At 36.2% G+C, this 72,089-nt stretch overlaps 1 protein-coding gene and 2 pseudogenes across 1 annotated transcript; all 3 read right to left on the bottom strand.

Moving 5' to 3' along the window:
* Positions 1 to 9,227: 9,227 nt before the first annotated feature.
* Positions 9,228 to 9,759, bottom strand: LOC149211696 (putative protein phosphatase 2C 2 pseudogene; annotated as a pseudogene).
* Positions 9,760 to 32,340: 22,581 nt separating this feature from the next.
* On the bottom strand, positions 32,341 to 36,543 carry LOC149211695 (uncharacterized). The gene is made up of 2 exons (XM_089388462.1): positions 35,000 to 36,543; positions 32,341 to 34,813 (listed from the first exon to the last, which is right to left on the bottom strand). Exons 1-2 carry the CDS (start codon positions 36,541 to 36,543, stop codon positions 32,341 to 32,343), a joined length of 4,017 nt encoding a protein of 1,338 aa, XP_089244588.1.
* Positions 36,544 to 51,802: 15,259 nt separating this feature from the next.
* Positions 51,803 to 52,309, bottom strand: LOC149211694 (putative protein phosphatase 2C 2 pseudogene; annotated as a pseudogene).
* Between the last annotated feature and the right edge of the window lie 19,780 nt (positions 52,310 to 72,089).

Genomic DNA, 72,089 nt, shown 5'->3' with positions numbered 1-72,089 from the left:
ATTCAGTACATCTACAGCAGAGCCTTAGGGAAGGAACCAACAATGAGATGGATTTCGCAGCAATGGAACAGGGACTGAGAATTCTTAGGAAATTACAGGCGGGCGCAGTGGTGGTAGAAGGGGACTCCCAGCTCGCAATCACAGCAATGAGAAGGATGTTTGCGGGAGCTAAAGCAAACAAAGTTGCACAGCATTGGTGACTAGACAAAGTAACAGATAGTATTGCCAATCATCTTGGGCATTTCAAAGGGTTAATCTTTCAAGTTGTTCGCCACAAAGCCAATACAGTTGCAGAGCATCTAGTAAATTATGGTATAGAGAACCCAAACGACATCATGGATAGCTGTTGGCAGGACGTCACCTGCCCGGAAGTTAGAAACAAATGTACCCTAATCTCGAGGCAGGATATGGTAAATGAAAGTTAAGGACAATGGGATAGCGCTCTTACAAGCATTGGGATATGGTTAAGATCAATTATACTACGGGGAGAATTAAAGGTCGGCAGAGGAATGAAGGATAGGCAGGAAATGGGCATTCAATTCACAAGCAGGTGAGAGTCACGCCCATCAACTCCATAAGCGGAAAGTATGAGCGACGTCGGCGCCCATATAGAAATAAGGACACTTGGCACGCTTTGGAGAAGCCCAAGAGAGGCAAACTTAAGAGTAAAAATCCAAGACATCATCGAAAGGATATACCACGATATAGAGATAATCATGAAGGAATTTGCGGCCAGCAGGTGAAAAGATGGAAAGCTGCAAGTGGCTCACCCGATCTCTCCTATATAACTTCAATACCCAGTATCGGCAGCGCCACTGTGCACTCAGTTAGTCTGCAGAAATTCTTTTCCTCGGTCCTCAGAATACAGGGTAGTCGGGTGCTTGAGTTCAAGATAATGGCGGGTGAAAGTAGTAGAAATGCATCTGCAAACCGGGATCTCAGGCACGCCCGGGAGGCCTATGAAACAAGGACATCGCAGAGGGAGAAACGCAAGATCGAGGAGCTGGAGGCCATTGTTACTGAGGAAGAGGAAATTTTGGAGGAGCAGGATCTGGAAAAGGACATGGAATGGGTCCACGACCCTGGAACGTCTACAACCCGAGCCACCCAATATGTCCGCACACAAGCGGAAATGTGGAGAATGAAAATGCTACTGGCAAAGGCCATAAGTATGCAGGGTGACTACATCAGCCAAGCTCGACAGGCTCAACATGCTATTGTTGTTACTTCTGCTGAGCATGCGGCGATCTTGGAAGGCTTGGATTTCAAAATTAGCTGTCTGGAGCAACAATTCGACAGCATCTCTAAAAAACTGAATGTCCTGATTAGTCTTCTACGACACTCCATATGTCAAGAAGCTGCCAATGCTGGGGAAAGGGTAGAGGGGATCACGAGCAACAGTAAGAGTACACTTTCAGCACCTCCTCAGGTGGGTAGAGCCAAAGCTCCAACTAGGCAGGATTCCCCCAAGAATTATGTGGTTCTCGAGATGTAACTGGTCTCTGTTGCAAGCTTTTGATGAGTTCTTGGGACATGGATCTGCATATGCGATCGTTGGCCTGGGAATTTATCCGTCTTATACACTTTTTTTGTTTTCTGCTTTTAATGTCCGTGGCTCCATGTGGGTCTCTGTTTGCTCACTGTCTGTTTTTTGGTCAATGCCTGACTGTCTATGCTGCCCTGCGTGGTGTGCCCTAGGGTTCTGCAGGAGGGTTTTTTGGTCAAGATGATATGTATGCATATCAGGAAAGCCGTCTTATGTTTGCACGAGCAGATCTTTTGTAAATATGTATTTCTATCTTAATATAAAATGTTGATTTACACAAAAAATAATAATAATAAATTATTATTATTATTATTATTATGGTACATTGTCATCATGCTTTTGAAAGAATGTTTCTCCATTTCCTTAAAGACATATTGCACCATATAAATTAAATAAAAAATGAAATAATAATAATAATAATAATAATAATAAATTATTATAATACATTGTCATCATGCTTTTGAAAGAATGTTTCTCCATTTCTTTAGAGACATCTTGCATCATATATTTAACTCGAGTAACATAGGGATATAATTATATGGATGATGTAGGAAAAAATAAGAAAAGGAGATAGGTTATTACTTTAACTTTGCAAAATGTTAATCTCAAATGAAGTCCTTTGGAATGAAATTTCAACAATGTTGTGATAAACAAATAAATAACAAGTTGATTTTAAAATTATTATTTTTAATTCAAATTACCTTAATTACTTTATCAAGTCACTCTATAGCTTTGATTTATAATGAAATGTGATTAATTAATAAGCATGTTGAACTTATGACATGATTAATTTATAATCATGTTGAACTTATAAGCCATTATAATATATCTTATTAATAAAAGAGAACTTATAAGTTATTCATAGGCGATGAGAATTTAAAATTTAATGTAAAAAGATAGATGATGAGTGTTGAAAACCATACTTTCTAATCCTAACCTTGATAATTATATACAAATTATATTTTCCTTTTTGAATTGTGTAGTTTAGAAGCTTCTCAAAATCATTGCATGGATTGATCATAAATTAGACAGTGAATGGAATTTAATGTAATGCTAAGAACACAAATCATATATTTTTTCATTATTTCTATGTCACCCTAGCTCAATTTGTTATCATAATATGCTTATAAAACATCATTTTTATTATTTTATCTTTTACTCTAAATATTAATTACTCTTACCAATTTGTAAGTAAGAGTTACCAATAGCATAAGCTATAATTGTGACAAGAGCTTTGAACTAATTATAAATAAAAAATATTTTTATATCAATGTAAAAGTGAAAGAAAAGACAGCAATAAAGTGATAATTGAAATAAAAATTTAAATAAATAGATAGTTAAACTCTTTTCTATATATATATATATATATATATATATATTTGATTTTTTCATATATCAATATATATTTTTATTTGAACCGAAGAAAACTTCCTAAGTTACACATTTTGAAATTTAAAAAAACAACTAATCCCTCTCACTTTTGCAATTTTCAATAATTGTGTATTTAGAGAAGAGAAAATAATAACAATAATATTTTAGATTTCTCATTCTTTCAAAATAATTCATGGTTTTGATCTCTTGGATTAGAATTATTTGTCTAAGCCTAAAAGTTCATGGAGTCGATCAAATTAAACTTAACTATAATTAATATACATTAACCAGGTCATTCTCCACTTTTTTTTAAATTAATGATATTCATGCATGTTTATCAACAACTTTTTAATTTAATAATCATACTCATATAAAATAATATACCATAAAATATACTTTGAACACTATTCGACAACTTTTAATTTAATAATCATACTTATATAAAATAATATACCATAAAATATACTCTAAACACTACTGGACGAGAATATTATTACACTAAATATATTGTTTAAAAGTCCAAAAGAATTTTATTAATTTATATTTTATATTTTATATTTATTATAAGAGCAATTTGTAGTTTTCCAAAATGACATTGCGCACATATTTTAACGAATGGTAAAGAGTGGAATTTATCTAAATCGTATTAAAAAAAATCTTCTAAAACATATAGGGCAGTAGTCAAGTGAATAGTTAATACTTAATTTTAAGTGTATATATACATGATAGGTATAAGAGTATTCATAGAGTGTATGCAGTGTATGCTACGTCTTTATTATTTGATTATAAAGACGAACAAATGATTATTAGAATAGTCATGGTTCGAAACACGTCGACAAATGATTTTCCATGTGATTTTCGCCGAAAAATATTTCTCTAAAGAGAGAAACATCTTTCAAGACAAGCAGGGGAAAGCCCTGCCCAACAAAAAAAGAGTGAACTCGACAACCCCTCAAGCATCAACAGTTATGAGGACTCAAATACCGCAAAAAATAAATCTTCATTTAACAGCGATGCAGATCTCCTAGACCAAACTTCTTCTTCGACTATCTTCAAAAGACGAACACAGTGGATCACGAAGCTAAGACACCAATGTCCCAAGAATCAGAAGAGATGAAAGAAATGCAAGATAAAGAAAGTTGGAAGACCGTAGAGAAAAAAAAGAAAGCTACAGCACTAATCTCGCCAAGAAAGACGAGCCAGAGAATTAGAAACTAAGAAAATTATAGGTCCGATAGACCAATTTGGTCTCAGTGGACGTTAACCATCATCATCATCATCATCATCAGTATTAGGCCCTTTGGTTTAATATTATTCCATTGGGTTCATAATCCCTTGGGATTTTAGTATTAATCCCTTGGGTTTATTATTCATTGGGGTTTTAGTCTTAATCCCTTGGGTTTATTGTTCATTTGGGTTTATAATATCAATCCCTTGGGACTGGGTTCATTATTCCCTTTGGTTTATAATATCAATCATTGTAAACCATTGTCAATCATAGCGAAACATGGTCAATCATGGTTGAATGTCGCATTATGACAAGAATTGTCTCACCATCAAAATAAACCATGTTAACTTTAGTGTTTGTAGTATTTATATTTGGGTTTACCAATGTTGGGTTTATAATATTAGTCCCATGCTTGAATGTCACATTTTGATAAAGATTGTATCACCATGAAAATAAAACATGTTTAATTTAGTGTTTGTAATATTTATATTTGGGTTTAAGAATATTGAGTTTATAATATTAGTCCCTTGGTCTTAATATTGTTCCCTTGGGGTTTTAGTATTACTCCCTTTTGTTTATTATTCATTTGGGTTTATAATTAGTGTTTGTAGTATTGATATTTGCCTTTACTCGATGTGAAGTTTATAATATTAGTCCCATGGGTTTAATATTATTCCCTTGGGTTCATAACCCCTTGGGGTTTTAGTACTAATCCTTTTGTTTTATTATTCCTTTCGGTTTCTCATATTAATCCCTTGGGTTTATTATTCCCTTAGGTTTATAATATCGATCATGGTAAACCATTGTAAATCATAGCCAACCATGGTCAACCATGCTTGAATGTCACATTGTCACAAGGAGTTTCTAACCATGAAAATAAATGATGTTTATTTTGATGTTTGTAGTATTTACATTTGGGTTTACGATTGTTGGGTCTATAGTATTAGGCCCTCTGGTTTTATATTATTCCATTCGGTTCATAATCCCTTGGGCTTTTAGTATTAAACCCTTGGGTTTATTGTCCATTGGGGTTTTAGTATTAATCCATTTGGTTTATTGTTCATTTGGGTTTATAATATGAATCCCTTGGGTTCATTATTGCCTTTGGTTTATAATATCAATCGTTGTAAACCATTTTTAATCATAGCCAAACATGGTCAATCATGGTTGAATGTCGCATTGTGACAAGAATTGTCTCACCATCAAAATAAGCCATGTTAATTTTAGTGTTTGTAGTATTTATATTTGGGTTTACCAATGTTGGGTTTATAATATTAGTCCCATGCTTGAATGTCACATTTCTACAAAGATTGTCTCACCATGGAAATAAAACATGTTAATTTAGTGTTTGTAATATTTATATTTGATATAAGAAAAGCTTCGGTGTAAATCACATATAGAAAGACCTTTGTCTTTCAACTTTTCCTGACGATGAACCACACTAGTTGGTTCGAAATGCGTTGACAAAGGTCTTTCTATGTGTGATTTATGTTGAAGCTCTTCTTATAATTGTTATGGATCACAGAAGTCTCAATTCAAAAATTTATATTTGATTTTATGAATATTGAGTTTATAATATTAGTCCCTTGGGCTTAATATTGTTCCCTTGCGTTCATATTCCCTTGGGGTTTTAGTATTACTCCCTTCGGTTTATTATTCATTTGGGTTTATAATTAGTGTTTGTAGTATTGATATTTGCCTTTACTCGATATGAAGTTTATAATATTAGTTCCATGGGTTTAATATTATTCCCTTGGCTTCATAATCCCTTGGGTTTTAGTAATTATCCTTTGGGTTCATTATTCATTTGGGTTTAAATATCAATCCCTTGGGTTTATTATTCCCTTTGGTTGGTAATATAAATCATGGTAAACCATTGTCAATCATAGCCAAACATCGTCAACTATGGTTGAATGTCACATTGTGACAAGAATTTTCTCACCATCAAAATAAACCATGTTTATTTTAGTATTCGTAGTATTTATTTTTGGGTTTACCAATGTTGGCTTTATAATATTAGTACCTTGGTTGAATGTTGCATTTTGACAAAGATTGACTCACCATGAAAATAAACCATGTTTATTTTAATGTTTGTAGTGTTTATATTTGGGTTTAACAATGTTGGGTTTATAATATTAGTCCCATGGGTTTAATATTATTTCCTTGGGTTCATAAACCCTTGGGGTTTTAGTATTGATCCCTTAGTTTTATTATTCCTTTAGGTTTATAATATCAATCCCTTGGGTTTATTATTCCCTTAGGTTTATAATATTGATCATGGTCAACCATTGTCAATCATAGACAACCATGGTCAACCATGGTTGAATGTCACATCGTGACAAGGATTGTCTCACCATGAAAATAAACCATGTTTATTTTAGTCTTTCTAATATTTATATTAGGGTTTACCAATGTTGGGTTTAATATTATTTCCTTAGGTTCATAATCCCTTGGGGTTTTAGTATTAATCCTTTGGGTTTATTATTAACTTGGGTTTATAATATCAATCATGGTCATCTTTATTAATCTCTTGTATTTGTAATATCAATCCCTTGCACTTCTTGATCCCTTAGGTTTTTAATATTTATCCATTGGGTTCAATAATTCCTTGGGTTTATAATATTAAACCATAGGGTTTATTAGTTCTTCGAGTTTATAATATTAGTCCCTTTTGTTTATCTTAGGTTTTTGATGAAAAGAGATCTTGGGGGTTAACCAAAATCCATTTCCTTAAAAAAATATCGATCTTGAGGCCTGTGGTTATGCCCCTCTAATCCTATCGGAAGCATTTCTTTAGGCCTTGAGCCTTTCAACCGGGGACTTACATTAAATCAGAGCCATATAACTTTATTAGTTATTAATAATCCTAAATTTGTTTGATAATATTTATATAGCTATTAATAATCCTATATACTAATAATAATTAAACCTATTTATACAAACCCTAAGATAAATATTAAAATTAATGAAGCCTAATAATAATAATAATAATAATAATATGAGTTTAGGTTTATAATAATATTAATATAATAATTATATAAGAATATAGTTGCTATTATTTGTACAATTATTAATTATCATAAATAATAAATAATTGGTCTTTATTGTTCTTATATATATATATATATTTTAGTCCGTGTGGTTCGCGGACACCCGTGGTCAGTGGATGTCGGCTACGTCCATGTAAAGACTAGAGCTGATCTTTAGGATCCTGCCCCTCGGTCATCATAAACCTGACCCCAAGGTTTTTCGGGGAGAATTGACCTTGTGACCTCTCGAACGGCGAGGCACTAACTTGACCAGTTGGGCTAACCCTTGGGGCTATATTATAATAATATTGATTATATTATTATTATAATAATAATTATATTTGTATATTATAATAATAATATAACATTATAATTGAATATTATTAATAACTATATAAATATTAAGAACCAAATTATTTCTATATATTATTATATAAATATTATAATAATAATATAAACTCCTAATAATATTATAATAACTCCTAATAATATTATAATAATAGTGATTATATTATTGTGATAATAACATCTGCTGAGACCAAACATTGGTCTAACGGACCTAAAGAAACAAATTATTTATTTTGATTTAAGATTTTATTCCTATGCTCAAAAAGCTTGGAGAGAAGCCTCCCGAGCTCACTATAATTTTGACATTGTAAAATGCTAGGAAGGTTAGTATTGTAACAAAGATTGTGAAACTGAGATCTAATGTGGATATACACGAGGCACTCTAAGAGGAAGGGGTTTTCATCCTCGATGTTCCTATTCTCACATATATGGCAGATCCTTTCCATCTATGACATTTTAGGAACTGCCCAACGACCTATTTCACTATGGAGCTCATGAGAATTCGTTCTAATCTTTACTATATTATTTTTTTTTTTTCTGTGAGCTAGTTAAAATAGAGAGATACTTTTGATCTTCTAGGGTGGGGTTGATGACCTTCTTATAATAACTTAATTTTCTTTTAGCTGCTAAATCTTTTTCACACCACATTTTTTCTTTGAACTTAGAAGTAACAATATCTTTAATGTTATTTATGTTTTGCAATGCATCATTCTCGTTGATCTCCCAATAGTTTAACCAGGCCCTTGTGTCTTTATGCCACCCCTGATTGAGCCTTAGGTGGTTTTGGATGGAATTTAAAGCTAGACTTCTCTATGATCGTTTATGTTATTGAGTTTGTGCTTGTATAACAGAAACCTAATCATAGCTAGGCCTTCAATAGGGGAAAGACCTACTTCTATAAGGAGAATAGGGTAGAGTGTATTACTTTCAATTTTCAGGTTATAAGTTATAAAACGCTTCTGGATTTGCTCAATCTTTCTCCATGATTCTCTGGAGAAAGATTGAGCAAACAATATAATTATACAATATAATTGTTATTACTTTTTTTATAGTTTTATATTATTAGATTATTTAAATAACATAAGGATAATATAATATTAATATGAGATATTCTTATTATTAATTAATATATATTAGGAATTTATATAATTATTATAATATTTATACAGTAATATATATAAATAATCTGGTTGTTAATATTTATATAGCTATTAATAATCCTATATAGTTATTTATATAATTATTAATAATCTTAAATATCCATAATAACTATTAATGTGGTTGATATAAGTCTATTTTAGTATATCACTTACATTGAAATATGCGATTATATATATGCTTTATATACCCCTATCGGTGTATATCAACCATATTGGTAGATATGATTGTGCTAGTTTAAAAATTAAAATGGAATGATTTGCAGTGTTGTACTGAAGCGTGAATGTCGGTGTATCATTTTTTACAGAAAAAGACGAAAGACTCAAGGCCCCGTTCCCACTGCTTGATAATCAACAATATAATGTGTGGTCCTTTTAAAGGGAAACAACCAGGTTGGGTTAAATGGTTGTTACTCAAGAATCCTTTGACAATACTGCCACTTCACTTCACTATGGAATTCCTTTTTATGCAAAAATGCGGGAGTTGTACTATCATCACACTCACAACATCCCTAGATTTTCTGGTTATCGCTAAGTCTACAAGCTTTTTACAGGTAGCGATGGGAATGCCTCCTAATGGTTGTCAAATTAAGTTGCTTCTGAACACAGAAAGGCCTGACGATATCCACTGCTTCTTGATTACTAACTTTATCCCACAACCCATCTGATGCCAAAATTAAAAACTCGCAATCAGATGTTATTTGAATCTTTCTGGTGTCTGGTTCAGCTGTTATCCATTCTTTCATGTGTGAATCGCCTATTGCCCTAGATACTGCCAGGGATCCCTGAAACTCGCCAAACTCCGTGGCGGAGGTCCACAATTCCATTCAAATTCTCTATCCGTTGTCGCTCGTCCTCCCTTCCAGCTCGATGATCACATGTAAGGGCTTCTGAAGCACCATCTCTGCTAATAGCTGCTTGGCAATCCCAAACATTGGAAACCACTGAGTTACCATTTATAATTAGAGCAGTTACACAAGTTGTACTGCTACCAACCTCTTGCTTCAAAAATTCTCCATCTGTTGTTAAGTACCCATCTCTAACAACCTGTTCAATAATGTCGTCTGTTTTGTTTTTCATTCTGAGCATTTCTTTCAGAATTCTACCCGATATTTTCGGTAGCGAAAGCTGCAACTTTCCGACCGCTATGACCATCAAAGACACCAAAGAAGGCCTGTTTGGAATCACCAAGAACACTGACAATGGCCTTGTGGGTATCTTCCATGAATTCTCGCTTACCCTTTTTGCACAAAACCACATAATGAAAACCCTCCATATTAACCTCCATCGGCTGCTCCATGGCCATGCTCGGCGCGTTGAGGGCCGGCAAATGGAGTGGAACATCTAGCATCAATGAGCGTTGCCTCTTGTGCAGAGGCTTGTGGAGGTTTGTCATTACACCAAAACCCACAGGTATTGATAAACATAACAAATAGTAACTAGGATCCCCAGGGTGGAAATTATGGATTCTATAGAGGTGCGGTGATTCTTCCAACACCCCCCCCCCCCTCAAATGCAACTCGGGGGAATCGAACCTGGGTCCAAGCTCTGATACCATGTGGAGGTTTGCCATTACACCAAAACCCACAGGTGTTGGTAAATGCTACAACCCAGTAACTAAGATCCCTAGAGTGGAAATTACGGATTCTATAGAGGTGCGGTGATTCTTCCAACACCCCCCCCTCAAATGCAACTCGGGGGAATCGAACCTGGGTCCAAGCTCTAATACCATGTGGAGGTTTGTCGTTACACCAAAACCCGCAGGTATTGGTAAATGTAACAAACAGTAACTAAGATCCCTAGGGTGGAAATTATGGATTCTATAGAGGTGCGATCTGCAGCAGCCGAAGACCGAGGGAGAATTCCCTGCTACAATGCAAGCCATTTTTACAATCTGCAGAGGGTGCTATATAAATTCGATGGAGTGTCGTTCGGAGCCTGTTAGTGCTTGTGGTTCCAATTACAGTGTCTGCTAAGCATTTATATGGCGTTCAATGCTTCAACTCAAATCAGATATAGGAAACGTGCACCGTCAAACTCGTGTGTACGTGATCACAACCTTGCATTATTATATATGTAATACAACCGACTATGGGCTGCAAGACGGTGAAACGGTCTAAAATTATAGAGGAAATTTTTATTAGTTATCATGTTTCTCTGGTCAAAGTCCCCGCTCGTCATGAAGGAAACTCCCCGAAGGTTAAATTTTTATAACGAAAATTGATTAAATCAGTATTGTTTGTATGTGGTCGCGCATGGCTGCCCTGATGGCGAGAAATAACCACCGGCACTAAAGTATGAAGGGTGACGTTAAGTTGTTTGCGTTTTGGAGTGAATAAATAGATTTAGTGTTTTTAATTTTAAAAAAATGGCATTTAGATTTTACAGAATTTAGATTTATCATTAAAAAAAATTATAGAATTTTAAACCAAATTGATAAAAAAAATATTATTTAAAAAAATAAAATAAAAATATTATTAAAAAAAAGGCTTTAAACCTATAATTATTAATAACTTTATATTTGTTTATTCAAAATACATTTTTTTTTAATTCTCTTTTTATTGAAAGATAATTTTTTTTTATTCAAAATACATTTTGGAAGCTTATTTTATTTCATCAAGTACATTCAAAATATGTTTTTCTTTTAAAATCTTTAATGGTTTAATGAAGATTTTCAAAATATTCTCTTTCCAAAATCTCAATAATTTACCAAATGTTTTAAACATTCACTTACAACTATTTTTTGCTTTCAAAAGCTCCGGCTAGGTTGTTGAAGAATGTTAAAGCATTCAAAAGAAAGCTTCTATTAAAAAATCCTAATGGTGAGAGGAAAAGCAACCAAAATTTCAATTGAGGGCAGAGTTGGATGATGAGATTAATAGGATGTGCATGCCGACAAGAAAGATGTTAAAGAGAAGGACAACCAATAGAAAAATACAACTATCTGTGTATGTTTACCGCAACAAGTCATATGGGGTAAAGCATAATCAAGTTTGGGATCCGGGAAGATTGAGATCAATAATGAAACAACAATACAACTATATATGCGGATAACAACATCATTATATATGGGATCGAGGACGATTGAACGAACTGAAAACACATGACGAAGAGGTCATGAAAATTTTCAGCTTGGGGAGTGTGATGTAGAAGCATCAACACTAGCCAATCCATTTTTGTCTAGAACCAAGAGGGTCATGAAGCCCTTCAAAGGGGAAGGAATTCCATTAATTGTAAATTACACAAAATAAAATTAGGAAATTTTATGTAAATACAAGTGTCCGGGTTCTAGAAAAATTTGGGTGGTTAGATTTTTTTGGTGAGCTAGTATTTTTGCCAAATAAGACTTTAACAAAGTAACAAGTGTAGAGTTATGTGTCTATACATTTTGGATATATGTCTAAAAAATGTCGAGTTTGTTAAGATATTTCCTAGATATAGGAACTATGTTTTTATGTACAATTAGAAGTTGGGGTTCAATGTCTCAAAAGTAGAGCGAGACAAAGCTTGAGAGAGGAAGCATGAGTAAATTTTGTGTAATTTATTTGTAAATATATATTATTAAAGAATATAACATGTTTTATGTTTGTACATGTCATATGCGTATTCTGATTCCGATGAAGAAGGGTATAAATGGTGGTGTAGAGTGAGACATTACGACAGAAGCACTCATAAGAGCTCAACTGAAAGTCCATCCCCTTATTAAATAAAGCATTGATGAAAATAAGATTGTTTCATTCACAAGAGTACTATCATTGACTTAGTTTTGTTATAAAAATATGTGTTGTCTGTGTGGTCATATAGTGAGAGAGATTATGTCACCAAATTAATCCCATCCATCTCTTGATATTTCATGAATACATATTATGTAGATACCTATGTGATACCTATTAGTTTGATTTTTTAAGCGTATGAGTAGATCTTCGATGAATGCTTGACTTTCTTGATTTCATTCTTAGTGGGAAGTTATAGGTCAGACTTATATTTTGCAAGATGAAGATCTTCTACAAGAACTCTATTGAATCTAGTTGTGGCCATTTCTTTTATCTTTAAACCATAGATACTCTTGCATAGATGAGTTTTTACCATTTACTACAAAATCTGAGATAATTCTTATCATCAAATTAGTGTAAGTATGTTGAATGTACATAATTCATAATGTGGCAAAATATAGAGGCCTTAACATTTTGAAACTTGCTGTGAGTGAGCCTGACCCCTTATCCTATATTATTAGCTATCCACATTTGGACCACATCTCTATCCAGCTATATCCTTAGGCTAAAAGAAATATATCTAGATGTGATCTTAAATATCGGCATGTGTCTCATTAAATAAAATATATTCGTAAAGTCACTGAGACTACTGGATTAAGCTAGCTATTTGGGCTGGTTTGACTTCTCATTGGATTCCCAGACTGTCAAACCAACTTGGACTCAAATATCTTATGGAGCTTGCAACTATCCTGCATTGTATATTTAAAATCAGTAGCACCTGACTTAGGGCTACCTAACTAATGAATTCTTAAATGCCAGAAGAAACAAGAAAACAAAGAGTACCTTGAGTGGGCTTATGGTTGATATATTCATAAATCAGGGATGGTAATTTAGAAGACCACAAAGGGGAAGAGAGTGCTTAGTAACTTGCAAGACCAAGGCATTAAGGTGAACACACCATTAGGGATCTTTCTTTCGGGGCACAATCATGAATATGAGCATTGATCCTGGAGATTGAAATCAAATATCAAATAAAAGTAGGGACCAATGATTTAGAGAAGCTAGAACAACTATGTCACAATATAAAAAATATTATCGAGCATCAAAATGTCACATAACCATTAATAAATGATATAATGTGACATAATAGTTGACGATTCTCACATTGCAAAATAACCATTGAGGATGTCATGGTGCACCATAATCAATGAAGAATGTTGTAGTACAACATAACCATTGATAAATGTTACAATGCAACATAACCATTAGGAATATCTGAAATAGACATAGTCCATCTAAGTTTAATGTCTCAACATGATATAAGTATTAAGGAATGATAAAATCTAACATAACCCTTTAAGCATGTAAGAACACAACGTAACCCTTGATGAAGTCATGATGCAATAGAACCATATTATCCACCTCTCAGTATCACAATATGACATAATTATATTATCAACCATGGTCAATAAAATTCAATAATAAGAAATCATGGTCAACAATAATCAAACATGGTTAAACAAATCAACCATATTCAACCTTGATTAGCCATAATCAAATATGTTCAACTATTTCTAGCCATAGTAAGCCATGGTCACTAAAATCCAACTTTGGTCAAACATGAGAAACCTTAGTGAAACAGTCTTAATAATAGTCAAACATGACAAAATTTGGCTAAACATAGTGAACCATAATCAACCATGTCCAAGCATACTATACCTTGGTCACCCATGGTCAAACTATACTCAATTATAGTTAATCGTGGTCCAAGATCGTTAAAAATAGTGAGAAATGGTTACACACATTTAAACATGAAAAATAATTGTTAACTAGAGGCATCCATGGTCACCAAAGTCAACCATAGTCAAACATGGTCAACTATAACCAATCATATTTTTCTATAGTTAAACATGGTAAACTATAATCAACCATATTTTTCTATAGTCCAACATGTTCATGTTTAGTAAAACATAGTAAACTATAGTCAAGCATGGTCAATCATGGTAAAAATACTCAACTATGATCAAACAATAAACAATGATCAACCATGGTAAATTATAATCAAACATTGTAAAACATAATCAACAATGAGTAATCATTGTAAACAATAATCATAGTCAAATATCATAGATATTTTAATATTATTAGCATTGATACTTTAATTTGGAAATCTTCTAGCCTTACCCACAAATGTCACAAATGTCAATGGTCAAGTAGCACAACCAAGGTGGTTGATATCCCTTAGATGCCATTTTCCACCTTTTTAACTTATTCATGAACACAATTTGTCTTACTAACGAAACCCTTTCTCCAAGGATTATGCTACTGGAACAACATATTGTGCTACTAACATCCCACCAACTTAATTTAAAAAAAAAAAAGAATTAAAAAGGAAAAGATTGGAATGTACAATTATTATTATCTTAAAAATATAGATTATCCTTGATTTCTAGACTTTAGCAATAATTTTATTTCTCATAATAAAGGGACTTGCACATTTTGGATGCTTATTATTAGTTCAAAATCAATCAAATTTGTCATATCCTGTTAACATGGTTGGGTTTAAAGGGTGTCATTTTGTATGACAATTTAGATTCAAAACTCAAAAGTAAATGAGAGAAAACTAAATTCCAAACATATTGAAAGTTGATGTGCCCTAGACCAAATGTCTTGCCCAGTAATATTGAGAATTATAATACTTTTAAATCACATTTTTTTCAACCTAAAAATAATTCGCTAAATCATAAATATATTAACGAAAAGACTAAAAAAATATCATTATTTTAAGAATAATATAAAATAACAAAAAAACAAAAACAAACAAAAAAAACTACTTTAATTTATGATGTTTAAGCCCTCCTTACTATGTCATCAAAGCCATAACACATATCTGGATCCAAATATCACCCTCTTTATTTAGTTCTTAATTTAAATAAATCATTTTGTTATAAATTAGTTCTTCAGTTGAATAAATAATTTTGTTATAAATTCAACATAGCATCAAAGCTTCCCATGATTAAACATCATCTTTTCTTTCTACAACGAAGCATAAATTATATTCCTAGGGTAAACTATAAGCCTATGCTTTGAAAAAACTTTCTCACTTCTACCATGGAAACCTTGTCATGATTGTTGTAATTAGTTTTAAGCGGATGAATGTATGTTCTCATTAAATCTATATATTTTGAGTGGGCCTAATGGTTAAGAGCATGTGTTTCCTCCTAAGAAATCACAAGTTTAAAACCAGAAAGGGTAGAATGTATGCCTTCCTAAAACTTAGCAGTGAAATTGATACCTTAAAATTAAATAATAATAATAATAATATATTCCTTACATATATGCATTTTTTTAGTAAAATTTTCTAATTTCAATATCACTTTTTATGTAAAAAAATAAATATAATAAATGAAATTTAATTTAATAAATAAAAAATAGAATAATAATAATAATAATAAATTATTAATATTTTAAAATGGGAGGAGCGCGAGCTAGTGAAAACGGGGGTTTACAGCTTACGAATTCTTTAGATCTAGGGTTCGAAACTGGAAAAGAACAGGGTTAGAGTGGCAGAGCTATTCAGAAGAGGACAGATCCTCACCTGATAGATGGAAAATGAGGGGTCCATAGGGACCCCATCGTATAAGCATGTAATGATGCACAGACAGATAGCACAGGAAGGTGTGCAAATAGCTGGATATGAAAGCTCACAGAAAGAGGACAGAATCAACAAGGGAAGGAAGAGATATGAGGGTAAGGAGGAAGATCATAATCAAAAGCTAAAAGGAAAGGAGGACGGTGGCCAAACAGAAACAGAGGCAGGGTGAAGGCCACGCAAGCTCATCCCGACCAGGAAAACAACCAAACAAAGAAGCAAACAGAAGAAGAAGAAGGGGTCCTAAATAAAGAGAACAAGGAACAAGAAGACAAAGTGGAAGCATGCAATGGTAAAAAGACTCAAGGCCCATGCAAACCTAAGGCGGTAGAAACCCTAAGAGTGGTAATAACAGATCCAGAGATTCAAGCCTACCAGGATCACATGACCGAACATGCAATAATCTGCAAGTTCATGGGACTCTGGCCAACGAAAAGAGCATTGTGCCAATGGATAAACTAGCAATGGAAACCCAAAGGTGATGTAAGACTGCACTTAGAAGCCAAAGGTTTTTTCACTATTGTTTTTTCAAATCTAGAGGATAAGGATAGAATATTTGATGGCGGACCTTACTTCTTCGCTTCTGCGGGCCTATATATTCGGCCGTGGAAGCCCAATTTTATGCCAGAAAAAGAGACCTTCAAGCAAGTGCCAGTCCGGATATGCCTTTTCTCCCTACCAATAGACTATTGGGGATATGCTGCTCTAAAACAGATAGGTGACAAATTAGGAACCTTCGTCAAAGCTTCAGAAGATACTCTGCAGAGAATATACACCTCATGTGCCTGAATCTGTGTGGAAATGGATGTGTCAGGAGCATTGCATGAGGGATTATGGCTGGAATATAGGGATGAGGACTATTTCCAAGCCATAGATTATGAGAAAATCCCATTCCGCTATAGAAAATGTCATGAGCATGGACATTTAATCAGAGAGTGTCCATTAAATAAAGTAGCAGAAAACCTTAACGTAGATAGAGCAGAAAAGAATAGGGAGATCTTTACTTGACCAAGAGCGAGACAAAGAGCAAATAGGAAACGTCAAACCAAAGCAGGAATCACAAGGTAATACTAGTAATGCTTTCGAAGTATTGGAAACTGAGACAGAATCAGAGGACAATAACAAGGAACAAAATACCGCTGAAGCAAACAAAACTACAACAGAGATTGAAACCAAAACAATGGAGGAAAATCCTCTAAATATCACACTACAGAATCAAGAGACTACAGAAGGGGTAGATGAAGACTCAGAAATTCTCATAAGTGACATCGGAAGTGATGAGATGGAGCTTAATGACATACTAGAGCAAGAAGGAGTTAATTTACCAGACATGGTGGAACACTGGAAAAAGAAGGGGATGGAGCACATACCAGAAGAGGAAGTGAGGAGAATCAATGAGATACTAATAGCAAGACAGAGAGCAGAAATCGAGAGGCAAAGCAAGAACTTGGGCGTAGCAAAAGGAATGGGACACCGAACAAGAGGTCTACTTCAAACCTCCACAAGCTCCAAACAAAGGAAAAAGAGAGGGCGCAGAACAAATAATGAGGCACTACAGGAATTGGGACAAATGCTCTTAAACTCTCGTAAGATGAAAGCTCTAGAAGCTTTTTCTCTTAACTTCTAAATATTGTTTTGAAATGAAAGTTATCTCTTGGAATGCTAGAGGGCTTAATAGCCAATTAAAACAATGAATTTTAAAGAAGAAGGTCCAAAAGGAAAATCCAGACATTATATTTGTGCAAGAAATGAAATGTACAGGTAGCACTATTCAGAATGTAAGCAAAAAATTAGGTAAACATATGGAATACATGGAAATCGCCAGCCATGGATGGGATGGAGGTTTAATTACCCTGTGGGATCTGCGAGTTATCAAAATCCTCTCCTCTAAAGCTACCAGATCCTTCATAGCCATAGAAGCTCATATGATAGGAAATTCGGAAACCTATCTATGTACTAATGTCTACGGGCCTCAGAAGCTAGAAGAGAATTTTCTCTTTCTGAGAACTTTACTAAATCTGAAGCTAAGGTATCCCAGAGCGAAGGTAGTCATAGGAGGAGATTTCAATATGATAACTACATTAATGGAAAAAAAAGGAGGGATAAGGAAACTCAACAAATATTCTGAAGCCTTCTCAGAGTTCATCAATTCTGCTAAACTTGTGGATGTTCACCCCAAGAGTGGAACTTACACTTGGAATAACAGAAGGGGAGGGGAAAGACAAATTTCTTCTCGACTAGACAGATTTCTAATATCCGAAAGCATTCTGATGGAGGGAGTTATAGTAGAATCAGAAATACTCCCAAGTGGAGGATTAAACCATTGGCCCATTTCTCTGAATGCGGCTATCCAGGGAACTCCAAGAAACAAGTCATTTAGATTTGAGAAATTCTGGCTCACTCATCCGGATTTCATTCAACTTATTGAAACGTTGTGGCATGAACCAGTGGACATCAGAGGCACCAAAATGTACAGATTACAAGGCAAAATGAGATATATCAAGAACAAAATCAAAATATGGAATGAAACAGTTTTTGGGAACATATTCAAAGAAAAAGCCAAATTAGAGGAGCAATTGGAGCAGATACACAAAGGTTGGATCACTGGAGACATTAACCCAAAAACATCAAACAAAGAAAAAATGCTAATGCAACAATGTCAGCTTCGTTTCCAACAAGAAGAGACCCTTTGGAAACAAAATACTTGGATTCAGTGGCTCAAGGAAGGGGAACAGAATACAAAATTCTTCCATAGATCAGCAATGGACCATAGGGAGCGGACAAAAACCTCAATCTCAAAAATGAACAGGGAGCCATTCTTCAGACACATAAAGAAGTTTCAACCCTGCTAACTTCACATTTCAGCAGCATAGCTAAAGAGCCAGAGGTGGAAAGGACAGAAGAAATTGAGGAACTTATCAAATCCATTCCCAAGACAATCACCAATGAGCAAAACCTAGCACTAACTCGAGAAATTTCTTTGGAAGAGGTGGAAGAAGTGGTGAAGGGCATGCCAAATGATAAAGCTCCTGGGCCTGATGGGTTTACCATCAACTTCTACAAGGCTTGCTGGGACATTGTTAAAACAGAGGTCTGGGAAGTGGTGGAAGACTCTCGGCGTTCTGCCTCAATCCTCAAGTCCCTAAATTCTACTTTCCTCACCCTGATACCAAAAGAAGAGGAGGCCAATACCCCGGAAAAATTTCGGCCTATTGCTTTGTGCAATGTTATATATAAAATTATCTCTAAAGTCATAGCTAATAGGATGAAACCTATTCTTCTGGGCCTCATCTCTGAAGAGCAATCGAGATATGTTGAGGGGAGACAAATTTTGGACAACATTTTACTAGCTCAAGAAATGATTCATACACTTCACTCCAGGAAAATTGTAGGTATGATGATGCAACTTGACTTATCAAAGGCTTATGATAAAGTCAACTGGAATTACCTTGAAGCAATTTTAAAGGCTTTCGGTTTTGCCAGTCAATGGATAATGTGGATTCTAGCCCTGATCAAATCTACTAAATTTTCCATTATGGTAAATGGTGCCCCTGCCGATCAATTTTCTCCCTCACGAGGACTCAGGAAAGGTGACCCATTATCACCCTTCCTTTTTGTCATCCTGATTGAAGGATTAAGTAGACTCATTCGCAACGCCAAAGAGAAAGGAAGTATCAAAGGATTGCAGCCCCTGCCTTCCATCCCAGCGACCACTCAACGACAATTTGTTGATGACACAATGTTACATGGCACCCCAACAGTCAAAGAAGCCTTGGGCTATAAAAGGATCCTCAATCTTTTCAGCAAAGCTTCAGGTATGGAAGTTAACCTATCTAAATCCACCATCTTTTTTTTCAATACTCATTTAGCAGTGAAAAAAAATCTCTCTACCATTCTGGGCTTCCGGAGAAGCAACCCGCCCTCTAGGTACTTAGGAGCTCCTCTATCGGATAAACCGTGGCAAAAAATTCATTGGGAGAAGATCTTAGCTAGCATGGAGAAAAGATGCCAACATTGGACCCACAGGGCACTCAATTTTGCTGGTAGACTAGTATTAACCAAAGTAGTCTTGCAAGCTATTCCGCAATACTTTCTCTCTATAATTCTTGCTCCCAAAGGAGTCCTACAGCAAATGAGGGTAATTCAGAGAACTTTCTTATGGTCGGGAAACGCAGAGAAGAAAAATGGGCACTAGTGGCATGGAATAAATTATGTAAACCCAAACAACTAGGAGGGTTAAATCTGCTAGACCCCTCTACCATCAATGGGGCCTGCGGTGCCAAGATGTGGTGGAAATGGCTGAAGGAAATCAATCTTCCGTGGGTTAGACATTGGAAGGAAAAATATGCTCCAATGCATAGTATTCAGCACCTGATCAGAATGCAAGAGAATCCAGAAGGCTCTCCGATCTGGAACCATGCAAGGAATAATTGACACATTATAAAGGAGAATAACTTCTGGGAAAGTCGTAATGGATAAATGACCCTTTTCTGGGAGGATGCTTGGCAACAACTCCCCAAGCTAGAAAGCCCTGAATTTGCAAGGTTGCAACGAAATTACGAGGAGCTTGGGAAAATAACGGTGATTCACTATTGGACTCCTAACAATAGGGACCTGGAATGGAGATATTGGGCATTCAATGAAATAGAGAACTTGGCCGAAGCAAACAATGACATCAGAGATCTACAAACACTGCTAAAAAAAAATAAGAATTAGAATGGCAGAAGACAACGACCAACTAAGATGGGGTAAGCGAGGAGGGGGCAATTTCACGCTCAAAGAATCCAGAAACTGTATCGAAGATTCAGAGCAAGAAGAAAAGGTTAATGAAGCAATAAGGTTTGGGATTCTCAATTCTGACTGAAAATTAAAACATTCCTCTAGTTCCTAATGCACAGGAAAACTCTCACTTGAGAGAATCTCCGAAAGAAAGGGTTCTGTGATCCTTCTAGATGCCCAATGTGCGAAAAGGAAGAAGAAACAATGAATCATCTCTTCAACACTTGTGAGGTTGCAAACCGCCTGTGGAATTGGGCGGAAACCATTTTGCAGCAAACAGACAGAATAAGAGAGTCCATTTAAGCAACTATCGAAAATTGGCGAGGCAATTTCTCCAGCAATCAATTGGTCAACCTCATTTGGAAAACTATGCCAGGGTTTATCACATGGACAATCTGGAAGGAAAGGAATAGGAGAGTATTTTTAAACAAAACCAGAAACATAAATCACTCTATAGAAATAATCATTCAAAATACCAGGCAATTGATTCTTGTCAAAGGCAAACCTGACAAAGATACTAAAACATCAACTGGGGACTTACAAATATTGAAAGACTTTAACCTGGATAAAGGAACCTTTGCAGCTACCGTATATTGCCAAAAGAATATAAGTTGCACTTTAAGCATCTGGAAATGACCACCTTCAGGCTTCCTCAAGCTAAATTTCGATGGTGCCTCTCGGGGAAATCCGGGTCTGGCCGGCATTGGAGGCATTATTAGGAATAGCGAAGGAGAAATTCAGTACATCTACAGTAGAGCATTAGGGGAAGGAACCAACAATGAGATGGAGTTCGCAGCAATGGAAAAGGGACTGAGAATTCTCGGGAAATTATAGGCGGGCGCAGCGGTGGTAGAAGGAGACTCCCAGCTCGCAATCACAGCAACGAGAAGGATGTTTGCGGGAGCTAAAGCAAACAAAGTTGCACAGCATTGGCGACTAGCCAAAGTAACAGAGAGTATTGCCGATCATCTTGGGCATTTGAAAGGGTTATTCTTTCAACCTGTTCGCTGCAAAGCCAATACAGTTGCAGAGCGTCTGGCAAATTATGGTATAGAGAACCCAAACAACATCATGGATAGCTGTTGGCAGGACGTCACCTGCTCGGAAGTTAGAAACAAATGTACCCTGCTCTCGAGGTAGGATATGGTAAATGAAAGAAAAGGACAATGGGATAGCGCTCTTACAATCATTGGGATATGATTAAGATCAATTATACTGCGGGGAGAATTAAAGGTCGGCAGAGGAATGAAGGACAGGCAGGAAATGGGCATTCAATGCACAGGCAGGTGAGAGTCACGCCCATCAACTCCATAAGCAGAAAGTATGAGCGACGCCGGTGCCCATATAGAAATAAGGACACTTGGCACGCTTTGGGGAAGCCCAAGAGAGGCAAACTTAAGAGTAAAAATCCGAGACATCATCGAAAGGATATACCATGATATAGAAATAATCATGAAGGAATTTGCAGCCAGCAAGTGAAAATATGGAAAGCTGCAAGTGGCTCACCCGATCTCTCCTATATAACTTCAACACTCAGTGTCGGCAGCGCCACTGTGCACTCAGTTAGTCTGCAGAAATTCTTTTCCTCGGTCCTTAGAATACAGGGTAGTCGGGTGCGTGAGTTCAAGATAATGGCGGGTGAAAGTAGTAGAAATGCATCTACAAATCGGGATCTTAGGCACGCCCGGGAAGCCTTTGAAACAAGGACATCACAGAGGGAGAAATGTAAGATCGAGGAGCTGGAGGCCATTGTTACTGAGGAAGAGGAAAATTTGGAGGAGCAGGATCTGGAAAAAGACATGGAATGGGTCCACGACCCTGGAACGTCTACAACCCGAGCCACCCAATATGTCTGCACACAAGCGGAAATGTGGAGAATTAAAACGCTACTGGCAAAGGCCATAAGTATGTAGGATGACTACATCAGCCAAGCTCGACAGGCTCAACATGCTATTGCTGTTACTTCTGCTGAGCATGCGGCGATCTTGGAAGGCTTGGATTTCAAAATTAGCGGCCTGGAGTAGCAATTCGACAGCATCTCTAAAAAACTGAATGTCAGGAAGCTTCCAATGCTGGGGAAAGGGTAGAGGGGATCACGAGCAACAGTAAGAGTACACTTTCAGCACCTCCTCAGGCGGGTAGAGCCAAAGCTCCGATTGGGTAGGATTCCCCCAAGAATTATGTGGTTCTCGAGATGTAACTGGTCTCTGCTGCAAGCTTTGGATGAGTTCTTGGGACATGGATCTGCATATGCGATCGTTGGCCTGGGAATTTATCTGTCTTATAAGCTTTTTTTGTTTTCTGCTTTTACTGTCCATGGCTCCATGTGGGTCTCTGTTTGCTCACTGTCTGTTTTTTGGTCAACCCCTGACTGTCTATGCCGCCCTGCGTGGTGTGCCCTGGGGTTCTGCAGGAGGTCTTTTTGGTCAAGATGATGTGTATGCGAATCAGGAAAGCAGTCTTCTGTCTGCACGAGCAGACCTTTTGTAAATATGTATTACTATCTTAATATAAAATGTTGATTTACACAAAAATAATAATAATAATAATTATTATTATTATTATTATGGTACATTGTCATCATGCTTTTGAAAGAATGTTTCTCCATTTCCTTAAAGACATATTGCACCATATAAATTAAATAAAAAATGAAATAATAATAATAATAATAAATTATTATTATTATAATACATTGTCATCATGCTTTTGAAAGAATGTTTCTCCATTTCTTTAAAGACATCTTGCATCATATATTTAACTCCAGTAACATAGGGATATAATTATATGGATGACGTAGAAAAAAATAACAAAAAGAGGTAGCTTGTTACTTTAACTTTGCAAAATGTTAATGTCAAATGAAGTGCTTTGGAATGAAATTGCAACAATGTTGTGATAAACAAATAAATAACAAGTTGATTTTAAAATTATTATTTTTAATTAAAATTACCTTAATTACTTTATCAAGTCACTCTATAGCTTTGATTTATAATGAAATGTGATTAATTAATATGCATGTTGAACTTATGACATGATTAATTAATAATCATGTTGAACTTATAAGCCATTATAATATATCTTATTAATAAAAAAGAACTTATAAGTTATTCATAGGCGATGAGAATTTAAAATTTAATGTAAAAAGAGAGATGATGAGTGTTGAAAACCATAGTTTCTAAACCTAACCTTGATAATTATATACAAATTATATTTTCCTTTTTGAATTGTGTAGTTTAGAAGCTTCTCAAAATCATTGCATGGATTGATCATAAATTAGACCGTGAATGGAATTTAATGTAATGCTAAGAACACAAATCATATATTTTTTCATTATTTCTATGTCACCCTAGCTCATTTTGTTACCATAATATGCTTATAGAACATATTTTTATTGTTTTATCTTTTACTCTAAATATTAATTACTCTTACCAATTTGTAAGTAAGAGTTACCAATAGCATAAGCTATAATTATGACAAGAGCTTTGAACTAATTATAAATAAAAAATATTTTTATATCAATGTAAAAGTGAAAGAAAAGGCAACAATAAAGTGATAATTGAAATAAAAATTTAAATAAATAGATAGTTAAACTCTTTTCTATATATATATATATATATATTTGATTTTTTCACTTATCAATATATATTTTTATTTGAACCTAAAAAAACTTCCTAAATTACACATTTTGAAATTTAAAAAAACAACTAATCACTCTCACTTATGCAATTTTCAATAATTGTGTATTTAGAGAAGAGAAAATAATAACAATAATATTTTAGATTTCTCATTCTTTCAAAATAATTCATGATTTTAATCTCTTGAATTAGAATTATTTGTCTAAGCCTAAAAGTTCATGGAGTCGATCAAATTAAACTTAACTATACTTAATATACATTAATCAGATCATTCTCCACTTCTTTTAAATTAATGATATTCATACATGTTTATTAACCACTTTTTAATTTAATAATCATACTCATATAAAATAATATACCATACTCATATAAAATAATATACCATAAAATATACTTTGAACACTATTCGACAACTTTTAATTTTTTAATCATACTAATATAAAATAATATACCATAAAATATACTCTAAACACTACTGGACGAGACTATTATTACACTAAATATATTGTTTAAAAGTCCAAAGGAATTTTATTAATTTATATTTTATATTTATTGTAACAGCAATTTGTAGTTTTCCAAAAGGACATTGCGCACATATTTTAACGAATGGTGAAGAGTAGAATTTATCTAAAATATATAGGGCAGTAGTCAAGTAAATAGTTAATTTTAAGTGTATGCTACGTCTTTATTAGTTGATTATAATTAACATAAAGAAAATATTATCTTCATATGATATTATGAGACATCGCGGTTATGATGAGCTCCGTTGACCTCATCCCCTAAGTGGCTATTAATATAAGTAATTTCGCTTTTCATTGACTTATAATATCAATTTTTTTTTTTTATACATGAAATTTCTTTCCTAAATGACGGTCATTTTGATGATGTTATTATTACAAAAGTTTTTATAATTTATAATTTTTTATTTTTATTTAATCAAATAATAAATTAATTTTAAAAATCACCTTCATTAAAAAGGAATATATAATTTTAAAAATATTAAATTAATAAAAATATTAAAAATATATAGTAAATTCCAACATATCAATAAAATGTTAGCTCATCAATTTCATTTCTTTCATTATATCAATAAAAAGTAATAACATATTATACCATCAATTTCATTATATCAATTAACTTTATGTAATCAATTCAATTCATCAATTGACTTTGTTCATCAAACTTCTTTTTCCCATTATAACAATCAACTTATTATATAATTATGGGATTACGCAAAAGATATTTAAAAAAATAAAATTGGATGATCTGCAGTCCTGTACGGAAGCGAATGTCGGTGTATGATTTTTTACAGAAAAGGACGAAAAGACCCCGTTCCCACTGCTTCATCATCAACAATATAATGTGGTCCTTAGGGTAACAACCAGGTTGGGTTAAATGGTTGTTAGTCAAGAATCCTTTGATAATACTCCCACCTCACCTCACTTCACTCTGGAATTCTTTTTTATGCAAAAATGTGGGAGTTGTACTATCATCACACTCACATCATCCCTGGATTTTCTGGTTACTGCTAACTCTACAAGCTTTTTACAGGCAGCGATGGGGCCGCCCCCTAATGGTGTCAAATTCGGTTGCTTCTGAACACAGAAAGGCCTGGCGATATCCACTGCTTCTTGATTACTAACTTTATCCCACAACCCATCTGATGCCAAAATTAAAAACTCGCAATCAGATGTTATTTCAGTCTTTCTGGTGTCTGGTTCGGCGGTTATCCACTCTTTCATGTGTGAATCGCCTATTGCCCTAGATACTGCCAGGGATCCCTGAACTCGCCAAACTCCGTGGCGGAGGTCAACGATTCCACCCAAATTCTCTATCCGTTGCCGCTCGTCCTTCCTTCCAGCTCGATGATCGCATGTAAGGGCTTCTGAAGCACCGTCTCTGCTAATAACTGCTCGGCAATCCCCAGCATTGTAAACCACTAAGTTACCATTTATAATGAGAGCAGTGACACAAGCTGTACCGCTACCAACCTCCTGCTTCAAAAATTCTGCATCTGTTGTTAAGTACCCATCTCTAACGGCCTGTTCAAGAATGTCCTCTGTTTCGTTTTCCATTCTGAGCACTGCGTCCAGAATATTCTGCCCAATATTTTCGGCAGCGAAAGCTGCAGCGTTCCGACCGCTATGACCATCAAAGACGCCAAAGAAGGCCTGCTTGGAATCGCCAAGCACATTGACAATGGCTCAGCGAGAGTGTTAGTTGTTTAAACACCCTCATCTAGGGTAAATGACACATGTTATTATTATAAAAGTTTTTATAATTTTTATTTTTATTTAATTAAATAATAAATTAATTTAAAAAATCACCTTCATTAAAATAAATATATAATTTCAAAAATATTAAATTAATAAAAATATTAAAAATATATAGCCAATTCCAACATATCAATAATATCACTAAAATGTTAGGTCATCAATTTCAATTATTTCATTATATCAATAAAAAGTAATAACATATTATACCATCAATTTCATTATATCAATTAACTTTATATAATCAATTGAATTCATCAATTGACTTTGTTTATCAATTTTTTTATCCCATTATAACAATGAATTTATTTTATAATTATTGGATTACGCAAAAGATATTTACACCGATAGGTGTCCCCCCTATCGGAATCGGCAACTTAATCATTTTCATAATTAATATTTTTGATCGAATGGCCTGAATTGAAAGATGCCAGTATATTCTCGTAGTCGTCACTAAATCAATGAACGAAATTCGCAACAGTGACTTTCTTGCATGTCTACATTACATGTTTAAACCATACTTAAATTAATTTTTTACAAAGCATGATTAAAAATTTACCGTGCCTCTTGTTGATAACCACATATGTTGATTAGTGAGAAATGTATTTAAAAAATTATAAAATATTAACCTAAGAGACATGGATCAAAGAGGAACAACCCACTGACAGTTTTCCTCAAGCTTGTGAAACGATTAAAAGTTGAGACGTGCACCTTATACCTCTTTATATTCTGAAACATATGTCTATTCAACTGTTTCCCAAGTGTTTTGTCCATTAATTTAATGATTACCTTACGTAGGTGGGTGGTTTAAATGTATCTGTGTTCAACCATACCTTTTCACATTCTGGTTTCAAACGTGCGCATGCTCAACGATACCTCTTCACATTCTCAAATGTACCCGTGTTCAACCATTTTCCAAGTGTTTTCCGACACCTATAACGATTACTAGAGTGACTTCCTATGCGTTACTAATTCTCAAGCGATTTGAAGGTGGTTGCATTACTAATTCAACAATGCAGTTTTTACTATTGATAGTCCTGATGATGTAGGCCTCTGTGGGCACTGCAAACTATGATTTTTTGATGTAGCTTGTATTTATGTTTGTACAAAGAATTGATTTGAGTGTGGAACGGTGTAATCGATGCATCCCTTTATACAGAGGGTTTTTCTATGTGATCACGCCTAAGGCTGGGACTCTGTGATGTGTTTATGGTGAATAAATCAATGGTGTGTGTATTATTATATAAAAGGCCTATGGGGGCCTCAAATGCTTGTTTTCTCTTTGTATTCGGATGAATTTGGTGTTGGCCGTGTATTTTCATATTTTACAGTGGAAATCCCTGTGGGTAAGGCAAATTTGGTGTAATCTAGGTTCACATTTAGAAAACCAAAAATATACTAAGTATCAGCTCAAACTGCGTTTAAACTGAGAATCCTGACCTCAAAGCTTTTAAATGGGGTTTTTGAATGATATCATATCCATAGAACCCCAAACCGCATCAATCCTGTGTATTTCCTTGTCGCATCGTTGAAAGCCATTTAAAAAGGAAAATCACGCTAACACTTAGCGGATTCAAGAAAGCGGACGTGAAAATATATGCACAGAAGTTTTGGACCTTATCGGGTCCGACACTTATGTCGCATCGCGCAGTTGGATCGGTGATATATGATTGCCGACTCGTCGCATCGGCATATTGGAGCGGAGGTGGTGAATTGATAGTCGGTGGGATTGCCGATAGCGATTAGCAATAATCGCATTGGACCCCGCCAAAGGATAGCGCCGATATTATAGACCATTGAGATTTTGGATCGTCGATATAGCGATTGAATCTGAGCCATTCGATCAGTCAGATCTCGATTCGCGTCAATAACACATATGACTGTGTAAAAAGGCGGAAAAGCATTGTTTTGGCATTTTGGAGAGTATTTGGTCCTGAGAGGGGAAAACGTATTTTTTAAACGTTTTCAAAGGCTTTTCACTCTTGATAGGACAAGACATGGTTTTTAAAGGAAAAGGGGTGTTTGGCGGGTTGACTGCTTGGGTCATTTTTGATCCATTTGGGGCTTTTAAGGCCGAATGCGTATAAAACGCTTCTGATACATATATATGTGGGCATGGGGGTATAAAGTTTAATAAGTGCCATTAAGAGGAAATTAAGCCCCGATAAGGTGTTTAGCATGTGGCATCCTTAGGGTTGCACCATTTATGATGAATTGACTGTAATTTCTGTCTAACTATACATTTAACTGTCCTTTAATTTAAGGTTCTCTGCCACAATTCGTAGTTCCTTTGATGAGATTTGAAAATAGTTTTACAAAATTTTCACTTTAAATGCAAGTACCTCCAAAAATACATTGTGACATTGCTTTCAAAATGAACAGTTCAATTCTGCCTATTTAATAAATCTATTCATGGTTTGAAGTGATATTGAAGGGTCTTTTCCACGATCTTTACCTCAAATTTGAATCTTTGGTCACGGACAAAGGCTTCTTTCTTGTTCTCGAATTACTTTTACCTCAAATTAACCACTATGGCTCAATTTTGCCTATTTTACAAAGCTTTCGTGGTTTTAAGTGATATCGAAGTGTTTTCTAAAATCCATATATGCTAATTGACAGGAATGCTCAGCTCAGAAGAAATATGAGGTATTGAGTCTATTTGTTATTAGGGTCGTTGATAATTTACTCTATTAACGATATTTTCGTGCGTTTACTCCGTTAACGATTTAAGGGTGCAACTGTTTTTTAGTTGATGGGGTCAAGAGTTATGAGGAAGCAAGCATGGAGCCAGGGGATCAGATCCTTGAGTGGTGGAACACCGAGCAAGTGGAGTATTAAACTGGCGGAACCTGTAGGTGGTTTTCAAAATCTGGAAAAGTCCTTTTCGCACCGCTTCCACGGCCTGGGTGATAATTTATTTTTTGACCCGATAAAACGTGGAGATGCCACATTGATATTAAAAATACTATTAATATTGTTTAATTTTCAATATTCTTCATTATTATTATTTTTTTTTCTCGGTAAAAGCTAAATCTATTAAGAAAGTAAAAATATGTACAGAGAGGTTACATTTCGGGAGGAGGCCTCAGCCAGTCCTCAGCTAGAAAATCATGGATTTTACCATATAGCACTTCAGTCACGATTACATTGAGGTCCTGCATACTAGATGTAGCATACCTGTGGAATTCTGGACCTATATTGACAACTAGTACCAAAAAGTCTCTGAAATGGACAAAAACAGATGACAGGGTATGCCAGTATTTAACATTTAACTTCCTACCCCAGACCTTGAAAGCAAAAATACAAAACATGAGAGCAGGATGGCCACCCGGCCAGAGATTACTGTTCTGAACCAGCATGATTCGGGGATGTTGGCGCTTCCTCCCTTTCCGGACTGGGCGATGCTAACCAGGTTACACCACCTTCTTCATCTAGCACTGGCTCGCCGTTGGGATGAGTAACCAGGTGCAGGATTCGAGAGTATCCATGAGAAGGACCACCAGAAGGCTCATCTATCTGAGCTGGAGTTGAATTCGGACTCTGATCCTGAACCAAGGCGTTCTCCTTAGCTAAATTCGGAGGCTGAATTTGTTCAGGAGCCGGAGGGTCTTCTTGCTGACGGCCCGCACGATACACATGCCCTGACAGATCCCCAAGCAGGATACTGTCATCTTGAGAGGGGTCGTTATCAGAGGGAGCCGAACTGGAGGAATTCCCTTCCTCTTCTACCACCGAAACAGTGAAATTGATAGTAATAATAGGCCTATTGACCTCACTCTGGAAAGAAAAACTGGAAGTCTGAAACGAGCTGTTCGGACGAGCCCCCTCAGGTTCCAGCGACAGAGGAGATGGCGGAATTGCAGAAATAGGATTAACAGTCGAGGGAGCCGGATATGCTCGACCTCCCCTATTGCCATAGTTGCTGCCTCGCCGAGGAATGCCACGCCTGCGCATTATGATTGCGGGCACAGAGAACTTATGCAGGCAGATAGAACTCCAATGACGCAGAGGGGAGGGAGCTATGTAAACCTCCTGGAGTCTTCCTCGCCAAACACACAACGTAATGCTGCAAGACGGGAGCGGCTTGGTATTAAAGAACAAAGAGACATTAATGCCATGACCTGGTAGCAGTACCCAGAACCCATGCGTCTTCATAGTTGCCATGCGCGAGGTGAAATCAAACCAGTTTCGAGACAGCTCCATAGTTAATGTAAACACCTTGAGCTTATAAATTCTATCTACCCCCTGTACCGTGCAGTACGCCCTGCTGCCAGCAATGAAGCCAGCTGTCGGATCGGTGAGGCTTGGCATGGTTACCTGGAGGGAGCACCCGCATCCGGGTAATATTCTTCATTATTATTATTATTATTTTTTTCTCGTTAAAACTGAGCTACTTATATTACAAAAATGCCAAAATTACAGCGAAAATTACATCTGGGCCGAGGCCCTGTTTCTTCAGAGAGATTTTTCATGAAGATGACAATCATAGCAGAACTTGCAGAGAGACCAGTTTACCTTCCTGCTGACACGGTGGATACATGATGCAACACGATGGATACATATTCGACACGGTGAATACAGAAATCGACACGATGGATTCATAACTCGACACGGTGAACATAATTCGACACGGTGTATACAGAAATCGACACGGTGAACATGTAGACTGACGCGTGGACTAACACTATGGTGATTTGGACCGACACTGCGAACATAAACCCCATGACAAACATACAAAGTGAGCAAAATGAGATGGTCAGAGAGATTCATTCCTTGCCGCACAGACTTGGCGTCTTCGAAGTTAGTCTTCATCCGTGGTATGAGGCTCGTCCTTTGCAGGACCCTTGAGCTTCTTCGAGTCTTCCTCTTCCTGGCGCGCGCTCCGCTGAACAGGTTCACTGGGGCCAGCCTCATCCTTCTGAATTGGACGCCTGAAATCGACAGTGGGAGTTTCCATATCAACCCTCGGCACAGTCACAGTATCCAAACGTCCCCGAATATTGCTGCAATGCTCCACGGTGACCGAAACTATAAGAGTGTTGTTTGCAAATGCGCAGGGGATTCTGTAACGAATGGCCGGGTGTTCCGTGTGACCACACTCCGGAATGCCCCTGCTGCCTCTTACATTGCTGCCCGGAGGCCTGTTGTGCTCTGAGGTGATCTCTACTGAAGAGGAGGGCGAAATTTCAGGCCTCTGAGAGGCAGAACGACCCCGTGACCCTCCTCTGCGGCTGCTCATCCTGAGCCTTTCCCTGGACATCTGACGATTGCTTCCCAAACCAAAATTCCCCTGAGAAATCTTACACCAGGCTGACACCCACTCAAATGGCTTGAAGGATTGCGGCAGAGTGGTTTGGGTTGCAACCTTAATAGCCCCCATATTCCTCGGATGTTGCAGCGCATTGAATGGCGCCTGCAATCGACTGTACATTCCAACAACATCCCCCTGCAATCGACTGGACATTCCAACGACATTCCCCTCCGCATAAACCATTTCAATCGAGCCCATTGCTTCGCCTTCCGGCGAATTTAAGGGGCCTGCGTCCTGGAGTGGCGTGGCTTGTCCGGGCTGACAGTTGCCCATGTGACAAGCCACATGCCCCTTAAATCCATTAACACGCGGCATTAACTCCATTAACACCCGCATCCGGGAGAAGGATATCTTTTTGCACCAGAGAGATGCATTCTTTCTTGAGTTGATCATCTTCAACCATATCCAGAGCACCCGAGAAGTAAGTTATCGACTGAGCCACTCCTTGATTTGCCAACCGATCTGCCACCTGGTTTGCTGATCTTCTGACATGCTTGAAGGTTATGTTGTGGGGAATGAGGAGCTTTTCCTCCAGGGATTCCAGACGACTTAGCAACCTCCAACTTTTTGCAATTTTGACAGCTCTGGCTCCAGCTTGTATTCTTTTGGCTGCCTCTATTAGTATGAGCGAGTCCCCTTCAACTTCAAGGGGGGAGAGGTTATATTGTTCAGCTAAACATATTCCTTTCCATAGTCCTTCCAGCTCTGCGGCGTTATTGGTATTTTTGCCTAATGTGCCAAAATACAAGAGTATCACATCTCCTGAATGATTTCTTATGACCCCTCCGAAGCCTGCAGGGCCGGGGTTGCCTTTGGCAGCGCCATCGAAGTTTATCTTGTAGGAGTTTAAGGCAGGAGGGGACCAGGATGAAGGAGAGGCAGATATGAAGCAAGGGGAGGTTTTTGCCTTGACTAGGGGCTTGAGATCAAGATCCCATTCCTTCAGTATTCTGCATTCTTGTGGGATCTCAGGCATATCAGTGTCATTCCAGATTCGAATGGCCAAGGTTTCCTGAATATTTTGTTTGAGGATGAGCCAGAGATCATCCATGGATCGGTAAGTGTTGTTGAAAATTCGGTGGTTGCGCTTTTTCCACAGAGTCCAGTACAGGAAGCCGGGAATGATGTTCCACAGAGAGTTTAGAATCTGGCATTTGAACGGATTTTTGGCCCAGTTTCTTATATTTTCCGTGACGTCCGCCTGTCTAGGGATTGCTCTCATATTACAATTTTCGACTTTCTTCCATATCTGTTTTGCTAGGGAGCAGTCTTCCATTAGATGACTGATAGTTTCATTATTAGTATTGCAGTTTGGGCATCTGGAGGGCCCAATGAATCCTCTTTTTATTAGGTTATCCCAAGTAAGGATGCGCCTTTTGCTTAATAGCCATATGAAGGTGGAGATCTTGGGCCATAGCCCTTTGTGCCAGACTTTCTCCCAAATTTGATCTTTTTCCTCTTGGAGATTGGAATATCGCAGATGGTGAGCTTCTTTGGTGGTGAAGGTGCCCCTGGTTGTATAACCCCATCGTAATTTGTCCTGCTGATTGGAGTAGCGGATTCTCCTTTCTTTGAGTTCTTGTTCTATTTCTTTGTATGTTTCTCCTTGCCAATCTATTTGCCATTGTTGCGCTGGTTTCCATGTCTGAAAATCGTGATTTGGAGAAGACTGCCAGAACTGGTATACCTGGGTGATACCTGCTTGCTTCATATGAGCCTGCCAAAGAGGTTTATGGAACAAATTTGCGAGTTTTGGGAGTTGTTGCCAAGAGTCCTCCCAAAATCTGGCGGCAGTCCCTGAGTGTATTTCCCAAAAGCTGTGTTCTTGAATGAAGCGGCTCTGCGTTTTTGCATTGTTCCAGATGAGCGAACCTTGCACCGTGGGATTAATTCTGATGAGGTCACTCCAGCAGCTGCCCCTGGCATATTTTGCTTGCCATAATTGAGCCCATGGGGTGTTTGTCTTGGAGACCCAGTTCCACCATATTCTAGCCCCCATTGTGTTATTGCTTTGAAGCGGATCCCGAAGTCCTAACCCTCCCTCTGATTTGGTTTTGCAAACCTCTGTCCATTTGACAAGAGCCCATTTCCTATTTAAGGCAGTGGAACCCCAGAGGAAGTTTCGTTGCAGTATGTGTATAGCCTTCAGTATCCCTTTTGGAGCTGCCAAGATGGAGAAGAGATAGAGCGGCATTGCTTGTAGTACTGATTTAATGAGGACAAGCCTACCAGCTAAATTTAGCGCCCTGAAAGTCCATGAGGAAAGCTTTGATTCAAGTTTGTCCAGAAGTGACCTCCAAGACACTTGTTTGATCGCTGAATCGGAGAGGGGGGCTCCTAGATATTTAGAAGGCAAATGGGAGATTGTGAATCCCATAATTCTGGCAATGTTCCTTTGCGTGGAGGGGGGAGTATTGAAGAAAAAGAGCTGGGATTTGGCAGCGTTAATGGATGTGCCAGAAGCTTCAGCAAAGATATTTAGAAGAGATTTGAATACGGAGGCTTCTTTAACAGAGGGATTCCCGAAGAGCAGAGTGTCATCAACAAATTGTTGATGAGTCTGGGGAGGGCGGCCGTGGAGGGATAATCCTTTGAGAGCTTGGGAGGATACTGCTGATTTGAGGAGCCTACTTAATCCTTCAGCCATTAAAACGAAGAGAAATGGCGAGAGAGGATCCCCTTGCCTAATGCCACGGGAGGATTTGAAGGGAGGTGAGGGAGATCCGTTCAGTAAGACAAAAAAACTTGGAGAAGTTATGAGGTTCATGATCCATCTGGTCCAGGTTGCATTAAAACCAAAAGCTAAGAGCATTTTATGAATATAATTCCAGCTAAGTTTGTCGAAGGCTTTGGAAAGGTCTAGCTTGAGAAGCATACCTGGTTTTTTGAGGAGCTTTAGAGAATGTATGACTTCATTTGAGAGAATTATTCCATCCATGATCTGCCGTCCCTCGACATACCCCGTTTGCTCTGGAGAGATGAGCATTGGTAGTAGCGGCTTGAGTCGGTTTGCAATGACCTTTGAAATGAGTTTGTATATCACATTGCATAACGCTATTGGTCTGTATTTCTCAGGCTTGCTGGAGGCTGCTTCTTTGGGTACCAAGGCTATGAAAGTTGAGTTGAGGGCAGGGAGGACCCAATGCATGCTTCGGGATTCTTCCACTAGATTCCATACTTCAACTTTAATGAGCTCCCAAAATTCATGAAAGAAGTTGGCTGTAAATCCATCTGGCCCTGGTGCTTTGCCATCTTTGAGTTGGGCCATGGCTTCTTCTACTTCCTTCAGTGTAACAGGTTGGAGTAGCTGATTGTTGTGGTCCTCATTGATTATTTTAGGAATGTGCTGCGTGATGGCTTGGATTGCCTCATCCCGATTGACTTCAGGTTCCTTTAGAATGTCCTTGAAGTAGCCTGTAAATTCTTTTTCCATTTCTTCATGAACCTCTATTCTATCACCCTGTTGATTATTGACAAAGGTGATTTTATTGTGCATGCGCCTTTGTATGGTAGTTTTGTGGAAGAACTTTGTGTTTTTCTCTCCTTCTTTCAGCCAGCTTATTCGGGATTTTTGTTTCCATAAAATTTCCTCTTGTTGTTGGCGCTCTTCTATCTGACTCCAAAGGCTCTGCTCCTGTTGAATTTGTTCTTCTGTGCGTCCTTCCAGAATGAATTTTTGTTGAAGTTCTTTCATTTGCTGCTCCAGCTTTTGTCTGCTCTCCTGTATGTTGCCAAAATGAGTGCGATTCCATCTTTTTAGAACTTGTTTCAGATGTTTTAACTTTTCTTGAAACTGATACATCTTGGCTCCCGCTGGTAGTGAATATGATGTCCAGGCTTGAGTAACAACATCCTTTAATTTGTTGTTTGTTAGCCAAAAGGCTTCAAATCGAAAGGGTCGATTGCAGCCTTGACCTGGTCTTGACCAATGAAGCAGAATTGGCCAGTGATCCGAGCCGCTTTGAGGAATGATTGAGGTTCTGAAGTCTCCTCCGAGGTGGATCGCATTGTCTGAAATTAAAAATCGATCCAGCCTTGAGGCAATTTGGTGAGCTCCTTTGCGCTTGTTGGACCAAGTAAAAATACCATTGGAGGTAGGGATGTCCATGAGCTGATTATTCTGTATGAATTTCTTGAAGCCATTGCTGTCGCTGTCGAGCCGGACTCTGCCCCCTTGTTTTTCCTCCATTGATTTTATGATATTGAAATCACCCCCTCCAATCCACAAGGGGAAGAGTCGATTTGCGTTAAGGAGGGAGATCGTATCCAGGAGGTCCATTTTTTGCTGAATCGACTGAGGGAAATATACATTGGTGAGGTGCCCATGAATGTTGGTGCCTATGAGATGGAAGGTGGCTTGAATAAGATGGAGAGTGGCATGGAAATTGTCCAACATAACAATCTGCGGGTTCCATAAAATGGCCAAACCGCCTGACGCCCCTGAAGCGTCTACTGATATTGACCTACTACCTGCCCATATTTTGTTGCCGAGCTTGTCTATCATTGTGCTACTGCTTTTTGTTTCTTGGAGAAAGACTACTGCTGGTTGTTCTTGCATAATCAAGTTTTTTATCATTCTGTGTTTAGAGGGACTGTTGAGTCCTCTTACATTCCAGGATATGAGCTTCATGGAGATTGCGTTGTGGGTTTGTAGAACTTTGTCAGCTTGGGAAATAGCCCCGAATCCATAAGTATTTCCCCAACTGTTATTGTTCTCTGAAGGTCTGTTTTTCTGCCTCTTTTCTTTGTTTCTTTAAGGATTTTTTTTCCATCCCAGTGACTCCCGCCTTGAATACCCAGACTTTTATGGTGATGTACTCGCGACAAAACTCCTTCAAGTTTGTCTATTTGCCAGGGGGGGATTGAGTCATACTCTTTTTGTTTGCATGCGGTCTCCAATTTGGAAATGTCAAGCTTAGAGATGTCAAACTCTTCCAGATTTACATCTACCCTGTCTTCCTCCATAATGATTGGGATGTTTTGTTCCATTTCCTCTGCATTATCATGAAGACTCAAGGCTAGTGCTGCATCAAGATCCATATCTGATGCTATTTGATTTTCATTCAATATGATTTTCCCTTTGGAAGGGAATGGGGGTTCGAGATCTGAGACAGATTTGATGTTCGCCAATGAGGATGTATCTGCGGGTTTGGAGGAGGCTGGGTCCGAGGATAATAAGGTGATGGAGCGGTTGGAGGGGGGCTCGTTGGGAATCTGTTGATCAGGGTTTTCAGAGTGGGGAAGCTTTGGAGAATCCTGTGAGGCTAGGACAGAGAAACGGTTCTGGAGGTTCACCTTGGGTCCTAGATCTGGGATAGCTTGGTTTTTCTTGGCATGCCGGCGGCGGGTGGGGACTTTGGTATAACCATCTTGATCCTTAGATGCCTCATTTGAAGGAGCCAATGGCTGAACATTTAAGGGGCAGTCACGGAAGAGATGGCCGTGTTCATGACATTTTCTGCAGCGAAAGGGGATGTGCTCATAATCTAAAGACTGCTTCCATTCATAGTCATCGTGAAAGAGACTTACCGTGTCTGCAAGGGTCTTGGTTAGGTGCATCTTGACGCAGATCCTGGCATAGGAGGTGTATTTGCGAGATTTTGTTTCGGTTGCAACTTTGATAAAGGTCCCCAGCTTGTTGCCAATGTCAGCCAGCGTCTCTTCTTTCCAGTATTCCACAGGAAGTGAATACATTCTTATCCATACAGGGGCCCAGCTAAAGTCTTCTTTGTCCGGGTTGAATCTTGGCTTCCATTCCGTTAGATACAAACCGGAGGAGTTGAAGAAGTACGGGCCGCCTTCAAATACCCTCGTTTTGTCTTCGAGACAGTTGAAGATAGCTGTGAAGAAGCCCTTTGGGCCAAGCTGCAACGTCACTTGTCCTTTTGGCTTCCATTTTGAGGCTATCCAGCCTTGTAAGGCTTTCTCTGTGGGCCAAAATCCCAGAAACTTTCCAATGAGGGCGTAGTCCTGCATGTACTGTATTTCGCTGTTGATCCGGTGGCTTGGCAGATCCACCTTGATCGATTCTGCCGCTTTTGGTATGCAGGTGGCTGAGGTCGCTTTTGTCTTAGATTGTTCCGCATTGGTATGCTTGTCATTGTTTTCTGTATCCTCTTCATTCTGAGCTGAATGCAGCTTTTGTTTCTGCGTCCTTTGCTGGGTTTCTTCTGTTTCCGGATCTGTGTCTGCGGAGGGCAGAGTCACAGGCTTTCGCTTGTTGTCAGATATGTGCATGACCTGTGGAGGGGAGGCAGAGCTCTCCCCTCCTGCATTTGGTACCATGTGCGGCCGTCAGTGGAGAAACCTGCAGCAGCTATGGCAGGTCCGTGTAATGGCGGCTAGGTTTTTGTCTTTCACCGTCGAATCGCCTCAGAGCGCATTCTCAATTTTTGTTTTTCACATTAATTATTATTATTATTAATTAATACATTTTAGTATTAATATAATTCACATTAACAACATTAAAGATGAATAAAATTTTAATATTTATTTTTAATGTTATTTACGAATATTAATATTAATATGAAAATTAATTATAGATTATAGATTATAATATATAATATAAATTTAAGTTATTTTATTTTTAATTTATTTAATGTGGTAATTTAAATTATTTTAATTTTGTGTTATTTTAATTTATTAATAATATTAATATTAATACTAATAAATAATGTTATTACGAATATCATTAACATTAATAACATTAAATATGTATAAAATTTTAATATAAAGCTTTAATATTATTTATTAATATTAATTTTATTTTTATTTTAATAATAATATTAATTAATATGAATGTGAATATTAATATTATTTTTAGTATTATCAATATTTATGTCAATATGAAAATCAACCATGGTAAATGATGGCCAACCATGTTTATTTTATGGTTTATAATATTCATTCAAACATCACATTGTGAAAAAAATTGTCTCAACATGAAAATCAATCATGGTCAACTATGGTCCAATGTCATATTGTGACAAAGATTGTCACGATATGAAAATAGACCATCGTCGACCATGTTCAACCATGGTCCAACGTTTCATTATGAAAACTATTTTATCAATATGAAAATCAACTCTGATCCATCATGGTCAACCATGGTCAATAATCATGGTCACATTGTAACGAAGATTGTCTCTTGGTCCAACAACAATGGACAAGGATTGTCTCACCATGAAAATAAATAATAATCCATGGGTTTATTATTCCTTTGGGTTTATAATCATGGTCAATCGTGGTCAACCATGACCCAATGGCACATTGTGACAAAGGTTGTCTCGATATGAAAATCAACCACTGCCAACCATTGTCATTCACGGTGAACCATGGTCCAATGTCACATTATAACAACGATTGTCTCAATATGAAAATCAATCATTGCCAACCATATTCAATCATAGCCAACCATGTTCAACCATGGTCAAATGTCGCATTGTGACAAAGATTGTCTCAAAATGACAACCAATCATGGTAAAACATGGTAAATATGAAAATCACGCATGGTTAACCATGGTTAAACGTCACATTGTGACAAAACTTGTCTCAATATTGAAATCAGCCATCGTCAACCATTATCAAACATTTTCTAATGTCACATTGTGATAAAGATTTCCTCAATATCAAAATCAACCATGGTAAATCATGGGCAAAGATCATCAATAGGCATGCTTACAGTATGACAAAGATTGTCTCATAGTACGTCACATTGTCACAAACATGGTAGTCCATGGCCAACTATGGTTAACCATGGTCCAACGTCGCACTCTGACACAGATTGTCAATATGAAAATCAACCATGGTCAACCACGCTCCAATGTCACGTTGTGACAAGGATTATCTTTATATGAAAATCATGGTCAACCATGGTCTAATGCCACATTCTGAAAAATATTGTCCCAATATGAACATCAATCATGGTCAACATGATCAACCATGCTTGTTTTAGGGTTATAAAATTTTAATATAAAGTTTTAATATTAATTTTAATAATAATATTAATTAATATGAATGTGAATATTAATATTACTTTTAGTATTATTAATATTTATAATTAATAATTATGTCAAGATGAGAATCAACCATGGTCAATGATGGCAAACCATGTTTATCTTAGGGTTTATAATATTTATTCATTGTGAAAAAGATTGTCTCAATATGAAAACCAATCATGGTCAAGTAGGGTTGAACGTCACATTGTGACAAAGCTTGTCACAATATGAAAATAAACCATGGTCCAAAGTCTCATTATGAAAAATATTTTATCAATATGAAAATCAACTATGATCCATCATGGTCAACCATGGTCAATAATCATGGTAACATTGTAACGAAGATTGTCTCTTGGTCCAACAACAATGGTCATCCATGGTCAACCATGGTCCAATGTCAATTGTGACAAATATTGTCTCAATATGAATATCAACGATGGTCAACCATAGTCTAATGTTGCATTGTGACAAAGATTGTCTCAATATGAAAATAAATCATGGATAACCATGGTCGAACATCGCATTGTGACAAAGATTGTGTCAATATGAAAATCAACCATCGTCAACAATGGTCAACCATGTTTATTTTGTGGTTTATAATATTTATCTTAGGGTTTATATACCTAGGGTATATAATATTATGCCCTTAGATTTGATATTATTCCCTTGGGTCTATAATCCTCTTAGTCTTTAGTATTAATTCCTTTTGTTTATTAGTCACTAGGGTTTATAATATTAATCCCTTGTGTTTATTAATCTAAGTGTCCATATTCCTAAGATATAATATTATTCATTTGGTTTATAATATTAATCATAGGATTTAATATAAATCCACTGGGTTTATAATCATGGTCAATTGTGGTCAACCATGGCCCAATGGCACATTGTGACAAAGGTTGTCTCGATATGAAAATCAACCACCACCAAGCATTGTCATTCACGGTGAACCATGGTCCAATGTCACATTATAACAATGATTGTCTCAATATGAAAATTAATCATTCCCAACCATATTCCATCATAGCCAATCATATTCAACCATGGTCAAATGTTGCATTGTGACAAAGATTGTCTCAAAATGAAAGTCAATCATGGTAAAACATGGTAAATATGGAAATCACGAATGGTCAACCATGGTTAAACGTCACATTGTGACAAAAATTGTCTCAATATCAAAATCAACCATCATTAACCATTATCAACCATGCTCTAATGTCACATTGTGATAAAGATTTCCTCAATATCAAAATCAACCATGGTAAATCATGGTCAAAGATCATCAATAGGCATGCTTATAGTATGACAAAGATTGTCTCATAGCACAACATCACATTGTCACAACCATGGTCATCCATGGCCAACTATGGTTAATCATGGTCCAACGTCACACTCTGACATAGATTGTCAATATGAAAATCAACCATGGTCCAATGACACATTCTAAAAAATATTGTCTCAATATGAACATCAATCATGATCAACATGATCAACCATGCTTGTTTTAGGGTTATAAATTTTTAATATAAAGTTTTAATATTATTTATTAATATTAATATTAATTTTAATTTTAATAATAATATTAATTAATATGAATGTGAATATTAATATTACTTTTAGTATTATTAATATTTATAATTAATATTACTTTTAGAATTATTAATATTTATGTCAATATGAAAATCAACCACGGTCAATGATGGCCAACCGTGTTTATTTTAGGGTTTATAATATTCATTCAAACATCACATTATGAAAAATGTTGTCTCAATATGAAAACCAATCATGGTCAACTATGGTCCAACATCACATTTTGACAAAGGTTATCACAATATGAAAATAAACTATGGTCAACCATCGTCGACCATGGTCAACCATCGTCGACCATGGTCAATCATGGTCAACCATGGTTAATATGAAAATCACGATAGTTTCTAATATTTTTCCCTTCGCTTTATTAATTTCCAATGGTTTATAATATCAAATTATTGGTTTTCTTCATTCTTCAACTTTTTAATATTAATAATTCCTTGGATTCATAATCCCTTGAGATTTTAGTGTTAATCCCTTGGGTTTATTATATCAATCCCTTGGGGTCTTGGTATTAATCCCTTCGTTTTATTATTCCTTTGGGTTTCCCATATTAATCCCTTGGGTTTATTATTCCCTTAGGTTTATAATATCGATCATGGTAAACCATTGTCAATCATAGCCAACCATGCTTGAATGTCACATTGTGACAAGGATTGTCTCACCATGAAAATAAATAATAATCCCTTGGGTTTATCATTCCTTTGGGTTTATTATATCAATCCCTTGGATTTATTATTCCTTTGGGTTTATTATATCAATCCCTTGGGTTTATTATTCCCTTGGGTTTATAATATTAGTCCCTTTTGTTCAATAGTATTCGTTTTGGTACATAATCCCTTGGGGTTTTAGTATTAATCCTTTCGGTTTATAATATCAATCACTTGGATTTATTATTCCTTTGGGTTTCTCACATTAATCCCTTGGTTTTATTATTCCCTTAGGTTTATAATATTGATCATGGTAAACCATTGTCAAACATAGCCAACCATGCTTGAATGTCACATTGTGACAAGGATTGTCTCACCATGAATATAAATAATAATCCATTGGGTTTACTATTCCTTTCAGTTTATTATATCAATCCCTTGGGTTTATTATTCCCTTGGGTTTATAATATTAGTACCTTTTTTTTAATAGTATTCCCTTTGGTTCATAATCCCTTGGGGTTTTAATATTAATCCCTTGGGTTTATAATATCAATTGCTTGGGTTTATTATTCCTCAGTCAAACATGGCTTATTATGATGTCGAGCATGGTCCAACATGGAATTGTCGTAAGGATTGTCTCAATATGAAAATCAATGATTGTCCATCATTTTTATTTCAATGCTTATAATGTTTGCCTTACAATTTATATACGTTGGGTTTATAATATTGGTCGCTTGGGTTTAATATTATTCCCTTGGGATTTTAGTACTAATCCCTTCATTTTATTATTCCTTTCGGTTTCTCATATTAATCCCTTGGGTTTATTATTCCCTTATTTTTATACTATAGATCATGGTGAACCATTGTCAATCATAGCCAACCATTGTCAACCATGCTTCAATGTCACATTGTCACAAGGATTTTCTAATCATGAAAATAAATGATTTTTATTTTAGTGTTTGTAATATTTATATTTGGGTTTACAAATGTTGGGTTTATAATATTAGTCCCTTGGGTTTAATATTATTCCCTTGGGTTCATAATCCCTTGGGGTTTTAGCATTAATCCCTTGGGTTTATAATATCAATCCCTTGGGTTTACTATTACCTCATCTTTATAATATCAATCATGATCAACCATGGTTGAATGTCATATTGTCACAAGGATTGTCTCACCATGAATAAACCATGTTTAGATTAGTCTTTGTAATATCTATATTTGGGTTTACAAATGTTGGGTTTATAGTATTAGTCCTTTGGGCTTAATATTATTCCCTTGGCTTCATAATCCCTTGGGGTTTTAGTATTAATCCCTTGGGCTTAATATTATTCCCTTAGGTTCATAATCCCTTGGGGTTTTAGTATTAATCCCTTCGGTTTATTATTCATTTGGGTTTATAATGTAAATAAGTTGGGTTTACTATTCCCTTAGGTTTATAATATCAATCATGGTCAACCATTGTCAATCATATCCAACCATGGTCAACCATGTTTGAATGTTGCATTGTGACAAGGATTGTCTCACCATCAAAATAAACCATGTTTATTTTAGTGTTCATAGTATTTATATTTGGGTTTATCAATATTGGGTTTATAATATTAGTCCCATCGGTTTAATATTATTCCCTTCGGTTCATAATCCCTTGGGGTTTTAGTATTAATGCCTTAGTTTTATTATTCCTTTGGGTTTATAATATCAATCCTTGGGTTTATTATCCCCTTAAGTTTAAATCAATCATGGTCAGCTATGGTTGATTCTCGCATTCTGACAAGGATTGTCTCACCATCAAAATAAATCATGTTTATTTTGACGTTTGTAGTATTTACACTTGGGTTTACGATTGTTGCTTCTGCGGTTTCTTCCAAACGGTGGCCAGGTCTGCGGTTTCTTCCAAACGGTGGCCAGCTATACCTCTTCCAAATGCGTGGGCTATATACTTGCGGTGTGAGCTATATATCTACGGTTTCTTCCAAACGGTGGCCAGCTTCTTTTCATAAATTCTCTTTCTATTGCGATTTCTTCCCGATCTGCTCTACGGTTTCTTCCAAACGCGTGGGCTATATACCTACGATGTGAGCTATATATCTGCAGTGTGATAGCTGCGGTTTCTTCCAAATGGTGGCCAGCTTCTTTTCATAAATTCTCTTTTTATTGTGATTTCTTCTTGATCTGCTCTGCAGTTTCTTCCATATCTGCTCCAGGGCTGTGGTTTCTTCCAAATGGTGGCCAACTATACCTCTTTCAAACGTGTGAGATATATACCTGCGGTGTGAGATATATATCTGTGTTTCTTCCAAACGGTGGCCAGCTTCTTTTATGGGAGATCACCGTAGATTTGGCTAGATACGCATAAGAAGAACCTAGATCTGTGAGCTATTAGTTATTGGAGGTGTTTTCTACTCTTTCTTATGTTTTTGCATGAGTAGATTTGCGGCTCTTGCTGTGGTGTACAATTTAGTTATTGAATAGATCTGCAATATATATGTTAGATCACCGTAGATTTGGTTAGCTATTGTGGCCTTCTCTTCAGCAATCTTTTATATGCAACGCGAGAGCATTCTCCAGATGGCCCCCAGCTTTGCAAAAATAGTTGCTAGCTCAATTCCGTCCACCTCTGGGGGGCAAGCTCCAGCCCATATCGTGAGTGAAGCCCCAGCTCCCACTGTCCAGGTGGTCCAGGCCTCACTCGATGAGGCTTTGAAGTTCTCTGAAATTTCTCTAATTTGTCGATTCAATGGTTTTTGGCTGCGGCTAATAGCTCTACACATTTGGATCTCAGAGGTATGGAAGCCTCTAATCCCTGATGCAATTAATATCTATCCCTGTGCTAAGGGTTTCTTTATAGTAGATTTTGAAAACCCTGAAACCAGACAATGTATTCTAGATTCTGGCCCTTGGTTTTGGGAAAAATCAGGCCTATTCATGAGGCCATGGAACCCATCTTTCGATCCCTCAACAACTGTCATAACCTCAGCACCAGTTTGGGTGAGACTGCCAAACCTACCCTTGCATCTCTGGAATTTCTCTTCGCTAAAAGCCATTGGAAATGCAATTGGACAATTTTACTGCAGGTGCCCAGAAACAGAGGAATATGCCAGAACCACCTATGCACGCATCTTTGTGGAAATGGACTTCAGTGTCGGATTCCCAGCTGAAATACATCTAACAAGTAAAGACTATGTGTTGAATCAGAAACTCGATTATGAAAGTGTCCTCTTCAGGTGTCGATCCTGCTTTGAGACAGGCCACCTAGCCAAAAATTGCCCAAAAGCCTCCTAGAAAAATTATGCTAGAAAAAATCACCACAGATCTACATGGTGGGAAGGAGCACAGAGAGAACACTACACTGTCCTCAAAGAGGAATACTCTCGTGAAAACTCTGAATCACAAGAAATCAGGCAAGAGAGCAACATCTTTCAAGACAAGCAGGGGGAAAGCCCCGCCCAACAACAAAAGAGTGAACTCAACAACCCCTCAAGCATCAACAGTTATGAGGACTCGAATACCGCACAAAATAAATCTTCATTTAACAGCGATGCAGATCTCCTAGACCAAACTTCTTCTCCGACTATCTTCAAAAAGACGAACACAGTGGATCACAAGCTAAGACAACAATGTCCCAAGAATCAGAAGAGATGAAAGAGATGCAAGATAAAGAAAGTTGGAAGACGGTAGAGAAAAAAAAGAAAGCTACAACACCAATCTCGCCAAGAAAGACGAGGAGCCAGAGAATTAGAAACTAAGAAAAATATAGGTCCGATAGACAAATTTGGTCTCAGTGGACGTTAACCATCATCATCATCATCATGATCAGTATTAGGCCCTTTGTTTTAATATTATTCCATTGGGTTCATAATCCCTTGGGCTTTTAGTATTAATCCCTTGGGTTTATTATTCATTGGGGTTTTAGTCTTAATCCCTTGGGTTTATTGTTCATTTGGGTTTATAATATCAATCCCTTGGGACTGGGTTCATTATTCCCTTTGGTTTATAATATCAATCATTGTAAACCATTGTCAATCATAGCCAAACATGGTCAATCATGGGTGAATGTCGCATTATGACAAGAATTGTCTCACCATCAAAATAAACCATGTTATCTTTAGTGTTTGTAGTATTTATATTTGGGTTTACCAATGTTGGTTTTATAATATTAGTCCCATGCTTGAATGTCACGTTTTGACAAAGATTGTCTCACCATGAAAATAAAACATGTTTAATTTAGTGTTTGTAATATTTATATTTGGGTTTACGAATATTGAGTTTATAATATTAGTCCCTTGGTCTTAATATTGTTCCCTTGGGTTCATATTCCCTTGGGGTTTTAGTATTACTCCCTTCTGTTTATTATTCATTTGGGTTTATAATTAGTGTTTGTAGTATTAACATTTGCCTTTACTCGATGTGAAGTTTATAATATTAGTCCCATGGGTTTAATATTATTCCCTTGGGTTCATAACCCCTTGGGGTTTTAGTACTAATCCCTTTGTTTTATTATTCCTTTCGGTTTCTCATACTAATCCCTTGGGTTTATTATTCCCTTAGGTTTATAATATCAATCATGGTAAACCATTATCAATCATAGCCAACCATGGTCAACCATGCTTGAATGTCACATTGTCACAAGGATTTTCTAGCCATGAAAATAAATGATGTTTATTTTGATGTTTGTAGTATTTATATTTGGGTTTACGATTGTTGGGTCTATAGTATTAGGCCCTCCGGTTTGATATTATTCCATTGGGTTCATAATCCCTTGGGGTTTTAGTATTAAACCCTTGGCTTTATTGTCCATTGGGGTTTTAGTATTAATCCCTTGGGTTTATTGTTCATTTGGGTTTATAATATCAATCCCTTGGGTTCATTATTGCCTTTTGTTTATAATATCAATCATTGTAAACAATTTTCAATCATAGCCAAACATGGTCAATCATGGTTGAATATCGCATTATGACAAGAATTGTCTCACCATCAAAATAAGCCGTGTTAATTTTAGTGTTTGAGGTATTTATATTTGGGTTTACCAATGTTGGGTTTATAATATTAGTCCCATGCTTGAATGTCACATTTTTACAAAGATTGTCTCACCATGGAAATAAAACATGTTTAATTTAGTGTTTGTAATATTTATATTTGATATAAGAAGAGCTTCGGCGTAAATCGGATATAGAAAGACCTTTGTCTTTCAACTTGTCCTGACAATGAACCACAGTAGTTGGTTCGAAACGCGTCAACAAAGGTCTTTCTATATGTGATTTACGTCGAAGCTCTTCTTATAACTGTTATGGATCACAGAACTCTCAATTCAACAATTTATATTTGAGTTTATGAATATTGAGTTTATAATATTAGTCCCTTGGGCTTAATATTGTTCCCTTGGGTTCATATTCCCTTGGGGTTTTAGTATTAATCCCTTCAGTTTATTATTCATTTGGGTTTATAATTAGTGTTTGTAGTATTGATAATTGCCTTTACTCGATATGAAGTTTATAATATTAGTCCCATGGGTTTAATATTATTCCCTTGGCTTCATAATCCCTTGGGTTTTAGTAATTATCCTTTGGGTTTATTATTCATTTGGGTTTATAATATCAATCCCTTGGGTTTATTATTCCCTTTGGTTGATAATATAAATCATGGTAAACCATTGTCAATCATAGCCAAACATCGTCAACTATGGTTGAATGTCGCATTGTGACAAGAATTTTCTCAGCATCAAAATAAACCATGTCTATTTTAGTATTTGTAGTATTTATATTTAGTTTTACCAATGTTGGTTTTATAATATTAGTCCCTTGGTTGAATGTTGCATTTTGACAAAGATTGACTCACCATGAAAATAAACCATGTTTATTTTAATGTTTGTAGTGTTTATATTTGGGTTTAACAATGTTGGGTTTATAATATTAGTCCCATGGGTTTAATATTATTTCCTTGGGTTCATAAACCCTTGGGGTTTTAGTATTGATCCCTTAGTTTTATTATTCCTTTACGTTTATAATATCAATCCCTTCGGTTTATTATTCCCTTAGGTTTATAATATTGATCATATTCAACCATTGTTAATCATAGACAACCATGGTCAACCATGGTTGAATGTCACATCGTGACAAGGATTGTTTCACCATGAAAATAAACCATGTTTATTTTAGTCTTTCTAATATTTATATTAGGGTTTACCAATGTTGGGTTTATAATATTAGTATGTTGGGTTTAATATTATTTCCTTAGGTTCATAATCCCTTAAGGTTTTAGTATTAATCCTTTGGGTTTATTATTAACTTGGGTTTATAATATCAATCGTGGTCATCTTTATTAATCTCTTGTATTTGTAATATCAATCCCTTGCACTTCTTGATCCCTTAGGTTTTTAATATTTATCTGTTGGGTTCAATAATTCCTTGGGTTTATAATATTAAACCATAGGGTTTATTAGTTCTTCGAGTTTATAATATTAGTACCTTTTGTTTATCTTAGGTTTTTGATGAAAAGAGATCTTGGGGGTTAACCAAAATCCATTTCCTTAAAAAAATATCGATCCTGAGGCCTGTGGTTATGGCCCACTAATCCTATCGGAAGCATTTCTTTAGGCCTTGAGCCTTTCAACCGGGACTTACATTAAATCGGAGCCATATAACTTTATTAGTTATTAATAATCCTAAATGTGTTTGATAATATTTATATAACTATTAATAATCCTAGATACTAATAATAATTAACCCTATTTATACAAACCCTAAGATAAATATTAAAATTAATGAAGCCTAATAATAATAATAATAATAATAATAATAATAATAATAATATTATTATTATTATTATTATGAGTTTAGGTTTATAATAATATTAATATGATAATTATATAAGAATATAGTTGCTATTATTTATATAGTTATTAATTATCATAAATAATAAATAATTGGTCTTTATTGTTCTTATATATATATATATATATATATATATATATATATATATATATATATATAGATATACATATATATATATATATATATATATATATATATATATATATATATATATATATATATATTTTAGTCCGTGTGGTTCGCGGACACCCGTGGTCAGTGGATGTCGGCTACGTCCATGTAAAGACTAGAGCTGATCTCTAGGATCTTGCCCCTCGGCCATCATAGACCTGACCCCAAGGGCTTTCGGGGAGAATTGACCTTGTGACCTCCCGAACGGCGAGGCACTGACTTGACCAGTTGGGCTAACCCTTGGGGCTATATTATAATAATATTGATTATATTATTATTATAATAATAATTATACTTGTATATTATAATAATAATATAACATTATAATTGAATATTATTAATAACTATATAAATATTAACAACCAAATTATTTCTATATATTATTATATAAATATTATATTAATATTATAATAATAATATAAATTCCTAATAATATTATAATAATAGTGATTATATTATTATGATAATATAGTAATTATATTTCTATATTATAATAATAATATAATATTATAATCAAATATTATTATTATTATTGATGATGATGATGATGGTGGTGATGGTTAACATCCGCTGAGACCAAAATTTGGTCTAACGGACCTAAAGAAACAAATTATTTATATTGATTTAAGATTTTATTCCTATGCTCAAAAAGCTTGGAGAGAAGCCTCCCGAGTTCACTATAATTTTGACATTGTAAAAGGCTAGGAAGGTTAGTATTGTAACAAAGATTGTGAGACTGAGATCTAATGTGGATATACGCGAGGCACTCTAAGAGGAAGTCGTTTTCATCCTCGATGTTCCTATTCTCACATATATGGAAGATCCTCTCAATCTATGGCATTTTAGGAATTGCCCAACAACCTGTTTCACTATAGAGCTCATGAGAATTCGTTCTAATCTTTACTCTATATATATATATATATATATATATATATATATATATATATATATATATATATATATATATATATATATATATATATATATATATTTTTTTTTTTTTTTTTATTTTTTTTTTTATTTTTAATTTTTATTTTTATTTATTTATTTATTTTTTCTATGAGCTAGTTAAAATAGAGAGATACTTTTGATCTTCTAGGGTGGGGTTGATGACCTTCTTATAATAACTTAATTTTCTTTTAGCTGCTAAATCTTTTTCACACCACATTTTTTCTTTGAACTTAGAAGTAACAATATCTTTAATGTTATTTATGTTTTGCAATGCATCATTCTCGTTGATCTCCCAATAGTTTAACCAGGCCCTTGTGTCTTTATGCCACCCCCGATTGAGCCTTAGGTGGTTTTGGCTAGAATTTAAAGCTAGACTTCTCTATGATCGTTTATGTTATTGAGTTTGTGCTTGTATAGCAGAAACCTAATCATAGCTAGGCTCTCAATAGGGGAAAGACCTGCTTCTATAAGGAGAATAGGGTAGAGTGTATTACTTTTAATTTTCAGGTTATAAGTTATAAAACGCTTCTGGACTTGCTCAATCTTTCTCCATGATTCTCTAGAGAAAGATTAAGCAAACAATATAATTATACAATATAATTGTTATTACTTTTTTTTATAGTTTTATATTATTAGATTATTTAAATAACATAAGGATACTATAATATTATTATGAGATATTCGTATTATTAATTAATATATACTATAATTTATATAATTATTATAATATTAATATAATATTTATACAGTAATATATATAAACAATCTGGTTGTTAATATTTATATAGTTATTAATAATCCTATATAGTTATTTATATAATTATTAATAATCTTAAATATCCATAATAATTATTAATGTGGTTGATATAAGTCTATTCGAGTATATCAATTACATTGAAATATGTGATTATATATATGCTTTATATACCCCTATCGGCGTATATAAACCTTATTGGTAGATATGATTATGCTAGTTTAAAAATTAAAATGGAATGATCTGCAGTGCTGTACTTAAGCGTGAATGTCAGTGTAACATTTTTTACAGAAAAGACGAAAGACTCAATGCCCCGTTCCCACTGCTTGATAATCAACAATATAATGTGTGGTCCTTTTAAAGGGCAACAACGAGGTTGGGTTAAATGGTTGTTAGTCAAGAATCCTTTGACAATACTGCCACTTCACTTCACTATGGAATTCCTTTTTATGCAAAAATGTGGGAGTTTTACTATCATCACACTCACATCATCCCTATATTTTCTGGTTATCGCTAACTCTACAAGCTTTTTACAAGTAGCGATGGGGCCACCTCCTAATGGTTGTCAAACTAAGTTGCTTCTGAACACAGAAAGGCCTGACAATATCCACTACTTCTTGATTACTAACTTTATCCCACAACCCATCTGATGCCAAAATTGAAAAGTCGCAATCAGATGTTATTTCAATCTTTCTAGTGTCTGGTTCAGCTGTTATCCATTCTTTCATGTGTGAATCGCCTATTGCCCCAGATACTGCAAGGGATCCCTAAAACTCGCCAAACTCTGTGGCGGAGGTCCAATTCCATTCAAATTCTCTATCCGTTGTCACTCGTCCTCCCTTCCAGCTCGATGATCACATGTAAGGGCTTCTGAAGCACCATCTCTGCTAATAATTGCTTGGCAATCCCCAACATTGGAAACCACTAAATTACCATTTATAATTAGAGCAATTAGACAAGTTGTACCGCTACCAACCTCTTGCTTCAAAAATTCTCCATTTGTTGTTAAGTACCCATCTCTAACAACCTGTTCAATAATGTCCTTTGTTTCATTTTTCATTTTGAGCATTTCTTTCAGACTATTCTGCCCAATATTTTCGGCAGCGAAAGCTGCAACTTTCCAACCGCTATGACCATCAAAGACGCCAAAAAAGCCTTGTTTGGAATCGCCAAGAACGCTGACAATGGCCTTGTGGGTATCTTCCATGAATTCTCGCTTACCCTTTTTGCACAAAACCACATAATCAAAACCATCCATATTAACCTCCATCGGCTGCTCCACGGCCACGCTCGGCGCGTTGAGGGCCGACAAATGGAGTGGAACATCTAGCATCAGTGAGCATTGCCTCTTGTGCATAGGCTTGTGGAGGTTTGTTGTTACAGCAAAACCCACAGGTATTGGTAAATGTAACAAATAGTAACTAGGATCCCCAGGGTGGAAATTACGGATTCTATAGAGGTGCGGTGATTCTTCCAACACCCCCCCCCCCCCTCAAATGCAACTCGGGGGAATCGAACCTGGGTCCAAGCTCTGATACCATGTGGAGGTTTTCCATTACACCAAAACCCACAGGTGTTGGTAAACGCTACAACCCAGTAACTAGGATCCCTAGAGTGGAAATTACGGATTCTATAGAGGTGCGGTGATTCTTCCAACACCCCCCCTCAAAATGCAACTCGGGGGAATCGAACCTAGGTCCAAGCTCTAATACCATGTGGAGGTTTACCGTTACACCAAAACTCGTAGGTATTGGTAAACGTAACAAACAGTAACTAAGATCCCTAGGGTGGAAATTATGGATTCTATAGAGGTGCGGTGATTCTTCCAACAAGGCTTAGGGCACTTGTCCACCAAAAAGCGGGATCTGCAGAAGCCGAAGACCGAGGGAGAATTCCCTGCTACAATGCAAGCCATTTTTACAATCTGCAGAGGTTGCTGCATAAATTCGATGGAGTGTTGTTCAGAGCCTGTTAGTGCTTGTGGTTCCAATTACAGTGTCTACTAAGCATTTATATGACGTTCAATGCTTCAACTCAAATCAGATATAGGAAACGTGCACCATCAAACTCGTGTGTACGCGATCACAACCTTGCATTATTATATATGTAATACAACCGACTATGGGTTGCAAGATGGTGAAACGGTCTAAAATTATAGAGGAAATCCTTATTAGTTATCATGTTTCTCTGGTCAAAGTCCCCGCTCGTCATGAAGGAAACTCCCAAAAGGTTAAATTTCTTATAATGAAAATTGATTAAATCAATATTGTTTGTATGTGGTCGTGCATGGCTGCCCTGATGGCGAGAAATAACCACCGGCACTAAAGTATGAAGGGTGACGTTAAGTTGTTTGTGTTTTGGAGTGAATAAATAGATTTAGTGTTTTTAATTTAAAAAAAATGACATTTTGATTTTATAGAATTTAGATTTATCATTAAAAAAAATTATAGCATTTTAAACCAAATTGATAAAAAAAATATTATTTAAAAACATAAAATAAAAATATTATTAAAAGAAAAGGCTTTAAACCTATAATTATTAATAACTTTATATTTGTTTATTCAAAATACATTTTTTTTTAATTCTCTTTTTATTGAAAGATATTTTTTTTTTATTCAAAATACATTTTGGAAGCTTATTTTATTTCATCAAGTACATTCAATATATGTTTCTCTTTCCAAAATCTCAATAATTTACCAAATGTTTTAAACTTTCACTTACAACTATTTTTTGCTTTCAAAAGCTCCGATTAGGTTGTTGAAGAATGTTAAAGCATCCAAAAGAAAGCTTCTATTAGAAAATCCTAATGGTGAGAGGGAAAGCAACCAAAATTTCAATTGAGGGCAGAGTTGGATGATGAGATTAATAGGATGTGCATGCCGATAAGAAATATGTTAAAGAGAAGGACAACCAATAGAAGAATACAACTATCTGTGTATGTTTACCGCAACAAGTCATATGGGGTAAAGCATAATCAAGTTTGGGATCTAGGAAGATTGAGATCAATAATGGAACAACAATACAACTATATATGCGGATAACAACATCATTATATATGGGATCGAGGACGATTGAACAAACTGAAAACACATGACGAAGAGGTCATGAAAATTTTCAACTTGGGGAGTCTGATGTAGAAGCATCAACACTAGCCAATCCATTTTTGTCTAGAACCAAGAGGGTCATGAAGTCCTTCAAAGAGGAAGGAATTCCATCAATTGTAAATTACATAAAATAAAGTTAGGAAATTTTATGTAAATACAAGTATCCAGGTTCTAGAAAAATTTGGGTGGTTAGATTTTTTTGGTGAGCTAGTATTTTTGCCAAATAAGACTTTAACAAAGTAACAAGTGTAGAGTCATGTGTCTATAATTTTTGGATATATGTCTAAACAATGTCAAGTTCATCAAGATATTTCCTAGATATATGAACTATGTCTTTATGTACAATTAGAAGTTGGGGGACAATGTCTCAGAAGTAGAGCGAGAGAAAAGCGTGAGAGAGGAAGCATGAGTAAATTTTGTGTAATTTATTTGTAAATATATATTATTAAAGAATATAACATGTTTTATGTTTGTACATGTCATATGTGTATTCTGATTCCGATGAAGCAGGGTATAAATGGTGGTGTAGAGTGAGACATTACGACAGAAGCACTCATAAGAGCTCAAATGAAAGTCCATCCCCTTATTAAATAAAACATTGATGAAAAGAAGATTGTTTCATTCACAAGAGTACTATCATTGACTTAGTTTTGTTATAAAAAATTGTGTTGTCCGTGTGGTCATATAGTGAGAGAGATTGTTTCACCAAATTAATCCCATCCATCTCTTGATATTTCATGAATACATATTATGTAGATACCTATGTGATACCTATTAGTTTGATTTTTTAGCGTATGAGTAGATCTTCGATGAATGCTTGACTTTCTTGATTTCATTCTTACTGGGAAGTTATAGGCCAGACTTATATTTTGCAAGATGAAGATCTTCTACAAGAACTCTATTGAATCTAGTTGTGGCCATTTCTTTTATATTTAACCATAGATACTCTTGCATAGAGGAGTTTTTACCATTTACTACAAAATCTGAGATATTTCTTATCATCAAATTAGTGTAAGTCTGTCGAATGTACATAATGCATAATGTGGGAAAATATAGAGGTCTTAACATTTTGAAACTTGCTTTGAGTGAGCCTGACCCCTTATCCTATATTATTATCTATCCACATTTGGACCACATCTCTATCCAGTTATATCTTTAGGATGAAAGAAATATATCTGGATGCAAGCTTAAATATCGTCATTTGTCTCATTAAATAAAATAATATTCGTAAAGTCATTGAGACTACTGGATTAAGCTAGCTATTTGGGCTGGTTTGACTTCTCATTAGATTCCCAGACTATCAAACCAACTTGGACTCAAATATCTTATGGAGCTTGCAACCTTCCTGCACTGTATATTTAAAATCAGTAGCACCTGACTTAGGGCTACCTAACTAATGAATGCTTAAATGCCAGAAGAAACGAGAAAAAAAAGAGTACCTTGAGTGGGCTTATGGTTGATATATTCATAAATCAGGGATGGTAATTTAGAAGACCACAAAGGGGAAGAGAGTGCTTAGTAACTTGCAAGACCAAGGAATTAAGGTGAACACACCATTAGGGATCTTTCTTTCGGGGCACAATCATGAATTTGAGCATTGATCCTGGAGAGTGAAATCAAATATCAAAGAAAAGTAGGGACCAATGATTTAGAGAAGCCAGAACAACCGTGTCACAATGTAAAAAATATTATCGAGCATCAAAATGTCACATAACCATTAATAAATGATATAATGTGACATAATAGTTGACGATTCTCACATTGCAAAATAACCATTGAGGATGTCATGGTGCGCCATAATCAATGAAGAATGTTGTAGTACAACATAACCATTGATAAATGTTACAATGCAACATAACCATTAGGAATATCTGAAATAGACATAATCCATCTAAGTTTAATGTCTCAACATGATATAAGTATTAAGGAATGATAAAATCTAACATAACCCTTTAAGCATGTAAGAACACAACATAACCCTTGATGAAGTCATGATGCAATAGAACCATATTATCCACCTCTCAGTATCACAATATGACATAATTATATTATCAACCATGGTCAATCATATTCAATAATAAGAAATCATGGTCAACAATAATCAAACATGGTTAAACAAATCAACCATCTTCAACCTTGATTAGCCGTAATCAAATATGTTCAACTATTTCTAGCCATAGTAAGCCATGGTCACTAAAATCCAAATTTGGTCAAACATGAGAAACCTTAGTGAAACAGTCTTAATAATAGTCAAACACGAAAAAATTTGGCTAAACGTAGTGAACCATAATCAACCATGTCCAAGCATACTATACCTTGGTCACCCATGGTCAAACTATACTCAATTATAGTTAATCGTGGTCGAAGATCGTTAAAAATAATGAGAAATGGTTACACACATTTAAACATGAAAAATAATTGTTAACTAGAGTCATCCATGGTCAACCAAAGTCAACCATAGTCAAACATTGTCAACTATAACCAATCATATTTTTCTATAGTTAAACATGGTAAACTATAATCAACCATATTTTTCTATAGTCCAACATGTTAATCTTTAGTAAAACATAGTAAACTATAGTCAAGCATGGTCAATCATGGCAAAAATACTCAACTATGATCAAACAATAAACAATGATCAACCATGGTAAATTATAATCAAACATTGTAAAACATAATCAACAATGAGTAATCATTGTAAACAATAATCATAGTCAAATATCATAGATATTTTAATATTATTAGCATTGATACTTTAATTTGGAAATCTTCTAGCCTTACCCACAAATGTCAATGGTCAAGTAGCACAACGAAGGTGGTTGATATCCCTTAGATGCCATTTTCCACCTTTTTAACTTATTCATGAACACAATTTGTCTTACTAACGAAACCCTTTCTCCAAGGATTATGCTACTGGAACAACATATTGTGCTACTGACATCCCACCAACTTAAATAAATAAAAAAAAAAAAAAAAAAAAATTAAAAAGGAAAAAATTGGAATGTATAATTATTATTATCTTAAAAATATAGATTATCCTTGATTTCTAGACTTTAGCAATAATTTTATTTCTCATAATAAAGGGACTTGCACATTTTGGATGCTTATTATTAGTTCAAAATCAATCAAATTTGTCATATCCTGTTAACATGGTTGGGTTTAAAGGGTGTCATTTTGTATGACAATTTAGATTCAAAACTCAAAAGTAAATGAGAGAAAACTAAATTCCAAACATATTAAAATTTGATGTGCCCTAGACCAAATGTCATGCCCACTAATATTGAGAATTATAATACTTTTAAATCACATTTTTTTGAACCTCAAAATAATTCGCTAATTCATAAATATATTAACGAAAAGACTAAAAAATTATCAATTATTTTAAGAATAATATAAAATATACAAAAAAACACAAAAAAAAACTACTTTAATTTATGATGTTTAAGCCCTCCTTACTATGTCATCAAAGCCATAACACATATCTGGATCCAAATATCACCCTCTTTATTTAGTTCTTAATTTAAATAAATCATTTTGTTATAAATTAGTTCTTCGGTTGAATAAATAATTTTGTTATAAATTCAACATAGCATCAAAGCTTCCAATGATTAAACATCATCTTTTCTTTCTACAACGAAGCATAAATTACATTCCTAGGGTAAACTATAAACCTATGCTTTGAAAAAAATTTCTCACTTCTACCATGGAAATCTTGTCATGATTGTTGTAATTAGTTTTAAGCGGATGAATGTATGTTCTCATTAAATCTATATATTTTGAGTGGGCCTAATGGGTCTAATGGTTAAGAGCATGTGTTTCCTCCTAAGAAATCACAAGTTTAAAACTAGAAAGGGTATAGAATGTATGCCTTCCTAAAACTTAGCAGTGAAATTGATACCTTAAAATTAAATAATAATAATAATAATATATTCCTTACATATATGCATTTTTTTAGTAAATTTTTCTAATTTCAATATCACTTTTTAATATTTTAAAATGGAGGAGCACGAGCTAGTGAAAACGGGGGTTTACAGCTTACGAATTCTTCAGATCTAGGGTTCGAAACTGGAAAAGAACAGGGTCAGAGTGGCAGAGCTATTCAGAAGAGGACAGATCCTGACCCGACAGATGGAAAACGAGGGGTCCATAGGGACCCCATCGTATAAGCATGTAATGATGCACAGACAGACAGCACAGGAAGGTGTGCAAATAGCTGGATATGAAAGCTCACAGAAAGAGGACGGAACCAACAAGGGAAGGAAGAGATATGAGGGTAAGGAGGAACATCATAATCAAAAGCTGAAAGGAAAGGAGGACGGTGGCCAAACAGAAAATAGAGGCAGGGTGAAGGCCACGCAAGCACATCCCGACCAGGAAAACAAACAAAGAAAGAAGCAAACAGAAGAAGAAGAAGGGGTCCTAAATAAAGAGAACAAGGAACAAGAAGACAAAGTGGAAGCATGCAATGGCAAAAAGACTCAAGGCCCATGTAAACCTAAGGCGGCAGAAACCCTAAGAGTGGTAATAACAGACCCAGAGATTCAAGCCTACCGGGATCACATGACCGAACATGCAATAATCTGCAAGTTCATGGGACTCTGGCCAACGGAAAGAGCGTTGTGCCAATGGATAAAGCAGCAATGGAAACCCAAAGGTGATGTAAGACTGCACTTAGGAGCCAAAGGTTTTTTCACTATTGTTTTTTCAAATCTAGAGGATAAGGATAGAATATTTGATGGCAGACCTTACTTCTTCGCTTCTGCGGGCCTATACATTCGGCCGTGGAAGCCCAATTTTGTGCCAGAAAAAGAGACCTTCAAGCAAGTGCCAGTCTGGATACGCCTTTTCTCCCTGCCAATAGACTACTGGGGATATGCTGCTCTGAAACAGATAGGTGACAAATTAGGAACCTTCGTCAAAGCTTCAGAAGCTACTCTGCAAAGAAGATACACCTCATGTGCCCGAATCTGTGTGGAAATGGATGTGTCAGGAGCATTGCATGAGGGACTGTGGCTGGAATACAGGGATGAGGACTATTTCCAAGCCATAGATTATGAGCAAATCCCATTCCGCTGTAGAAAATGTCATGAGCATGGACATTTAATCAGAGAGTGTCCATTAAATAAAGCAGCAGAAAACCTTAACGTAGATAGAGCAGAAAAGAACAGGGAGATCTTTACTCGACCAAGAGCGAGACAAAGAGCAAACAGGAAACGTCCAACCAAAGCAGGAACATCACAAGGTAATACTAGTAATGCTTTCAAAGTATTGGAAACTGAAACAGAATCAGAGGACAATAACAAGGAACAAAATACCGCTGAAGCAAACAAAACTACAACAGAGCTTGAAACCAAAACAATGGAGGAAAATCCTCCAAATATCACACTACAGAATCAAGAGACAACAAAAGGGGTAGATGAAGACTCAGAAATTCTCATAAGTGACATCGAAAGTGATGAGATGGATCTTAATGACATACTAGAGCAAGAAGGAGTTAATCTACCAGACATGGTGGAACACTGGAAAAAGAAGGGGATGGAGCACATACCAGAAGAGGAAGTGAGGAGAATCAATGAGATACTAATAGCAAGATAGAGAGCAGAAATCGAGAGGCAAAGCAAGAACCTGGGCGTAGCAAAAGAAATGGGACACCGAACGAAAGTTCTACTTCAAACCTCCACAAGCTCCAAACAGAGGAAAACGAGAGGACGCAGAACAAATAATGAGGCACTACGGAATTGGGACAAATGCTCTTAAACTTTGGTAAGATGAAAGCTCTAGAAGCTTTTCCTCTTAACTTCTAAATATTGTTTTGAAATGAAAGTTATCTCTTGGAATGCTAGAGGGCTTAATAGCCAATTAAAACAATGAATTTTAAAGAAGAAGGTCCAAAAGGAAAATCCAGACATTATATTTGTGCGAGAAACCAAATGTATAGGTAGCACTATTCAGAATGTAAGAAAAAAACTAAGTAAACATATGGAATACATGGAAACCTCCAGCCATGGATGGGAGGGAGGTTTAATTACCCTGTGGGATCCAAAAGTTATCAAAATCCTCTCCTCTAAAGCTACCAGATCCTTCATAGCCATAGAATCTCAGATGATAGGAAATTTGGAAACCTATCTATGTACTAATGTCTACGGGCCTCAGAAGCTAGAAGAGAAGTTTCTCTTTCTAATAATTCTACTAAATCTGAAGCTAAGATATCCCAGAGCGAAGGTAGTCATAGGAGGAGATTTCAATATGATAACTACATTAATGGAAAAAAAAGGAGGGATAAGGAAACTCAACAAAGATTCTGAAGCCTTCTCAGAGTTCATCAATTCTGCTAAACTTGTGGATGTCCACCCCAAGAGTGGAACTTACACTTGGAATAACAGAAGGGGAGGTGAAAGACAAATTGCTTCTTGACTAGACAGATTTCTAATCTCCGAAAGCATTCTGTTGGAGGGAGTTACAGTAGAATCAGATATACTCCCAAGTGGAGGATCAGACCATTGGCCCATTTCTCTGAATGCGGCTATCCAGGGAACTCCAAGAAACAAGCCATTTAGATTTGAGAAATTCTGGCTCACTCATCCATATTTCATTCAACTTATTGAAAAATGGTGGCATGAACCAGTGGACATCAGAGGCACCAAAATGTACAGATTACAAGGCAAACTGAGATATATCAAGAACAAAATCAAAATATGGAATGAAATAGTTTTTGGGAACATACTCAAAGAAAAATCCAAATTAGAGGAGCAATTGGAGCAGATACACAAAGGTTGGATCACTGGAGACATTAACCCAGAAACAACAAACAAAGAAAAAATGCTAATGCAGCAATGGTAGCTTCGTTTCCAACAAGAGGAGACCCTTTGGAAACAAAAGTCTCGGATTCAGTGGCTCAAGGAAGGGGAACAAAATACAAAATTCTTCCATACATTAGCAATGGACCACAGGGGAGCGAACAATCCTCAATCTCAAAAATGAACAGGGAGCCATTCTTCAGACAAATCAGGAAGTTTCAACCCTGCTTACTTCACATTTCAGCAGCATAGCTAAAGAGCCAGAGGTGGATAGGACAGAAGCAATTGAGGAACTTATCAAATCCATTCCCAAGACAATCACCAATGAGCAAAACCTAGCACTAACTCGAGAAATTTCTTTGGAAGAGGTGGAAGAAGTGGTGAAGGGCATGCCAAATGATAAAGCTCCTGGGCCTGATCGGTTTACCATCAACTTCTACAAGGCTTTCTGGGACATTGTTAAAACAGAGGTCTGGGAAGTGGTGGAAGACTCTCGGCGTTCTGCCTCAATCCTCAAGTCCCTAAACTCTACTTTCCTCATCCTGACACCAAAAGAAGAGGAGGCCAATACCCCGGAAAAATTTCGGCCTATTGCTTTGTGCAATGTCATATATAAAATTATCTATAAAGTCATAGCTAACAGGATGAAACCTATTCTTCCGGGCCTCATCTCTGAAGAGAAATCGGGATATGTTGAGGGGAGACAAATTCTGGACAACATTTTACTAGCTCAAGAAATTATTCATACACTTCAATCCAGGAAAATTGCAGGTATGATGATGCAACTTGACTTATCAAAGGCTTATGATAAAGTCAACTGGAATTACCTTGAAGCAATTTTAAAGTCTTTCGGTTTTTCCAGTCAATGGATAATGTGGATTCTAGCCCTGATCAAATCTACTAAATTTTCCATTCTGGTAAATGGTGCCCCGACCGATCAATTTTCTCCCTCATGAGGACTCAGGAAAGGTGACCCATTATCACCCTTCCTTTTTGTCATCCTGGTGGAAGGATTAAGTAGACTCATTCGCAGCGCCAAAGAGAAAGGAAGTATCAAAGGATTGCAGCCCATGCCTTCCATCCCAGTGACCACTCACCAATAATTTGTTGATGACACAATGTTACATGGCACCCCAACAGTCAAAGAAGCCTTGGGCTATAAAAGGATCCTCAATCTTTTCAGCAAAGCTTCAGGTATAGAAGTTAACCTATCTAAATCCACCATCTTTTTCTTCAATACTCATTTAGCAGTGCAAAAAAATCTCTCTACCATTCTGGGATTCCGTAGAAGCAACCTGCCCTCTAGGTACCTAGGAGCTCCTCTATCGGATAAACCCTGGCAAAAAATTCATTGGGAGAAGATCTTAGCTAGCATGGAGAAAAGATGCCAACATTGGATCCACAGGGCCCTCAATTTTGCCGGTAGACTAGTCTTAACCAAAGCAGTCTTGCAAGCTATTCCGCAATACTTTCTCTCTATAATTCTTGCTCCCAAAGGAGTCCTGTAGCAAATGAGGGTAATCCAGAGAACTTTCTTATGGTCGGGAAATGCAGAGAAGAAAAAGTGGGCACTAGTGGCATGGAACAAATTATGTAAACCCAAACAACTAGGAGGGTTAAATCTACTAGACCCCTATACCATCAATAGGGCCTGTGGTGCCAAGCTGTCGTGGAAATGGCTGAAAGAACCCAATCTTCCATGGGCTAGACATTCGAAGGAAAAATATGCTCCAATGCATGGTATTCAGCACTTGATCAGAATGCAAGAAAATCTAGAAGGCTCTCCGATCTGGAACCATGTAAGGAATAATCGACACATTATACAGGAGAATAGCTTCTGGGAAATTCGCAATGGATAAATGACCCTTTTCTGGGAGGATGGCTGGCAACAACTCCCCAAGCTAGAAAGGCCTAAATTTGCAGGGTTGCAGCGAAGTTACCAGGAGCTTGGGAAAATAACAGTGAATCACTATTGGACTCCTAACAATAGGGACCTGGAACGGAGATATTGGGCATTCAATGAAACATAGAACTTGGCCGAAGCAAACAATGACATCAGAGATCTGTAAACACTGCTAAAAAAAATAAGAATTAGAATCGAAGAAGACAACGACCAACTAAGATGGGGTAAGCAAGGAGGGTGAAATTTCACGCTCAAAGAATCTAGAAACTGTATCGAAGATTCGGAGCAAGAAGAAAAGGTTAAATGGAGCAATAAGGTTTGGGATTCTCAGTTCTGGCCGAAAATTAAAACATTCCTCTGGCTCCTAATGCACAGGAAAACTCTCACTTGGGAGAATCTCCGAAAGAAAGGGTTTTTTGGTCCTTGTAGATGCCCAATGTGCGAAAAGGAAGAAGAAACAATGAATCATCTCTTTAACACTTGTGAGGTTGCAAACCGCCTGTGGAATTGGGCGGAAACCATTTTGCAGCAAACGGACAGAATAAGAGAGTCCATTCAAGCAACTACCGAAAATTGGCGAGGAAATTTCTCCAGCAATCAATTGGTCAACCTCATTTGGAAAACTATGCCAAGGTTTATCACATGGATAATCTGGAAGGAAATGAATAGGAGATTATTTTTAAACGAAACCAGAAACATAAATCACTCTATAGAAATAATCATTCAAAATACTAGGCAATTGATTCTTGTCAAAGGCAAACCTGGCAAAGATACTAGAACATCAATTGGGGACTTACAAATCTTGAAAGCCTTTAACCTAGATAAAGGAACCTTTGCAGCTACCGTATATCACCAACAAGGGATAAGTTCCACTTTAAGCATCTAGAAACGACCACCTTCAGGTTTCCTCAAGCTAAATTTCGATGGTGCCTCTCGGGGAAATCCTGGTCTGGCCGGCATCAGAGGCATTATTAGGAATAGCGAAGGAGAAATTCAGTACATCTACAAAAGAGCCTTAGGGGAAGGAACCAACAATGAGATGGAGTTCGCAGCAATGGAACAGGGACTAAGAATTCTCGGGAAATTACAGGCGGGCGCTGCGGTGGTAGAAGGGGACTCCCAGCTCGCAATCACAGCAACGAGAAGGATGTTTGTGGGAGCTAAAGCAAACAAAGTTGCACAGCATTGGCGACTAGCCAAAGTAACAGAGAGTATTGCCGATCATCTTGGGCATTTGAAAGGGTTAATCCTTCAATCTTTTCGCCGCAAATCCAATACAGTTGCGGAGCATCTGGAAAATTATGGTATAGAGAACCAAAACGAAATCATGGATAGCTGTTGGCAGGACGTCACCTGCCTAGAAGTTAGAAACAAATGTACCCTGCTCTTGAGGCAGGATATGGTAAATGAAAGATAAGGACAATGGGATAGCACTCTTACAAGCATTGGGATATGATTAAGATCAATTATACTGCGGGGAGAATTAAAGGTCGGCAGAGAAATGAAGGACAGGCAGGAAATGGGCATTCAATGCATAGGCAGGTGAGAGTCACGCCCATCAACTCCATAAGCGGAAAGTATGAGCGACGTCGGCGCCCATATATAAATAAGGACACCTCGCACGCTTTGGGGAAGCCCAAGAGAGGCAAACTTAATAGAAAAAATCCGAGACATCATCGAAAGGATATACCACGATATAGAAATAGTCATGAAGGAATTTGCAGCCAGCTGGTGAAAATATGGAAAGCTGTAAGTGGCTCACCCGATCTCTCCTATATAACTTCAACACCCAGTGTCGGCAGCGCCACTGTGCACTCAGTTAGTCTGCAGAAATTCTTTTCCTCGGTCCTCAAAATACAGGGTAGTCGGGTGCATGAGTTCAAGATAATGGCAGGTGAAAGTAGTAGAAATGCATCTGCAAACCAGGATCTCAGGCACGCCCGGGAGGCCTATGAAACAAGGACCTCGCAGAGGGAGAAAAATAAGATCGAGGAGCTGGAGGCCATTGTTACTGAGGAAGAGCAAAATTTTGAGGAGCAGGATCTGGAAAAAGACATGGAATGGGTCCACGACCCTGGAACGTCTACAACCTGAGCCACCCAATATGTCCGCACACAAGAGGAAATGTGGAGAATGAAAACGCTACTGGCAAAGGCCATAAGTATGCAGGGTGACTACATCAGCCAAGCTCGAAAGGCCCAACATGCTATTGCTGTTACTTTTGCTGAGCATGCTGCTATCCTGGAAGGCTTGGATTTCAAAATTAGCGGCTTGGAGCAACAATTCGACAGCATCTCTAAAAAACTGAATGTCCTGATCAGTCTTCTACGGCACTCCATATGTCAGGAAGCTGCCAATGCTGGGGAAAGGGTAGATGGGATCACGAGCAACAGTAAGAGTACACTTTCAGCACCTCCTCAGGCGGGTAGAGCCAAAGCTCCGACTGGGCAGGATTCCCCCAAGAATTATGTGGTTCTCGAGATGTAACTGGTCTCTGCTGCAAGCTTTGGATGATTTCTTGGGACATGGATCTGCATATGCGATCGTTGGCCTGGGAATTTATCCGTCTTATACGCTTTCTTTGTTTTCTGCTTTTAATGTCTGTGGCTCCATGTGGGTCTCTGTTTGCTCATTGTCTGTTTTTTGGTCAACGCCTGACTGCCTATGCCGCCCTGCGTGGTATGCCTTGGGGTTCTGCAGGAGGTTTTTTTGGTCAAGATGATATGTATGCGTATCAGGAAAGCAGTCTTCTGTTTGCATGAGCATATCTTTTGTAAATATGTATTTCTATCTTAATATAAAATGCTGATTTACACAAAATAATAATAATAATAAATTATTATTATTATTATTATGGTACATTGTCATCATGCTTTTGAAAGAATGTTTCTCCATTTCCTTAAAGACATATTGCACCATATAAATTAAATAAAAAATGAAATAATAATAATAAGAATAAATTATTATTATTATAATACATTGTCATCATGCTTTTGAAAGAATGTTTCTCCATTTCTTTAAAGACATCTTGCATCATATATTTAACTCCAGTAACATAGGGATATAATTATATGGATGACGTAGAAAAAAATAAGAAAAGGAGGTAGGTTGTTACTTTAACTTTGCAAAATGTTAATGTCAAATGAAGTGCTTTGGAATGAAATTGCAACAATGTTGTGATAAACAAATAAATAACAAGTTGATTTTAAAATTATTATTTTTAATTCAAATTACGTTAATTACTTTATCAAGTCACTCTATAGCTTTGATTTATAATGAAATGTGATTAATTAATAAGCATGTTGAACTTATGACATGACTAATTAATAATCACGTTGAACTTATAAGCCATTATAATATATCTTATTAATAAAAAAGAACTTATAAGTTATTCATAGGCGATGAGAATTTAAAATTTAATGTGAAAAGAGAGATGATGAGTGTTGAAAACCATACTTTCTAAACCTAACCTTGATAATTATATACAAATTATATTTCCTTTTTGAATGTGTAGTTTAGAAGCTTCTCAAAATCATTGCATGGATTGATCATAAATTAGACAGTGAATGGAATTTAATGTAATGCTAGGAACACAAATCATATATTTTTTCATTATTTCTATGTCACCCTAGCTCATTTTGTTATCATAATATGCTTATAGAACATCATTTTTATTGTCTTATCTTTTACTTTAAATATTAATTACTCTTACCAATTTGTAAGTAAGAGTTACCAATAGCATAAGCTATAATTATGACAAGAGCTTTGACCTAATTATAAATAAAAAAATATTCTTATATCAATGTAAAAGTGAAAGAAAAGAAAACAATAAAATGAGAATTGAAATAAAAATTTAAATAAATAGATAGTTAAACTCTTTTCTTTATATATATATATATATATATATATATATATATATATATATATATAGATATATATATATATATATATATATATATATAATATATATATATATATAGATATATATATATTTGATTTTTTCATATATCAATATATATTTTTATTTGAACTAATTATAGATAAAAAAAATATTTATATCAATGTAAAAGTAAAAGAAAAGAGAACAATAAAGTGATAATTGAAATAAAAATTTAAATAAATAGATAGTTAAACTCTTTTCTTTATATATATATATATATATATAGATATTTGATTTTTTCATATATCAATATATATTTTTATTTGAACAGAAGAAAACATCCTAAGTTACACATTTTGAAATTTAAAAAAACAACTAATCCCTCTCACTTTTGCAATTTTCAATAATTGTGTATTTAGAGAAGAGAAAATAATAACAACAATATTTTAGATTTCTCATTCTTTCAAAATAATTCATGGTTTTAATCTCTTGGATTAGAATTATTTGTCTGAGCCTAAAAGTTCATGGAATCGATCAAATTAAACTTAACTATAATTAATATACATTAACCAGGTCATTCTCCACTTTTTTTAAATTAATAGTATTCATGCATGTTTATCAACAACTTTTTAAATTAATAATCATACTCATATAAAATAATATACCATAAAATATACTTTGAACACTATTCGACAACTTTTAATTTAATAATTATACTAATATAAAATAATATACCATAAAATATACTCGAAACACTATTCGACGAGAATATTATTACACTAAATATATTGTTTAAAAGTCCAAAGGCATTTTATTAATTGATATTTTATATTTATTATAACAGCAATTTGTAGTTTTCCAAAATGACATTGCACACATATTTTAACGAATGGTAAAGACTAGAATTTATCTAAATCGTATTAAGAAAAATCTTCTAAAACATATAGGCAGTAGTCAAGTAAATAGTTAATTTTAAGTGTATATATACATGATAGGTATAAGAGTAGTCATAGGGTGTATCTTAAGTCTTTATTACTTGATTATAATTAACATAAAGAACATATTATCTTCATATGATATTATGAGACATCGCGGTTATGATGAGCTCCGTTGACTTCACTTTCAGACATGAAATTGTCATCCGCTAAGTGGTTATTAATATAAGTAATTTTGCTTTTCATTGACGTATAATATCACTTTCATTAAAATAAATATATAATCTCAAAAATATTAAATTAATAAAAATATAGCCAATTACAACATATCAAAAATATGAATAAAATGTTAGTTCATCAATTTCAATTATTTCATTATATCAATAAAAAGTAATAACATATTATACCATCAATTTCATTATATCAATTAACTTTATCTAATCAATTGAATTCATCAATTGACTTTGTTTATCATTTTTTTTCCCATTATAACAATTAACTTATTTTATAATTATTGGATTACGCAAAAGATATTTACGCCGATAGGCATCCCCCCTATCGGAATTGGAAACTTAATCATTTTCTTAATTAATCTTTTTGATCGAATGGCCTGAATTGAAAGATGCCAGTATATTCTCGTAGTCGTCACTAAATCAATGAACGAAATTTGCAACGGTAACTTTCTTGCATGTCTAGATCACATGTTTAAACCATACTTAAATTAATTTTTTACAAAGCATGATTAAAAATTTACTGTGCCTCTTGTTGATAACCACGTATGTTGATTAGTGAGAAATGTATTTAAAAAATTATAAAATATTAATCTAAGAGACGTGGATCAAAGAGGAACAACCCACCAATAGTTTTCCTCAAGCTTGTGAAACGATTAAAAGTTGAGACGTGCACCTTATACCTCTTCATATTCTGAAACGTATGTCTATTCAACTGTTTCCCAAGTGTTTTGTCCATTAATTTAATGATTACCTTACGTACATGGGTGGTTTAAATGTATCCATGTTCAACCATACCTTTTCACACTTTGGTTTCAAACGTGCGCATGCCCAGTGATACCTTTTTCACATTCTCAAATGTACCCATGTTCAACCATTTGCCAAGTGTTTTCTGACACCTATAAGGATTACCTAAGTGATTTCCTATGCGTTACTAATTCTCAAGCTATTTGAAGGTGGTTGCATTACTAATTCAGCAATGCAGTTTTTACTATTGATACTCCTGATGATGTAGGTCTCTGTGGGCACTGTTATCACCCCAAGAAACTCTCCTAGGTTGTAGCTCGGAGATGCCTCGGAACATATAAATTCAACTTATTGTTGCAAATGGATGAATGGAAGGAATGTTGCTTGTCCAAGCCAAATAACCACTTCTACCTTGCTTTACTCCAGACATGCGTGAACACCCCCAGACTACAAAGCTTTAGACCACCAACTACTCACAGTTTTAAGATAGGGTGAAAATGGAGAATACTGACCACACCAACAAATGCACAAGACCATGTGATGTCCAGCTGCAACCAGTAAAACAAGTCTGCAAATCTAATCTACTAATGCACAGATAGTATGACAGTTGTTTGAAACTAGATGAAGAGAAACCTGAATAACTTATTCAATGACACATACAAGATTTCAACACAGAGGTAGGATGAAAACCACTCTAATTCTAAACATCAAGAGTTCAGAAATACATCATATTAGGCACAGCTTAGAAGAGGAGAGAAGTGGAAAGTGAGCAGTTAACAACAGAAGAAGCTTGTGTTAGCTGAAAATGAAGATGAGACGCTGCAAGTGTCAAAGTAGTTACAGTCTCCAGAAGTTGAACCTTAAATCAAAACATCAACCATCCACCCTGATTATATCTTATTTATGGGTATATATAGAGTTTCATTACAAAGGCACTCGGCCATTTTCAGTATGGAGGGGTCACCATTGACCACCAACCGCATTTAGTTGCCTGATGAAGTCTCTGAGGGCGTTTGCTTGCTTCAGTGGATGAACCTGATCTTTTTTTGTTCTCTGTTATCCTCTCAGGTGGCTGAAGTGTCGTATAGGATGAAGTTGCATAACTGTTAAATGCATTCACCTGCGCGGGCTCTGTCCTTTTCCTCCTCGGCCATACTGTTGATTAAATATGGTGGTTGAGGAGCAACTACAAGTAGTACTGGGAACTAGTCACCTTCGTCCTTTGGGTACGTGGAACGGTTAAGGGTCATGGACTATTCGGTGAATAGACGGGTTGGATGAGGGAGGAAGATCAGCCGTCAGATCAAGAGGATGGATGGCAGGGACGACTTAGCGGAGGATATTGGGAGAGATGAGAGCGAAGTGATCGTGGGCTGTTGTATCTTGGGTGAACAGATCCAACGATGATCGGGCGGCGAAGGCGTGTGTCGCTTATCGGGCGGGAACGGAGGTTCTGATGGTAGGTGCTATTGATCGCACCGATGTTGAGGGTTGGGTGGTAAATGGACAATGGTACGCGATCCCACTCAGCGCGTGACGTGTGGCGGTGGAGGAGAGAGGAAACCACTCTCCATCGCGCGTTAACATGCCATTACCTTGTGGGAGCAGGGAGAGTGGACGCCGTCCGATCGTGGTAGGGATGATCGGACAGTGGGGAGTTAAGCGCACATATTTTCATTAGACGCGATGGAGAACCGTTGGATCAAGGTGCGACGATTGACGACCATAGTTAAAAGGCGACGATATGTTATGGAAACGTGAGGTCATGTGGATGTGGGTTTAAGCTTTGCACTTGGGGCTTGAAGAAACAAAGGTTTATGCTAGGTTTTAGAGGAAAAGCAGAGATAGTGGGGCTCACAGAGAGTAAGCGGGATAAAGGAGAAGAAGGAAGATGATTGTTGTGGGCCTTCTTCGGAGCATAACCAAGGACTGAGCTTCTTTCCGATCTTCGAATATCAACAATATGTAGCTAACACTGGCTCCTTCTGGGGATGAGGTCCTCCTTGTGAGGTCTCAAGAACTGCAGATCATTGCCTTTCCTGTGAAAACATATTAGAAAAATCTCCTAGTGTTCCATTGGGCATGGGGTCTAACTGAGTCTATACTAAAACTGATAAAATAACATATTTACAATTTTAAGGCCTAAAGACCTTAAACAACATAAATTTTCAAAAATCGGCGATTAACTGGGCCATCAAAAACTGTCTCCCCTTCCATACTTTGCAGTATGAAAGTATTGTTCCCCTGGATCTGAGAAATGGTAAAAGGCCCTGTCCATAAAGCATCAAATTTCCCATGGTTGCCTTTCCTCTCTTTCAGTGCATCCCATTTAAGAACCAAGTTCCCAACCTAAAAACCATCTGCTTTTGTCTTCCTGTCAAAAACTTCCTTGATCTTCTTTTGATGTGTTGCAGACCTTTCAACTAGTTGTTCTCTGATTTGATGTACCTCTGCTAAATCAATGATTCTTTTTGCCATGTCCTCTACATCATTCTGCTCTTCTTGCAAGAACTTTGCCACAAGGAGGGTTAACTGAAATAGGAACACAGCCTCAGTCCCATATACCAGCTTCAATGGAGAATTCCCTGTGGATTTCTTGGTAGTCACCCTATCAGCCCACAGTGCATACTTGAGCTTAGAATCCAAATTCGTTTTATTGTCTTCCAACAACTTTTTAATTATCCTTATCAGACTCTGGTTGGAAGACTCTACTAGGCCATTGCCTTGAGGGTAGTATGAGGTGGAATGCACCAGTTTAATGCCCATTGAATTACACATGTCCACCAAATCTTTTGCCTTGAAGACTGCTTCATTTTTCGTGACTAATTTATGTGGACAACCAAATATGGTGAAGATATTCTCTATTAAGAACCTCATGACCACATGGTGATCAACCTTTCTAGTAGGGATGGCTTCGATCCATTTAGTGAAGTAATATGTGGCTACTAAGATCCACCTGTGTTGGCCACTGGAATGTGGATTGATTTCTCCAATGAAACCCAAGCCCCACTGATGAAAAGGGCCACTAGCATGTATGGGTTTTAAGGGCAGGGATTTCAATTTTTGTTTCCCTTCAAATATTTGGCACCTCTCAAAAGATTTAACAAATGAAAGGACACCAGAAAACAAGGTGGGCCAATAATATCCAGCCCATAGGATCTTGTGAGCTATAGTTTTCTAATAATGATGTCCTCCACACATGCTGGAATGAAACTGTTGCATAACCTCCATGGATTGTTCTTTGTCCAGTCACCTCAGAAGAATTCCAGAGGGGTCCCTCTAGTAGAGGAGATTTTCATGAATGCAGTATCTAGCTTCCCTGAGCTTAAGAGTTCTGGATTGGCTTGAACTAAGGCCTGGAGGAACTTCTAGCTTCAACAAGAATTGAGCTATGGTAGAGTACCATTCACAAGAAGCTATATTTTCTGCCAATGACTGACTTTGCCTTGGTTCAATTGTTTCAACTTCTGCCTGACCATCTTCTAAAATTGTGCTTAGGAGATTTATGTCCAGCATC

This window comes from Pinus tabuliformis, chromosome 1_1 (assembly GCF_031772625.1).
Source record: "Pinus tabuliformis cultivar Carrire ecotype Pingquan chromosome 1_1, CPIR1, whole genome shotgun sequence".
NCBI classification, from domain to species: domain Eukaryota; kingdom Viridiplantae; phylum Streptophyta; class Pinopsida; order Pinales; family Pinaceae; genus Pinus; species Pinus tabuliformis.
The sequence above is the reverse complement of the archived record's forward strand: the minus strand, read 5'-3'. Positions and strand labels throughout refer to the sequence as shown.

Excerpts from the sequence above, each read along its gene's own strand:
- LOC149211695 (XM_089388462.1), bottom strand. The coding sequence starts at position 36,543 with ATGATAGACAAGCTCGGCAACAAAATATGGGCAGGTAGTAGGTCAATA. Across the intron at positions 34,814-34,999 it reads ATCTCTCCAGAGCAAACGGG|ATGGATCATGAACCTCATAA; the intron begins GTATGTCGAGGG and ends AACCTGGACCAG.